The following is a 72,089-nucleotide window of genomic DNA, read 5'->3' as shown; positions in this document are numbered from 1 at the left end:
ATAGCTTTATAACAGTACCCTTCCTTTCAGCTAATAGACGTTTAGCAACAAAAAAAATAATTCGTATCGCTTTCTTTGAATCTGTTTTCTCTACTTGTTGCGTTGTTTATTGCTTCATAGCTCTTCTCTTTTACATTTTTTTTTCTAAAGGTTTCGTATTTTGTTCTTTAAGATTTCTACATGGTTATTATCTTCAGCAGAGATATTCTTAGGACAGCAAAAAAAGCTTCTGGTTTTAATTTCTTCAAGAGTACTTTTTTCTTTTTTTTTCTGTATTTGTTAATACCGTGTTAAAATATTAAGACTTCCTCGTTTTATTTATTTATTTATTTATTATAAAAGTACTTTTTGTTTTCAGTTCCTTCTATATATTTAATATCGTACTATAACATTAAGAATTTCTCTATTTATTTATTTATTTATTATTTAAAAAGTACTTTTATTTTATTTTATTTTATTTTATTTCTGTATTTATTCTGTAAAGGTAACCAAGAAAGTTCTGTAGCTTTTTCACCCACCACCATCGAACATTGATGTGTCGCCTAAGACGTACCTGGAAGGTCAAAAATAGTCCCCATCAGCACCGACGAATCAGGCCCGTAGCCAGCTCAAAAATGTAGGGGGGCCCAGCTGAAGTGAGGGGGCCGATCCAATCATATTATAGTTCATCACCATATTATAGTTCATTTGCAAGACTACCGTTAAAATTTTAGGGGGCCAGCAAAACTTTAGGGGGGCCCGGCTCCCCTAGACCATCCCTGGATACGGGCCTGCCGACGATCTTTTGCCAACATTCTATAACGCCATGGGTTCCATCGCGGTAGAACTTGGTGGACCGTGAAGCGAAGACGGTACCAAGTGCATTTCGCACCTCTACTAGGGATTTTAACTGGCGCCTTCTAAGGTGATTGTCCAAGGAGTGGAACAGGTGATAATCGGACAATAGAATGTCCGGAGAGTATGGCGAATGTAATAGTGTTTCCCATCCCAAGCGTGGAATGGTGTGCCGGGTCGTCCTAGCCACGTGGGTCTTAGCGTCGTCCTGTAACACGAGGACTCTTTGCGATTCAAAAGTTTGAGATTTTTCTTGTACACGGCTCAACTGCTGACAGTACACAGTAGTATTGATGCTCTGACAAGTTGATAGCAGTTCCCAATGCACGATGCCGCGAGCAGTCCACCAAACACACAGAAGGACTTTCTTCTGGTATAGTGCTAGTTTCGGTAGTTTATGGGATGCTGACCATTGATGACGGCACCGTCAAGCTTCGTACAGAACTCACTTCTCATCACATGTCTACACCCTGTCCAGAAAGTGGCTCCTTCCTTAGACGAGACAGCAAAGAAATATAGGTGCCTGCTCGCGTTGCTTTCTGGCCGGGAGTCAAATCATGTGGAATCCACCGACTCAACTTGTAGTGGTTCCCAAGTTGACGGACGTGCTGCCGAATGGTTTCTTCACTCACACTGAATTGCAGTCTCAGTTACTCACATGTTTGGTCACTGTTTGCCTCAATTGCTGCCTGAAGATCTTCATTTTATACATGTGTTGGTCTTCCGGCAAGTGACACGTCTTCGAGTGTTTCGTCACCATCCTTAAACTTCTTAAAGTACCACTGCACTGTCCGCGTAGTCATGACACCCTCACCAAAGACCTGACATATCTTCCACCCAAAGACCTGACATATCTTGCAGCGGCGTTTGACCCCAGTTTTAACTTGTACAGCATAGCCTATACGCTCTTGTGACGCTCTGTGAAGATCCCATGTTCACTCTGTCTTTACGCAAGTTCACGGTGTAACTGAACTGCCACAACCACATAGTATGTTGGATATACCCACACAACAACTGACCTTCGCCTTATCTCCATTCGCATTCAACTCACGGTGTGAGAGTCAATGGAACACCGGACCTCCACAAAAACCGACAGAACTTTCTTGGTTACCTACCCCAATATAAAGACTTGCTCATATTATAAAAGTACTTTTTGTTCTCTCATTTTTTAAATATTTTTAATATCATTTCTACTTCGAAAAAGTGCTGTTAGAAACAGACTGACAAATGACGACCTCGCTTCTGACAATCTGATTCTGTATCCCAGATCGAATCGAAACGGATTATGAGAAAATACCAAGGATTAGTATTATATGAATTAAATACTAATACTATAAGGATTAGTATTATAAGAACTTTGTAAAATGTACTAATGATGATTTTAGTAAATTATATTTGTTCGCCTAGAGTTTTCTGTATCTTCTATGGTCCTCTCCTATATAGTTTGCCCATCACTGGTTTGTCGTGTTGATTTGGCTTGATCCTCGACGTGTATAATCAAGCGTGACAAAGTAGTCCCAAAGTGACATGGAATATTTAAAAAGATATTTCATCCCCCCCCCCCGTCAAATTTGGCAGGGTGTACAGTTTACAAGGGCGCCGATTTCTCTGTAAATTTGAGGGGGGCATTCAGATGCAAAGATATATATATATATATATAAGAGGATTTTAAGACAAATTGCATTCAAATTATGCCAAATATTGTATATTCACAAATACAAAGGGGGCCCACATGAGCTTTAGGGGGGCCCGGGCTCCCCCCAGGTTCGGCGCCCTTGACGGTTTACGCCTTCAATCTAGACATTAATTGTAGGAATATTTAAAAGAATCACTAATTGGGCATTTCATACAGTCTAGATTCGCATAGAACGGGACATGAAGTTCGTAACCTGTGAGCCGCGACCCGGAGTGAGCCACAGAAAAGAGAAGCTACATGTTGTTTCTTACGAAGGATCATCATAGTTTAACTGAGAGAACCTGTAGGACTTGCTATGTATAATATAAAAGATACCGCTACGACCAAACAGTGTTTTGATAACTATTTGTGTACAGACTCTGTTCAATACGATTATATTTACTTACAGACCAATATAAACACAAAATTATATTTGAAATAATGAAGAAATAGTACCTTAATTAACAAATAACTCGCCGGGAATCAAACATGTGAATTCTCACGATGCTAGGTGTACGACGAAAATTAGGAAGTACCGGTCGGGAATTGAGTCCCGGACCACACAGACACAAGTACAACTCTGTAACCACTTGATTACGGTGGTTCCCTCGTTCATGATGCTTAGGGACTAACTTTTAATGTGCTTGACGTGGAATAAAAACCTGTGCATTTTATAGGCTTCTAAATAAATTAAAACCGTATTTACATTCAATTCGACCCTTGTGTTAATTAATAAAAAGTGTAGTACGTTTATGCTCAGCAATAACATCCTATCCATTTTCAAATAAGGGCAAGCAGGTAGTGAAGGGAACGGAACGGCGCCTGCGAACTATTAGGAATTATCATTACCTACACGTGGAGACATTTCCATTTTATAAGTTAGGATGTAGGAGGGAACAGGAGAACCTCGGACATGATGTTTCCCACACAAAATCACAGGGCTGAGATGGAACCAGGACAAAAGAGGTGAGTACTTTACATTTTTATTATTGTTATACCCGGGTTCAATTCCCAGCGGGAACTCATGTGGTCCGGATCCCACGTTAAGCTATAGGTCCATGTCTCATATAACCGCACTGCTAAAAGGGACGCTAAATTCTAGATCCAATCAAGCTATTCTTATTACTTTTAAGTCGCTTTAGTGAGGATACTCGTCTCCATGATCATGTTTTTTCTACATCCACCGGCTCCAATCTCTGTGTCACTTTTGAGGGGATAAGAGCGTTCAAGTATGTCTTTCATTATCAGATATCCAAACATATGTATCCATACCCAAGGAAAGGCAAACTATCTATGGTGTTGCTCGAGCCCCTTCGACCTTCCAGGATCGACATCAGTGATGAATCAAGAAGGTAAAACCGGAAGGGGGGGGGTTAACACTCTGAACCCAGACTATGATAGGGATATCATGAGTTTACTATAAACTTCCAAAAATATGTAAATAATAGCTTAAATTGTTTTTGACACTCGACAAACTGGTAGGTGTAGCCCCCTGGAAACAGGTAGATCCGCCACTGGTTGGCGTCCGTGGCTACACTATTCTTCTGGCCTCTAACTTAGCTGAAAAGAAAAGATTTCATAAGCAGGAAAAATGATATTGAAGTTCTCAAGTAGTACGTACTCTAGGAGTGATAAGAAAAACGCACTTAGAAATGAGTCAACAGAAGATGCATAAATAAAATAAAGTCAAAATACGCATGGAATCAGAGACAGTTACTGAGATAACTTCATTTTTGTTATATTTTTTTTAGAAAAATTGTTTAAAAAATTGTAGTACATGTTTATTTTTCAAAAGCATATTTTTTAAGAAAAGAATGTTTTTATCTCAAAAATTGAAAGAACTTATCGTATTTGTAAAGTATGTGAATGGGAATGCCACCTAGTAGACAATACAGAAACTAGGTGGAGAAATTTCTAGGAAAGTCGCCAGTGTGTCTAGAATTATTATTATTATTGATTTGATATTATATTGATACCCTATCTTTCTCTTCTAATATTTAAGAGCGTTTACTTTTAGTTTTATCTTCTTCCGCTAGATGACTCGTACTGAGCATTGAACATAAACATATTTCAAAATAAAAATGTGAATCTTTTTAGTGTCTGACAATAAGAATTATTTCATTAATTTTTTTTTAAATATTCTTTTAATATGTTGACTATCTACGCAATCGTTGGTTTACCAAAACTTCTTCATATATTTACCATGACTGTCCGTGTGTCCGTCCGGGGGAAAACATCTCAATTTTGATCAGGATGCAGAAAGTCAGAAGTTAGGAATCGAGCTCGTGATCTAAGTAATCCATCCATCAGAAGCAAGGGCGCCGATCCTGGGGGCGAGGGGGCCCTGCCCCCCAAAGCTCATGTGAGCCCCCTCATTGTATTTGTAAATTTACAATATTTGGCATTGTTTGAATGCAATTTGTCTTAAAATCCTTTCTGTATGCTTTCTGCATCTGAATGCCCTCACCCCAAATTTACAGAGAAATCGGCACCCTTGATCAGAAGTACTAGAAATAACCCATTTCCGGTTTTAGCGTTGATCAGTATAGAGAAAAACAGTAATAGACAGCCCTAGCAGCAAAAAAAGCTTTCGGCCAATTGGCACGTGCTTGACTTTTGGCTTTCTACGCTTGCACTTGAAACGCATGCTTTCATACAATCTGCCTTTTTGTTTGATTTGCAAGCGATGCTTTGCTTTACACCCTTCGGGGAGCGTCACAGCATCACTGGCTGTTCATTGGCTATTGGCTTGACTTGACTTGTAAAACGCTTGCGTCATGTTTCAATGTAAACACTGAATGCAAGGTTTGCCCCCATGTAACTTCGTTACTGGAATCCAGCTTGCGGCATGCTTGCATGCTTTCTAATCAAGCTAAATGCAAGTTTGGCCGACTTGCAATTCAAGCTTACAGCAAGCAGTTTGCAAGTTGTCTCTGCTACTAGGGAGTGAACAGCGGTTTCAGTAATCGATTAAGTATCCAAGAACACATTTCATGTCCATCCTTATCTATTGAAACTGGAAGTCATAGAAATTTGATGTAACTTCCGGTTTCAATATCGATCTATATAGGCCAGAAACGGTAAGAGATAGCGAAAAGTGATTTTCTTTCTTTTCTTTTTTTTTAATATTTAATTGATTTAACGTTCTAAAAATATTTACCATATTCTTTCTTAACGCTCTACTCAAACCGGAAGTAGCAGAAATCAACCATTTCCGATTTTTACGTTGATCGCTAAAGCGGAAAAACGATAATAGATATCGAGAATCAATAAAAGTCACACGAGTATGTATTCCATCACCCCTCCTATCTATATACTAAAACCGGAAGTTGTAGAAATCTACCACTACTTCCGGTTTCAATTGAGAAAATATTATGACAGACAAACTTCTTCATGTGGTGGGCAAAACGGTGGCTCAACGGTAGAGCGCTTATCTCTGGTTCGTAGAGTCCATAGTTCGATCTCCGGCCAATTAAATTTGTGGTTGATAACATCGTGTGTGCGGGTTTTCTCGGTTGTACTTCCGTTTTCTCCCTCGTTATCATTCCACCCATCTATCATCATTCACTTTGCTTTAACCATCGTCTCAATTAGCTTAAGGTAGCTTAAGGGGCATAACCTTGGGACGTTAAACTCATTTTTTTTAAAATTTTCCTTCGTTTGTGTACACACGACACTCTTACCCAGTCGTTCTTTCCGAAAAAGTGCTCCGAAGGGGGGCACACGTAGTATTCGGGGGGCACTGCTGGTACTATTTTATTTATTATTATATTATAGACGTATTATTTTGGGTTCGTCCGGGGGGGGCACTCTTAGAGCTCCGGAGGGTAGTGCCCCTCCAAAAAATGTCTGGAAGAAACACTGCTCCTACCTGATGTACCTCATTATTTTCTGCTTGGCATTGTATTTCTGTTTTCTTTGTCACATATGATTGGAATTTTGATGGAGTCATTTACTGATTTTCTCTTCATGTTTCTTGCGTTTCTAAAATGAATTTGCATTGATTATATAAATTAAATGTTATTATTAAATAAATAATAAATTTATCAATATATTAAAATGCTAGGTTTATATGTTTGTGGTCAAGAAAAGATTACATGTTTGTGGACGTTTATATACTTTTGACAATGATATCTCGGAAACTACAGGCTCTAGAAAGATGCCGTTTTCACTGATCGATTGCAAATTTTGTGTAGATTTTTCAGTTCTAATTGAATATTGTTTATTTTTAATTGCCGTTATTTCTTTATTACATTTTTCAGGGGTACACTGGAAATGTTGAAATTGTAAAAAGTAAATCATCATATCCTACGAGTTATACATTCCAACACCACACGTTTGTATACGGGGTTAGTATATCTCTCCGGCGTTTGTTTCATGGTCAAACGATAATGAAAAACGAAGGATAACCATTTCTCCTATCTAAGATGAACCTTTATTGTTTGGATTGTATTGCCCAATGATCACCATATATTGCTGACATTATACTGACATTAGAAAACACTAACCATACATAAATTAGAAACTCCAACCGGAAGTAGGCTCAAATCTTGCAAACGGTGCGAAATATTTAAAAAATCGAAAAATTCTCTCTTTTATGGTACCCCTTCCCGATTTTTATCAAGACGACTTTCATTTGTGTTGCAAAGGGACATGTACAGATGTTGTGAGGAATGACAAGGAGATTCATGCTCATATGTGAATAGTGCGCTTTGTAGAGAGCGCAGGTTCAGTTAAGTATACAGACTCTACTAAAATTTAATTTTCACGAAGTGAAAAGAAAAATAAACATAAATTTAAATCCCGGGCGGTAAAACGAAATCATTAAAATTCTAGTTTATTTCAATGTAAACTGAAAAATACTATTTTTTTCATACAACTGAATGGGTCAAAACAATTGGGGTAGGCAAGTCTTCATCAAGAAAAAAAATACATGTGAAAGTAGGTTTTGAAACTTAATAATATCTTCCCGTATACGCATTCTTGACCTAAGGCTTTATTACACAAAGTTATTCAAAAAGACTGCAAAAAAGGGTATAAAAAAGCGAAATTGATCGGAAAGAAGATAAAAAGGTTGTTTTGTGTACGTTACAAGTGTTGGATATGAGTACCCTGAGCAACACGGCAAACGTCCAACTGATAATTCTTCAATTCATGACAAGATCTTCGGTTATATACGTATTCCAGTTGCTCTAGAGATGCGTTGCCTCAATTCTTCCAGGTTTTGTGTGGTGCTTGTATACGGTGGTACGTGTATACCACGTGAAGGAGTTTGGTTTGTAATATTATTTCAGTTAATATTGAAACCGGAAGTTTTAGGGAGTAGATAGCTACCATTTCCGGTTTTAATGGAGGGGTTATAGTGGAGATTGAATATATTCTAAAAAAATTAACCGCAGAAAATCGCTTCTCGCTATCTATTACCGCTTTAACTCTATAGCAATAAACGTTAAAGCAGGAAGTAGTTTATCTCTGTCACTTTCGGTTTGAATAAAGGATTAAGAGAGAAGATACCAGAAGGTTAAATCAATTTCAAAAAAGCTGCTTCTCCTTATCTCTTATAGGCTTTGTTCTTTGCAGATAAATATTGAAACCGGAAGTCGTACTGAATTTCTATAACTTCCGGTTTTAGTAGAGATTTAGCGATGGAGATGAAACTTATTCTTGAGTTGCTTAATCGACTGCAGAAACCAGTTTTCGTTATCTATTACCTTTCTTGCTCTATAGTGATTCATGTTAAAACCGGAAGTGGTTGATTTTTACCACTTCCCGTGAATAGACCCCTTCCATCAACGAACTCAGTTCCTATTGATCCTCTACATCTAAAGTACTTGACGTAACAGCTCCTTATGGGCCTGAGATCCCCCAACGCCATCTATTAGCAACCGGATGAACTACATCCAACTTAGCGACTAACACGAGGTCAACGCACTGCGTCGCACTGTCACTAACAGGCGTACCCAGGTCTTTTATTTAAGTGACTCCCCAGTTTGCCTCACAACGTTGGATGGATGCCAAAAATTGGGAAGCACCGCCCGGGAATCGAAGCAGGCACCACGTAGACGTGAGTCCAGCCCTCTAACCACTATACTATGGTATTCCCTATTGACTCTCTACACCCTGGTCAAAATTGATGGTCATCCATCAAGCAGTCCTTGAGACGTTTTTCCTCTCGGACGGACATACGGACAGGATAAATTTATAAAAGAACCTTGGTAAACCAGATTCCTTACAAATCAACTCATTATCGGCAATACTATTTTTTTTTTACATCGATAACAAATAAACCAAAAGGAATGCGTGCTATGGTAAATAATTATCTTGACGAATCATGGACTCATTAGAATTCCATTAACCAATTCAAGATAAGGAGTCTTTTTATAAAGAAAAAAAAAAGGTAATCCAAGAAGACACAACTCCCTTTGCTGGAAATCACTAACCTCATTTTATCGTTAAGTGCTGTTCAAGTACACCTGAGCTTATATATATATATAGTTAATGACTAGCGTAGTAAAAAGAAAATGGTGGACAGGAAAGTTGTTCAACTTGTGGAGATGTGTCCTACATGTAATATTTCGAAATAAAACAACTCAGACATATGTATACGGCATACAGTGAAGATGGCTGCATATCGACAGAGAGAAAGAGAGAGACAGAGAGAGTATAAAGATTAGAAATATCAGTAAAGCAAAGTAATACCAGATGCTTCTTTCTCTAAAAAGACCTTTGCGCGCCAGTAGTAAGGCGAGCAGTTTGTACTTTTCCCGCCTGTGATATGTATTACACAAGAACCCATTATATTCCAAGTTGTTGTTGTTATTATTATTATTATTTGTTTAGTGTTTTTTTGAGAGAGCGCCGAGGATAATTTCTTGTAGATCTTCACAGACTAACATCGTGTCAAGCACTAAAAGGTATTTAGTTTTATTGATGTAGTCCCGGCAGGAGTAACCAGTGCTCAAGTTACAAGATTTTGCTTTTAGCATAAAGGTCCATCGTAAAATGTATTCTGGACTAGCTAGACAATCAGATATATATATATATATATATATATATATATATATATATATATATATATATATATATATATATATATATATATATATATATATATATATATATATATATAATGAATGCATGTATACATTACATATATACAACCAATGGAATAAATAAGGTGTTTTATTTGCTCGCTTCACTTACTACTTATTTAGTATTTTTTTTCCAGTTCATTGTATTACTCTGCTTGAGCGCTCAGTCGCCATCTTGTCAACTTTGAAGAGGTACCAGAAGAAGATCATCACTTATGTGTCCTGTCTAGCTGGCTATTTATCAGAACGTGATAGATGTCACCACCAGCCACAACTTTTACTTTGAAAACAACAAGACTTTCCAAATTTATTAGACAAGTTTTATAACGAAAACCGAAGAGAAATAAGTAAAGATGTGTGAGAGGAGGAATGTTAAGTATCAAAAGGTAAATGGGTAAGTATATAAGTTGAAATCATCCAAAAAAAAAATCGAGCTGAAAGCGGAATAAATATAAGAAGTACAAGTTCTGTCATACAATAAACAGGAATTTAACAATGCTGATGTATTTTCATACAGCACAACAGGGTGATTCCCAACCTTTTTAGATCGACACATTTTATGGAATCCTCATGACATCGCAACACACTCGTTTGATTTTTTAAAAATAATAATTATAATAATAATATAAATTAAAGAAATGTAAGTCTATAACTTTCTATCAAATAGTGACCTGTATGTAGTGTTGAGCATTGTTGTTGTCGCTGAAGACGTCGTGAAAATCATCTTTAAAGAATGTATTTAAACTAGTTATTAGATACTTCACTTAACAACAGCTTTCAAACGGTGTGCTACTTAACCCTCCTGGCATTTGAAAACTTTGAGTTGGACCCCACCAAGGACACTGCGGGGATCCTGGTGCAAGACGTTTTAACCTTAAATCGTTGTAGTTTTAAAATAGTGCCTCATGTGCTTTCCTGTTTTCACATTTGTCTCTCCATTTCCGATTTATAGGGGTAGCCATGGACTTTTCAATTAAGTTTTTGTTTACATTTTGACTCGCCACCATTTTGCATAGAGTTTTCGTAGAGTCGAGACTTACTCCATCTTCTTTCATTTCGCAACAGCTTTCAAACGATGTGCTGCTTAACCCCTCTTGCCATTTGAAACTTTTGAATTGGACCCCCTACTGGGACTCTGCAAGAGACACTGGGTCAAACTTTTTTTTTTTTTTTACCCTATAAAAGTGTGCCCTTGAAAATGATGGGATACGTGTTCCCGGAGTTTTCCATCTACCCAACCGTTTCCGAACAAATGATCCGGTTCAAACTATTCTTCCAGCTAACAAAATATCTTCTAACATTACCAAATATGTTCTTCTAACTCACGATATCCCGACCGGTGGCACGTATAACTTTGGAATTCGGCTAGTTATAGCATATCAAATGCAAACACAATTGTCTCGTTGGGATCTCAGCGGAGTCAGATTGTGATCTTCCCTTGTGAGTATTCATACTCAGCTATGTCAGGGTAAGTGGACTCGAACCTTCTTTCAGATAGAACACTCAGGCAAATGCTATCTCTTAATTCGAGCAAAGACTTCGTTCAAGCCCGTAGCTAGGAAGTAGCCAGGGAGATCAGATCCCTTCAGCCCCTTTAAATTTGTTAGTTGATATGTAAGGTGAATTCAAGTTAGCCCTCTCACAAAATTATCTCATCCCCCATTCCTACTGCTCTGGCTACGGGCCTGCGATCAACCACGACTCGAGTCGATGCAAAAACATATGCTATAACCATTCAGTTATGCCAAAGAGTGGGAATTATTTTCAATATTGTCTTTACGTTACATCTAGAGTCCAAGAGTCTAGAGTTCTTGTACTAAATCTATGAGTACAAGAAAGTTAAATGACTGCTCAAACGAATACTGTGTTCTCTCAGAGAAAATTTGGCTTGGTGGAGAATGGGCTTGAATTCAGCTGCATTGGTTGATAAAAAATCCTCTTTCTCTAGGAAAAGAAGTTGTCAAAGATGCTTCCTTTCATACTAAGCTTGCAGCAAAAAGGAAAAGAAAAAAAATGAGAAATATATAGTCCAAGTGGCTAAAATATTGGTAAATAGAGACTTTTAGCTGACATTTCCTCAAATTGAGAGAGAGCTTCCATTTGAAGTCACGGTTTCAAAAATTCCACCCTACTGAAGAACTTTTTGAATGAGTGAATGAATGAAATAGTAAAAACCGGAACATACCTTTCCAACAACAACAAAAAGGAGGAGAGGGTTCGAAGAAGGAAAGAAACACACGCTGCGTAAATAAAAGTAAATTATATGGGTGTACTTTTGTCTGTCCCAACATGAAAAATTACCCAAAAACCTTTTAAAAGTCAAAAGATTACCAAAGACGTTCATAACAACAACAACACCGAAAAACTTTCTCCTGTTGGTTGGTCATGCTAGAAAAAATGCATTTACTTCTTCAAATAAAGTCCTTCTCCACTCTGGCATATATTATTGTGTTCGTCCACCACCATGGGGTTTAGTTCTATTTCGCCCTCTCCTCTTTTCCTCTGTTACCGATACTTATTTATGGCCAATCTTTTGGTTGGACACAACATAAGGCAGGCAGAAATGTCTCTTTTTCTTCCATCATCTCCAAAGGGCAATACGTGTACCAATATATTTACGACTTTCTTGGCCATATCGTCGCCCTCCAGAAGACCACACCATATTCTAGTAAACTATTTTTTTTTTTCATGAGTTTAGAAAAGGACACACACATACACGAGGTAAAAAAAAAAGTGACTTTGGGGTGAGCCCACCCACCCTGCAAGGAAAAAGGTAATTTTTCAAAATGGTTTAGAAACGCAATGACACGTATGAAAAAGCGAAAACACACACACATATATCTATATGCCACCATCGGAGATGACATCTGAAAGACGTTTGTTCCAAGTTTGTAATGCCAAACAAAGTGGGCAGAATCTTTTCTGTCTCACATGGTTCCCCCTCCCCCTTCCGTTTTGTACTACATGAAGAGTGGGGCAGTAAGTGCTACTAGAGCACTGAAGGCAAAAGGGAAAAAATGTACCTTTTAATCTAAGTTTTTCCTATTCCTCCCCCCCCCCCATTCCTTTCCGTTTTCCCTGAAGGGGGTCTCGTTTTAAGCTCCATTCAACGAAGAAGTAAAAAAATCTTTTTATTGCTACTGGACTTCCAACTGAGTTCAACCAGTGTGTATACATTTGCGAGAATGACCACCTATAGTAGCTAAGTAAGAGAGAATCCAAGCCTCGTTGGGTGTTGTTTCCAGAACTATTTTACACCCGTTTATGTCAAATCAGCGTTGCGAACTATTAGCTCAAAAAATGTACCATTTCTCCCTTTAAGAAGACTGACAGCGAGAGTAATATACAATTATATATCTTATAAATAAAGCTGAATGTTTCCGTTTATACAAATCAGTCCATTAGCATCTGTCAGAATTGGCCATAAGCTATTTAGGCATTTTCATTGCATACTTGGTGCAGATTAAGATTTGATTTGAGTTTATTTATTTATTTATTTATTTAATATACAACAAAACAGGCTTAATACCCAATTACAGTGTTGTGTACATGCAGCAAATGTTACATATATAATTTTTTTAATTATTTCTACAGAAAATTTCTTGTTTCACGTATGATCTGAACCTGTTTTCTGAAAGACTAAATACATCCACTTTATCAAGCTTATTTACAATATCATTGTATAATTTACACAGCTTCCACATAGGGGATTTATATAATATATTGCTCCTGGCTTTTGCACAATAAAATGTCCCTGTATTTTCTACTCTGGTTTTGCAAGTGGGAATCCGCAATGATATTTTCGAGACCAATTCCATACAGTCAATCTTATTATTTAATAACTTGTATAAGAATAACAAGTCCAACATCCATCTTCTTTTTTCTAGAGTTCGAAAATTAAAGTTGTTTACTAGATCATTGTAGGAAAAATATTTGGGATAATAATTAGTTTTTTTTTTTTTTTTTTTTTGTGTATGTAAGCATTTTCAAGAATTTTGTTTGGATGTTTTCTATTTCTTGAGAGTATTTTTTATTATTGGGGGTCCATATAGTAGAACAATATTCTAATTTTGATCTAACATATGTAAAATAAAGTGTTGTAAACGTTGTCTCACTGGAGAAATCTTGCCCTATTCTGTAAATTAAACCTAAGTTTCTATATGCGCTGTTTGTTATCATATCTGTGTGTTGATTGAAATTTAGTTCAGGATCAAAAATAACGCCTAAATCTTTGACAGTACTTGGTTTAGACAATTTAGTTTTTTACAGTGTATAGTCAAAGGTGATAAGATTTCTTTTTCTCGTAAAAGACAGAGATTTACACTTGGATACATTTATTACTAATTTGTTGTCATCGCACCATGTTTGAACTCGCTGTAGGTCTTGTTGTAGTTGTAGTTGTTTAGTTGTTGTTGTAGTTGTTTAGCGGATATACGAACAACTTAACAAGATATCTAAGCAGAGTCTCTCGTGCCGAAGCCACTGCAGATTAGAGATAGGTATACCAATACAAAATCATTACATACATCCTGCCTTTTCAGATAAAATCGCACACTTTACCTTCAAAAATGGGAATTAGTCTCAGAAGCGACAGTCCTATTAACGACAGGAACTGTTATCTGTCCTATGAGCGACCGGTTCATTTACATTGAGATGATGGAAGATGATATGATTCCTTCTCGTAAAATATTTTTGCCTCTGGCGTTATTAGCGCCCGAACAACCTTGGTAGAAAATGTGTACGTGCCAGTGATACCTACCGGTACTGTTCGTCAAATATATTTTTCCTCTACTGTGAGTGCAAATAAAAATTATTTTAATTTTGAGTTAGATTTGACATAAAACATATCAAATAACTTAACGAAATAACAGGGATATTTCCATGAAAAGTATATTCCTATGTAATTATTGAAAATCCAGTTGTAATATCCCCTTTCTTCAAAAGCTCTGTTTTCTGTATTTAATTTGATTCAAATCTAATTACCCACTAAGCTCAGTAATATATTTTATTTTGAAAAACTTAAACCTGTAACAGTTTCGCTGTGAATAAAATGAAAAAAAAAATTCAATGACAAAAGACAGCTTTTGAGATCCCTTACATCTGATTGGCTATTCTCAACCAATCCCACCAATTACAATGCAGTTCACTCTAAACAATCCAAAAGGTAAACAAATTCTTTAAACTACCTTTTTCCCTATTGTAAGCTACTAAAACGTAAACTAATTGCTTAATTTGCCTTCCTCCCTTGTCGTGTAGCAATCTGAAATAGTACCTTATAACTAGACGAACTGTTAAGTTCTGCGAGAGATTTGTAAATTGTGTAATAATTTCTTCAAATACACCAAATTTTTAGAGTTCTTTGATATCCTCAAGTGGTGAACACCCTCTTTCCATGGGCGCCCGATGGGAAGGCAGGGGTTGCTCCCCTGGCTGACAAAAATGTATACGTAATATAGGAAACCACATATATTAAATATCAGATATACCAGACGTTATACAGCAACCATGGAGATGCCCTTCCCTAGAAAATTTTCTTCGGGCGCCCCTGCCTCTTTTTGATTTCTTTCTTATGCCATAAACATATTCAATCTAAACTTATGCTCCGTATAATTTTAACATGAATTTTTAATTATATTAGAATCATAGACAAAGGCGGAGCTACTCTAAATGTATTTAGTTAGTTTTCCCCTTGATATAGTCAGTGTATTCATAGAAATTAATTCAAAATTATAATATTAGGAAAAACGTATAAAAGATTGTTAATGTAATGAGAGAATTCTTACGTATTAAATTCAGGTAGAGCGAAATTTTTCATAGTACATTTTGTTAGGTTCTAAATCACATTAGCATGAAACAAGTTAAAGAAGAGAGAATCTTATCTTCTTCCATTATCTTAGTATGAACGAATCGGTGAATCATAGTGCAGTTAACAGATCGAATCGGTCGCTCATTGGTCAGTTAACAGTTCCTATCGCTAATAGGACTGTCGCAAATGGGAAGCCACCAAAAAAGGTATTTTCTAAGCGATGTTGCATTCTTCAATACAGGTTTACTTGAGAAAGGCATAATTATTATGGTTATAAATACATTGTTATCTGGACAAATTTCGGGAGACAGTAGAATATTTAATCTCCCCTCCTCCCCGGACATTGGCGGGTACTTCAGCTGCTAGTTAATTTATATTGGGTAAATTTTACAATACACGGTCCAGTTGCACATCGATAAATAGGACCGCATTAAAAGCGGTATAATAGAGTGCAGTAGGGTAGAGTAGAATAAAGTAGGGTAGGTTAGGGTAGGGTCGGGTTAGTTTAGGATTAGGGAAATTTGGATCCGTTTTGTTAAAATTAACAGAGTGCAATCTCTAGGGATGCGCACGAGACAAGATTTTTGGCTGTCTCGTCTCGAAAATATGCTGTAAAAGTGATGTCTCGACTCGAAAAATGTATATTTCTCTATTGGAAGAGCCGTGTCTCGACTCGAATTTTGTCAGGAAAATCCTGTCTCGACTCGTCTCGTGCGCATCCCTAGCAATTTCTCGTTTTGGTGTAAGGATACTAACTGGAGCGGGCATTGTTTTCCAACGAAAAAAAAAAAAACAAAGCTGTATTATCAATAAAATCAAAATTATAGGCATACTTTTAAGTTGGCCTATATACAAGAACCTAACAAAGTTTTATTAATTTACAAATCGAAACAGTACATGAATATCTCAAACAGTACCTCAGATAATCAAAGAAATTAACCAAATTAATCATAGAACAAAGAAATTATAATCTCGGTATCGCACTAAACCTGAATTTGACAATAGGGAGAAATATCACATGAGGAAATCTCATATCACAAGTTTTATAGAGTAGATCAATCTACTGGGCAAGCAGAAAATCTAATGGCGGGAAAAAGCAAGTGTGCCAAGCATAATTACAAACAAAAAAAAGAACAGTTAACTATTAATCAAGAAATGAGTTTTGATTCACATTGTGTGAAGCTATGGTAGACTTCCGAATAAGGTTTCCTTGTCTCGTCTCATAAATTTTTGTAGAAGTCTTGTTTCGAAATTCTCTCTTATCTTGTCTCAATTCTCATCTCGTCTCGTTTTGTAAGTTTATGTTCAAAATTTAAGTTCATTTTTCCTATTAATTTCATCCAGGGCCGCCCACAGGGGGGATGTATGGCGCAAGCTGCGCCATTGAGAAAAATTTTGGGGGGGATTTTACTCTACTTTCAAACTAGCAATTTTACTGTCGGAATAGCATTAAAACACGATTTTGAGAAGCTAATTTTCAAAAATTTTCCGGGGTGAACCCCCGTACCCCCTGCTTCGATATTCAATGAATGAAGTACCGCGCAAGTAGCCGTATGAAAGGAAAGGTTGGTTCGTTTTAAGAGAGAAGGGCCGCCCACAGGAGGGATGAATGACGCAAGTTGTGCCATCGAGAAAAAAATTGGGGGGAATAAAAAAGTTGGGGAAGAATTTTACTCTAATGTCGAATGAGTAATTTTGCTGTCGTCAGAATAACATTGGAACACGATGCGACTTTTTTTTTTTTTTTTTTTTTTTTTTAATCTCGAGAATGAATCCCCCTACCCCCTGCTTAGAAACTCTATGAATGAAGTACCGCGCAAGTTGCTATATGAAAGGATGGCGCCAAGTTCTGGTGAACAACAGTTACAAACACTCAAGGAATCACTTTCAAATTTAGATTTGAAACTTGCCTATGTTGTCTGTTGAAAATTATAAATTAGTTTGGCATAATTATGAGCTAGTGGTAACCATACAGACAACAGCCAAGTTTCAAATCTAAATTTGAAGTGAGCCAGTGAGTGTTTGTAACTGTTGTCCACCAGAACTTGGCGCCTATTTTTTTCAATTCTTTTTAAGGCCACTCGTACTTGGCTCTTTTACAGGAATGTTTTTTGTTGGATATCACTTCTTTTTGTAGGCTAATTTCGAGGATAACATTTTCTTTTGGTATCAAACTCAATAACTTGTAACTTGCGTCTTACTTTTCATATACAAGGGAATTATATCAATATTTTGTAAAGAAAAAATAATACTACTAATTGTAAAAAAAAAAAAAAAAAAAAAAAAAAAAAAACCTGTGCCATACACAGTGTGTAGAAGTTTTTGTACCCTTCAATATCCTTATAGAACATATTTAGTATTGTACACTACCAAGACTACTAATAAAAGTAATGCCATTTTTATAATTACTACTGCCCCTACTACTACTACAAGCATTCTATAATACTACTACAGGAAATAAAAACAACAAAAATAACAATTACTAGTACTATAAAAACTACTGCTACACTGGGCAATTGTTTTTAGAGGACTTGAGTTTTGAGGAGGGAAGAGATTATTAGTTTTGGGGGGGAGTGCGCCATCAGCTTTGGGGGGGATGGGCACCCCTGATTTCATCTAATAGTTGTCAGAATTAGGGATGCACACGAGTCGAGACACACTTTGTAAAATTCAAGACGAGTCGAGACAAACGTATTTCTCGACTCGAATTTTCGAGTCCAGACTGCTCGTAAAAATGTCGACTCGACTCGTATGTCTCGAAAATCTTTCTATAATTTTTAATATTATTTTGAAGAAAGTATTCACTCAGAAACAGCTTTGAAACCAATTCCAGTATTTATTACTTTAGAAAGGTACAGAAACGCATAAACTTGATAGTTAATCTTTCGGGGTCAAGATTTGCACATGTAGTGCCAACTCTCTCCCAGCGATCTACCAAGGATCATTGCATCCATGCCAAGACGCGTCGACGTTGCTATCCGTGCCAAAGGTGGACATACTGACAATTAGGTAGGTAGTCATAATGTTCTGGCTCATGTGTGCGTATGGTATATTTTAACTCGTATATTTTGTCTCGACTCGAATTTCGAGACGTCTCGTCTTGAATTCGAGTCGAATCTAAACAGAAACTGTCGAGTCGAGATACGAATCGAAACAGAAACATATTTTCGAATCGAGACAACATTTTCTCGAGACGGGTCGAGACAGGCTTAAATCTTGACTCGACTCGACTCGTGCGCATGCCTAGTCAAAATCCTTCCGTGTAATTAGAGGTCCACTAAGGGAGGGATAGAACAACATTTAAACCATATTAATTTTTGAAGTATATTGCGTGATGATTTTTTTTTTTTTTTTTGTATCTTTAAACGTTGATAAATTTTCATAATTACAGTGGAACCTGGATAATTCGAACCTCAAGGGACCAGTAGAAAAATTCGAATTATACAAAAATTCGATTTAGAAAAGTTTTTGTAAATGGTTGAAAGGAATGGAGGGGTGGGTGCGATGACCTTCAAGCTGAGTAGTCTGCGGGTGGAGCGGAAAGCCTGCTACAGTACGTATCTTCGTCCGTTTCTTGGAAAATCCGACCCGATGGCTTGACCTCCTTTTAGATTTACACGGCAAAAACTTCGAATAGTCCAGATTATAATTCGAATTAACCAAGATTTTTTAAAGCATTGTTTGTATATAAAATTCTAGGGACCAAGAGAAAAATTCGAAATAAAGAAGTTTTCGAATTACAGAAGTTCGAATTATCCAGGTTCCACTGTATTTTCGTACAAACACTTCATCAAGTTGCAGATTCTTTTATTTATTTATTTTACTGTCAATCATATACCACTAAAACAGTGTTTGCTTTATTTTAATTTATTTATACATATTTCTGGGCATTGCGGGTATTTATGGTCTTAAGACCTTCACGTATGAAGGATGACGTCCTTCGGTGAGCACACTATTCGGGCAAGGAAGGAAGCGACCTGGTACTTGTTACGTTTAATACCACCCCGACATTTGTCTGCCGTGAATGAGGAAAACTCCTAAAAATAAGCAATCGGAAAAGATGGCCTGAAAAACTGTTACGCCTTTCTGACTAACAAGGAGAAGGCAGGCTTTGGTAAATGAAGTTCGGGGCCATTTTTTGCTAGGTGGTAGTGACCATTTAAACAGTTAATATTACAAACTGGGAGAGGCCCAGTGGCCAAAACGCCAAAACTAACGGAGAAAAAACATCTTAAAGTTTTCTACTCGCTGCATATATCGTTCGACGCGCAATTCTATGTAGTAACGGTGTGGCAGTGTGAGGAAAATCTGGGAGTCGTGTGGAAAGGGTCCCGGGTTCGATTCCTGTTCGAGTTTTTTTTACTTCAACCAATAAAGTAGCCATTTGTAAGTTAAAATATTAACTCACGATATGTTTATAATGAATAAAACAATAGAAATTTTCAAATCACTTGTAAAATCTTTCAATGTTTTGTGTTAGGTAACAACAAAATTTAATCTATTCCGTAAATATACTGATATCACGAGTTATATTATGGTTACGAGAGTCGTTGTTTGTTCTCGAGCCTCGTGTCTACATCTGTTGACAGTGTGCTAATTACAAAGGAGTTGAGAGGGAAATCCCCTTTGCTAATACTGGATGTTGCTATAACCAAAGGAGATTTTCCCCTCATTCCCCTTGTCATTCGCACACTGTCAACAGATGTAGACACGAAGCGTCAAGAACATTTATTACACAAAGACTGCGGTAACAATAATATTTACGGAATAGATTAAATTTTGTTCCTAGTTAACATGGAACATTGAAAGATTTTATAAGTGATTTAAAAATTTCTATTGTTTTATTCATTATAAACATATGGTGAATTAATATTTTACTTATAGTTATAAATCGCTACTTTATTGGTTGATGCAAAAAAAACTTTAATTCGAACGGAAATCGAACCCTAGACCCATTGCACATGAGCCGCAGATTCTCCTCTCTCTGTCACGCCGTCACTTGATAGTTTTGGGCGTCGTACAATATATGTCGGGACTAGAAAACTTTAAGACGATTTTTCTTCATTATTTTTGGCCATTGCGCTCTCCCAGTTTGTAATATTAACTCTTTAAATATGCAGTACCACCTCGCAGAAAATGGCCCCGAAGTTCATTTACCAAAGTCTGCCTTCTCCTTGTAAGTGTTCCGACCGGGAATTGAATCCTGGAACGCTTACACCAAAGACGAGACCGTTAGTGACTACACAACACGGGGCCACAAAGCAGTACTTAAGTTCTAAGACTTGGGTGAAGTAACGTTGTTCATTACACTAGTAAAATTTCTCAACTCGTCTCAGAAACAATACGAGAACTGTTTCTGATTTCTTCTTGAATTTGAAACTCTACTTCTTATCTTGACTCGTTGTCCTCGTTTTATGACACAAGGCGAGAAATTTTTCGCCTCGTGGACAACACTATTTTGAACTATGGAGATTCAATATTGAAAACCGGGTGTGGTAAAACTACCATTTCCGGTAGAAGTAGAGGGATAAAATCTAAAATTGAATTTGTTTTCGGGATCCTGAATCAAAAAAGAAAAAGTTCCTACGCACAGCTCTGGACATTCTCCAGGGTGATCCACAATTATGTATGATGTTTGACTTTAGTTTTTGTAATTCTGGACAAAAAAAAATCGATATGGTAGCAACACTGTGTAGACTGAGAGTAGGGATGACGCAAGATAGAACACAACCACACTATGCCATACCAGTGCGAAAGTGGCTGAACGAAACATTCCTGAACAGCTGGATCGGTCGACGTGGGTCTATGATGTGGCCAGCTAGATCTCCTGATTTGACCCAATTGACTTTTTTTTCTTGTGTGGTATTTCAAATTACAAAGTGTATCAACATCACATACAGTACGCAATTTGGCCGAACTGCGGAAAGCAATCACACAAAAGAGTTCCACAGGGACAGGATACTAGTACGTGTCTGTCAATCTGCTTGTGACAAGGTTGTTCTTCGTTTCCAGGCATGTACCGATTTGGATGGTACAATGATGGATCATGTCATGGAGAAAAGAGATTAAAATCCTTATAAAGAAAGGTATGAGAGTAATGTGTTTATGTTCAAGTTATGTTGCTAGTTTCTTTACCGCAGTCTTTGATACATCATACTATACTACTTATGGGCCACCCTGTAATATTGAGCCACCATGGTTGCATGAAATTTTACCGCCACTTTCAGCATGAAATTTTACTTCCACTTTCAGCATGAAATTTTACCTCCACTTTCAGCATGAAATTTTACCTCCATTTTCAGCATGAAATTTTACCTCCACTTTCAGCATGAAATTTTACCTCCACTTTCAGCATGAAATTTTACCTCCACTTTCAGCATGAAATTTTACCTCCACTTTCAGCATGAAATTTTACCTCCACTTTCAGCATGAAATTTTACCTCCAAAAATGAAATTCGAACTAATAGTCCTAGATATGTACTTTCAACGAAACGAACCTGTGAATTACCGACTCTGGAGGGTGCTATGGTGCTCGAGCAGCACTCCTCAGAAATTCTGTAGGGGTGCCGACGACACAAAATAGACAGAAGAAAATAAGAAAAAAAAGAAGGAAAGAAAGGAATGAAAACGAAATAAACTCTTTCAGTTTAATGTTCCACGAATTTCCTCTTCAGGCTAAGGGAGACACATGATTGAAGACAAGTGAATGATGATGAGAGAATTGGTGGAATGAGAATGTGGGAGGAAACGAGAGTTCCCGAGAGAACCCATGAATACGATGATGTCTATCACAAATTTACTTAGCCGAGATCAAATCAGGGGCTCTAAGCGCCAGAGGTATGCGCTCTAGAACTGAGCCATCGTACTCTTCCCCCCAAGAGCACTGATCCCGAGGGGCTGGGGGCCCAGGCCCCCAAAGCTCATGTGGGCCCCCTATTGTATTTATAAATATACAATATTTGGCATAATTTGAACGCAATTTATCTTAGAATCCTCATATATATATATATATATATATATATATATATATATATATATATATATATATATATATATATATATATATATATATATATATATATATATATATATATATATATATACCTTCTGCATGGGCCCCCCAAATTTACAGAGAAATCGGCGCCCTTATTCCCCCCCAATAAAGAAAAGAATGAGAATTTGAAATTTTACGCAAAACTTTAATTTCGCAAAGGCCTTTTATCTCAATTTGCTGTCACTATCATTGTACAAAAATTTGCACTTGAATTCTGTTCCATTTAACTAAATTCATTCGCTTGCTAATAGCTAAAATCGAGGGGGAAAAATATTGTTTGTTAACCTTTTAAAAAAAATGGCGTGTACGACAGTGGTGGATCCAAGAGGGCAATCGTCCCTCCCCCCCCCCCCCAGAAAAGGAAATGTTCTTATTTTATATATATAAATAAAACCCATCCCCGAGTTTGAAGCTCTTAAAAGTAGCTCTAAGTAGCAGTATGACAACCCACCGCCCCCCCAGAAGTCGGTCCTGGATCCGCCCCTGGTGTACGATAATCACGATACCCATTAATATGAAACTGATGCTAAAGCATTTACTCTAACTAATCTTTTTATTACGATATTAACAAAAACAACAGAATAAACAGTATCGTTAATGAGTTACAGCTCCAATGTCAATCCTTTGGTAATCTATTAGATTTAATTTTTATCCTGCTTGAATAGAATATTAATTTATTTATGTTCCGTATATGAAAGGTATGAACCATCAAGTAGCAGATTGACTTTATTGTTATTTGAATTCACCTAACAGGGGCACAAGACTCCTAGCAGTAACGTAACACTAATAATAGTGATACAATACTACTAACAGTGACACACATACTTCTAACAGTGACATAATACTCCTAACACTGACACTATACTCCTAACAGTGACACAATACTCCTAACAGCGACACAAATACTCCTAACAGTGACACAATACTCCTAAAAGTGACACAATATTCTAATAGTGACACAAATACTCCTAACAGTGACACAAATTTTCCTAACGGTGACACAATACTACTAGCAGTGACACAATACTCCTAACAGTGACACACATACTTCTAACAGTGGCGCAGTACAGACGCTGTATCAAGAAATTTATGTTGGGAGGGTTCCAAAGTTTGGAAGGAGTACGATAACAAGACTGTACAATTATATAGTTTCGAACAGTGTTATTTTCCATCGAAAACATGATAAGTAGCCCTAATTGTTAAGTACTGACATCTCTAGTCTGAAAAAGTATAGAACTAGAATATTTTTTATAAGAAAAGAAAAAATGCAGGTGAAGTATAAGATCAAATCTCTAGGATACATCAACTGTTTCTCTATAAAACAAATATATATTTATAAATAAAGTGTATAAATATGTATCGAATTATGAAGTTACTTGGGATGCCGTACCCAGTAGGCCCCCACGTGGGTACGCCCCTGGCACAGTACTACTTACTGTGCTGTATTAGGCCCGTTGAGTTCTTTCGCGAGATGGTTCCACTGTATGTAGTGAACTATTTGGACGATAAACAGATACAAAACGCCCAACAACAACAACTATCTCTTTTCTTATCTTTTCTTTTTTTCTTTTCTTTTTTTTTTTCAAGTTTTGTTGTTTCTTTGACATTAGGACAACTATATGGCACCCAACGTTTTATAAAAAGAAATCTTTGGAAGACCCCACCCATTCTTATTGGGCCTGGCTTTTTTCTACTGGGCTGTCATCAACGTCCTACAGGAGCCACGAAACAAAAGACGATTGCACACCCTTCTTAAAACTCCCTGTGTTCTCTTCTATTGTTCTTTTTTTACTATTCTTTTTTAAAAACTCAAATTATATATAAGCAAGTAGGAGGATGTCCGTTGAAGCCACACAACACAAAACGACACCTTGTCTGCGTTAAAGTAGCACAATAAACATTGAATTAAGTTCGACACGGGACGAAAATGAAATTAAATGAAATATTTCAGTTTAACATTCCACGATTATGTCCTTTTGGCTAAAGGAAGGAGGGACGATTAAATTAAGTGATGATAATTAAGAATTGATAGAATGAGAAAGTGGGAGAAAACCGGAGAAAATCCACGGACATGATGTTGTCCATCTCAAACTTACTTCGCCGGGGATTGAACCAGGGACCTCACGAACCAGATGTAAGCGTATTTCAATGGCTATCGTGACTCCCTATAGGTTTGTTTTTAATAGGTTGCGGATTTGTAGGCACTTTAGACAGGAAACATAGACACAAAAGCAGTAAAACAGTCAATCTTCAAGATGGTTCTCACAATGGGCGACCAATATTCTATAGTGCTGCCAAAATGTCTTGATCCGTGGCAAAATTGCGAACTAATGCTCACACCCACACGTTGAGCAAATAAGGGTTCATCTGTTGCTAAGCAAGAGAAATGGAGTAAAATTCCTTCAGCCGATAGCAGCGCTTGGAGCGGAAGACTAGGTGTCTAGTCAATGTGGTATATCTTTTAGCATGATATTCTGACAAAAGTTAAGCAAGACGAGCATGTAAATAGCCATGACGTCACCAATGACGTAAACATCCATCACCAGTGTTAAATCATTCAGAGAAAGCTTGCTCAAGAGTTCTTACCCCTTGGTAGCATGCAACCCACTTTACTTTGTTGAATTTCTGGTTGCAGTATATCTTAGGATATATATTTATCAGACGCAGGAATTCTTTTAAAAAACTAATTAATTAATTATCATTGTTTTTAATTTTTTATATGTATAAATCTTCCTTGGAAATAACTTATTCGATTAGTGAAAACTGCATCGAAATATGACTATCGGTTCTCGAGATAATCGCGAACATAAATGGGTCATTCCATGTCAAATCATCTAGAGGACTGTGCTTCAATGTCTCAGATTCTCTTCATTTTTTTTCATACATAAACACCAATGAAATTATGCTAATTTAATTTTTTCTCGATTTTTTGGATGAGAAATGGGCCGGGGAGAAATTTTTGAAAAATGTGAATTTTGCTTCAATTTCACCTTTTGTCACTCAGCATCATGGAACTAAATTACCATAACTTCCTTATTTTTGAAGTTATTGGGCACATCCAGGTGTCAAATGAAAGCTTAATTTTTGCTCTTTCAGTAGATCCTAAGCAAGCTTGCAAAAGTTTACACTGCCAATATTAATGGGCATACATAACAAATTTTAGGGTTGTTACAAATTGTGCCATTGCTCTAAAGTTATAACTATGAAACTTCTGATACTTTTTTTTGTACATTCACCTTAACTTGTACATGTATGGTTAAAAAAATAAAGAGGGTGTTTTTTGTATTTTTGTAATTATTATTTTTTATGTACGGAAATATACAGTTTTAAGTTTTGTTACAAATTGTGTCATTGCTCAAAAGTTGCAAGTATGAAACTTTTGAAACTTTTTAAATAGAATCATCTCAGCACATACATGATATGGTTTAAAAAAATAAAAAGGGTGCTTTTGGTATTTTTATAATAATAATAATAATTATTATTATTATTATTGTTGGTATTTTACATGTACGGAAATGTATCGTTTTAAGTTTTGTTACAAATTGTGTCATTGTTCTCAAATTACAACTGTGAAACTCTTGAAATCTTTTTTACAGGATCATTTTAGCACATAAATGAGATGGTTAAAAAATAAAAAGTGTGTTTTTGGTATTTTTGTAATTATTATTTTTGTATATACACCAGACTGCAATTCATGAATCGTTCTGGGCCTTCTATATTGTACTGACCAGAAAATGAAGACTTTAGTTAGATACCTTTTGAAAATATCGTCTGGGAAGTTCCTGTTCCATCTCTTACAAGCTAATCAGCCTGGACTTAGGCAACTGAAAGCAAAATTAAAAGAAGACATCATATCATCAATGAAAAGAATGAACTATGAAATATAGAACACAACATTTTTTTATGTAAATCTATGTAATTCTAAGAAGTATTACTGGTATGTATGTTTATTGTTTTCATCTATGTACATTAGTCTATTATTTCTTATTTCTGTTGACAGGGTTTGTAATAATCACTCAACCCCTTGCATTGGTAGGCCTATATTTTCCATTCACAAAACCGCAAGATTATTACAAAAAAAGGTATCCCTTTTTGTTATTTAATCATAGCTAGTAAATGTAAACTAATCCTATAAAAGTTACAAAAGTTTGATAGCTATAAGCGATGGTACAATTGGGGAAAAAATTGAAAGTCATAGTTAAAGTACAAAAATATAATATTATGGTAATACCAAAACTACACATTACACCAGTTCTATTTTTAAGCATAACTTATATTTACTAAGATTATTATTTGAAAAAGTTTTAAAGTGTGACAGTTTGCATTTCAGAGTAGGGATGGCCAAAATTTTCCGAAATCGGAAATTTCACTTTCCGGAATTTTTCCGAAATCGGAATTTTTCCGAATTCCGAAATTTTTCCGATTTTACTTTCCGGAATTGGCCATCACTACTTCAGAGGAAAGGCATAATCTGTTAACAACAGTAAATCTGTACATTTCTGTACATTTAAAACGCAAATAATAATAATAATAATAATAATAATAATAATAATAATAATAATAATAATAATAATAATAATAACAAAAATACCAAAAGCACCCTTTTATATTTTAACCATATCATGTATGTGCTGAGATGATTCTATTTAAAAAGTTTCAAAAGTTTCATAGTTGTAACTTACGAGCAATGACACAATTTGTAACAAAACTTAAAACTGTATATTTCCGTACAGAAAAAATAATAATTACAAAAATACAGGAAACACCCTCTTTATTTTTAACCATACCATGTACGTGTTAAGGTGAATGTACAAAAAAAGTTTCAAAAGTTTCATAGATGTAACTTTTTAGCAACGGCACAATTTGTGAAAAACCCTAAAATTTGCTTTGTATGCCCATGTTTGATAGTGTAACTTTTTGCAAGGTTACTAAGGATCTACTAAAAGAGCAAAAATTAAGCTTTCATTTGACACCTGGATGAGCCCAATAACTTCAAAAATAAGGAAGTTATGGTAATTTAGTTCCATGATGCTGAGTGCCGGGAAGTGAAATTGACCAAAATTCACCTTTTTCAAAAAAAATTCTCCCAGCCCATTTCTCATCCAAAAAATCGGAAAAAATTAATTTAGCATAATTTCATTGGTGTTTATGTATGAAAAAAAAATTGAAGAGAATCTGAGACATTGAAGTACGGTCATGTTTTAAAATTAGGTGATTTGACATGGAATGACACAAATACATACATACAAACATGCACATATACATACAGGTCAAAGTGAGAACCTGAAATCACTTCTTTTTTTTTAAGTCGGTTAAATAAATGTAAAACTCTTGTCAATGGACAATCTTGGAATTTTTGAAATGGTGCCACTGTTTTGGTCTAGAATTTTTCAATTAATGGTGATGGAATTCGATACGCCGACCGCTCATCACTCAGCAAAAGGTCTTCTTGTTAAGAATATAACTTTTTTAAAATGAGCGTGAACGCTTTGCTATTGTCAATACATGGCAGCATCCATACTCTAACTTCTGAACACTTAACCTATCCCTATGTATTTTGTAGAGAGCGACAAATGCTCATACTAATTGAAAAACTGTTAAGAGATCAATATTAGATCTTTTTTCTAAGCTAATTTAAATAGGTAATCAGAGAATAATCCGTGCGCTTACTAATTATTTTTATTTTATCCGTTGTTGAGAGCAGTTAATTTTAGTTTTCTAGAACATGCTCCCAACAGTAAAACTCACGCGACAATGAAAGAAAAAAATATCAAGATACTGACCTGGTTGTTCTTATTTTTGATTGACTTTTATTTTTATTTTATGTTATTATTATTATTATTATTATTATTATTATTATTATTATTATTATTATTATTATTATTATTATTATTTTTGTTCTGTCGACTAAATTTGACTCAAGTCTCGCGAATATTATCATCCCATACAAAATTCATAGGAAAGAGAGGGGAAAGTGAGTCATCTGTTTGGTATTAACATTCTTTAAGCTCATCTTAAGAGATACAGCGCCAGGGATTTCTTATTTAGAAAAAAGAACTTTCAGGTGGAGACTTATTGGTGAATTTACAATGGAATAATAATAATCAGTGGCGTATTTACGATTTTGTTTCGGGAGGTGCTTTGCTAACTTTCGGGGGGGGGCTTTGCCTGAAAATATGAAAATTCTGCAAGATATTTCATATACTTTACTATAGTAAGTAAGATTTCGGGGGGCTTAAGCCCGGAAGCCCCCCCCTAAATACGCCACTGATAATAATAATAATAATAATAATAATAATAATAATAATAATAATAATAATAATAATAATAATAATAATAATAATAATAATAATAATAATGCAAGGATAGATCATAAATCTTGCAATATTTCCACAATCTGAACAGGAGATGCTGTATACACCGTGATCAACTACAAGTATAAGATCCAAGGATGTTGTAAATAGAGGATCTGCCCATATGTATGTTCATTCTATTAAATCGATGAAGCCAAAAAAACAACCGAGCATCGGCACGTTTGATTGGCTATTCTCGTTTCTGCCATCGTCTGATTGGCTACTTTCGTTTTCGCCATGATTGTTGGCCCTAAACATTGCGATCCTATTGGGCGGAGTGGGCAGAGTAGAGGTGGCGAAACTGTGACGTATGGCTTCAAGATTTTGTTGTAAGGGCAGATCCTCTATTTTACTCGTATAAGATCCTTGATAAGATCAAACTGACGAAAGAAGTAGTATGGCAAGGGGATTATTTAACACGGAGACCGGCACTCAGTCAGTACCTTTACTCAGATTTTAGTGGTAGTGACGATGAGTGTTCGACAACGCATGATGCATGAACTGTTACTGTATGAGTTCCAACCCGGGCATAACACTGAGGCAGCAACCCAAAGCAACCCGCAGCACAACAACTCTTTGGTTCAAGAAAGTTCATGCAAGTTGCAAAACTCCGCGTGATGTACGTTTCCCGAAACGGATTGTAATATGTGACGAAGAGGGGGGATGTTTCTCCGAAATCTGGATTTCCAAAAACACTGGTTGAGCAAGGACAATTTCCAGAATCGGTCGTCAAACAGGACAATTTCGAGCATAAAAATCATACTCTGTGTGTAGTGGAACGACGAGGGAATAATTCACTTCGAGTTCTTCATACAGAGTCTTACCATCAATGTCGACCTTTATTCCGAACAGTTGGAGCAGATCTATACTGCAACTACGCCAAAAAAAATCCTGCATTAATAAACCGAAAGCGCCACCAGCTGCAACAAGTAACGCAAAATCACACTTGGCTTGTTGAAATAAACAACAAAAAAGGCAGAAACTTGACGGCATGGAACTAATGTCACACCCAACATATAGTCCTGATTTCCCTCTTCGGATTACTACCTGTTTTGGGTTCGTGACGTACTTCCTGAAATCGCGATGCTTCACTAATTAGCAGGAGGTGGAAAAAACAGTGACTTTTTTTTTTTATCTCTAAGGACAAGATGTGGCATCAAACTGTTTGGCAGGAAGATGTCTGAAGACAATTCAACACGACAGGCCATACTTTCAATTTTAACTTGCTTTCATTGTACTTTATCAAATACAGATATGTTGAGTAACAGAACATTGTAGGACTTATGAGTCACCTTGTAATAATAATAATAATAATAATAATAATAATAATAATAATAATAATAATAATAATAATAATAATAATAATAAGAAGAAGAAGAAGAAGAAGAAGAAGAAGGCCTACAGGATTACGGTGAACAATAAACCTATCTGTAATTTTTGTCCTTCGCACTGCAGGACCTATTGTGTTTTCCAGGTTGTTGGCTTAGATTAAAATTGGTCCTTTTGAGGTTCGTAATTAGTTTTTTTTTTCGTGGCACTCACGGATAATCGTGGATTTATTGTAATTAATGGAATGAGAAAGTGGGAGGAAACAGTACAGCCCCGATACAAACCCACGGACACGATATTATTTACCACAAACTCGCGTGATCAGGAATCGAACCAGAAACCCCCTCGCACCAGGCTCGAGAGCCTTACTACAGCTATCCGAAGGTAGTTCAGTTTTATGTTTTAACAAATGTGTGTGTTTGATGATACAGTAGTTTTTGTTTGTGTTTAGAAAAGCCACTAAACATTTATCACACCGTTGTTCACGAGATAGTCATAATTAAACGCCTTCATGATATAGTTTGATCATATATATATCATATTTAAAGCTAGAGAGAAAGAGAAACGGCATTGTAATAATATTTGCTTCTGTGAATTAATTCATCGTCTGATGTGTTTACGCACAAATACGCACATACAAACACGCACCTGATGCTTTTCCTCGCTCAATATAGATAAAATGATCTGTCGGATGATTGATGTTTGTTCTGGGGTAATATGTAGATATGAATAGGCCTTCATTATATGTAACCCACTGAATATGTGATTGTGACGTCACGGATGTTTGATGATCATATAGGGTTCTCTTTTCTCTGTCTCTCTCTCCCCTCGTTCCCTGTCTTCTCTGCCTCTACTATCATCAATATACGCATATGTGAGTGATAGATTAATCGTATAATTGGTTTGGTAATTATTCACCACCAATACTTAACAAATACAGTGGTTCCATCTGCTGACAGGTGATCTGAGCTTTTTATTCTTCTAATTTTTAATTTTATAGATTATTTTTTGATGTTTCAATGTTTGAACTAAAATTATCATGCATATACAGACTACGAAATACTTTTTTTTTTTTTTTTTTTTTTTTTAAGATTATATTAAACCATATTTAAAACATTATTGTCCTTTCAAGATCATTTGACGAGTAGAATAATACAGTTCACGGACCTTGTAGGTTCGTAGCTAGGAGTGTCCAAGGGAAGCACAGCTTCCTCGGTGACCATCTTACGCCCCTCTAAAGTGTTAGTTGGCTGTTTGAATTAATATATTCAAATACAAGATTCTACACGCGCTCCCAACACTAAATGCTGGCTTAAACAACTTCAGATGACAACTACGAAGAAGACATCCTCAACGATCGCCAAGCAACAAAGTTTAATGAAGTCAACATTTTTGGATAAAAGGAGTCAGGACACAACAGAAGGCACCAATCACCACTGATTGATTATCACCTCCACTCTCTAGGATGCCTGATCTCTGAGAACTTCTTTATCCTTACCACTTTCTAGGACGCCTGATCTCTGAGAACTCCTTTATCCTTACAACTCCCTAGCATACCTGATATCTGAGAACTCCTTTATCCCTACAACTCCCTAGGACACCTGGTCTCTGAGAACTCCTTTATCCTTACAACTCCCTAGCATACCTGATATCTGAGAACTCCTTTATCCCTACAACTCCCTAGGACACCTGGTCTCTGAGATCTCCTTTATCCTTACCACTCTCTAGGACGCCTTGTCTCTGAGAACTCCTTTATCCTTATCACTCTCTAGGACGCCTTGTCTCTGAGAACTCCTTTATCCTTACCACTCTCTAGGACGCCTTGTCTCTGAGAACTCCTTTATCCTTACCACTCTCTAGGACGCCTTGTCTCTGAGAACTCCTTTATCCTTACCACTCTCTAGGACGCCTTGTCTCTGAGAACTCCTTTATCCTTACCACTCTCTAGGACGCCTTGTCTCTGAGAACTCCTTTATCCTTATCACTCTCTAGGACGCCTTGTCTCCGAGAACTCCTTTATCCTTACCACTCTCTACGACGCCTTGTCTCTGACAGTACCTTTTACTAGGACGCGCCTGGTCTCTGCAAAACACCTCACCACCTTCTAGGACTCCTGGTATCTGAGTTTTATCCCCTTTTATAGAATGCCTGGTCTCTGAGAGGTACGTACACACTCCTTGGCCACAAGAGCCTTGGATTCTGTCACCGTAGGACGCTTGATCTCTAGGATCCTACAAACTCACGAACAAACCATCAAATATCCAAGAGGAAATTACATTTGGACTGTAAATTTGTGAGGTATTCAACCCTTACGATGAATTGTATATAACAGTAACAATAATAATTACAAATTTTCAACATATCACATTGGACTTAAATCTCGAACCTTACATATTTTACACCTGCTCTCAGTCCATGCCGCTCATTGGCCTGACTCCTTTTACGAGCTAAGGTGCAGTATTGAATTCTCAAATCGTTCACAATAATAGTAATTAATAATAATTCTCACCAATTTACGATATTGCCAGTGAAACTTCTGCATACCATAGTAGTACAATGTTATTTTTTATCTTAATGAAACCACAGTTCTTACTCAATAGTTACCGGGTTTTTAATTTAACATCTCTTTATTACAAATTTCGTAATGCCTGCATTTGTAATGACTGTATAAATGTAGTTTATTCCTGTCAGCAGCTTGCACACCCCACTTGCTCTTCACGCCTCTCTTCCCAGATCGAGTACCACTGCTATAACAGGTCTACTTGTTGGAACTGGGGCACGACGCCCCACCATCACCAGTTGTAAAGCGCTTACCTCTGCTGAATGGGGTTTCTGGTTTTATCCCCGGCCAAGTGAATTAGTGGTTGAAAACGTCGTGTCCGTGGGTTTCCTCCCACTTTCTCATTCCACCAATTCTTCCATCATCATTCACTTGCCTTACTCATTGTCTCCCTTAGCATAAAAGGGCACACAATCGTGGGACGTTAAACTGAAATATTTCATTTTTTGTTGGAACTAAACAACCCCTTGAATCAACCGAACTGCCTCTTCTTTTCTCTCTATCGAATGACCTTTTCCCTTTGAATTTTGACTTTTTTTCTTGATTACCGTAATTCTCTGTACACTGTGCACCAGGCCCGTATCCAGGGGGGTCTAGGGGGGCCGGGACCCCCTAAATTTTGGCTGGTCCCCCTACAATTTTCACGGTAGGCTTGCAAATGAACTATAATGTGGTAATATGGTTGGATCGGCCCCCCTAACTTCAGCCCCCCCCCCCAAATTTTTGGGCTGGCTACGGGTCTGCTGTGCACTCAAGTCTTTTCGTGCTATAATGAAAACACTCTGTTATTTCTTCGTTAAAACTGAAAATTAAAAACAAAAAGCCCAAAATCTCCCAGACACAAAAAATAAATAAATAAATAAATAAATAAATAAAATAAAATAAAATAAAATAAACTTCAAGCCTTTGCACCTCTACTTTACCGTGAGAATGTATTTTGTTTAAAAAAAAAGTTAAATGTAATATTCTGCTAAAAAATGTAACAATAGAATATTAAACTTAAAATTCACAAAAAAATACAGTATAAAAATGTAACAATAGAATTAATATTAACTTAAAATTCACACACACACAAAAAAAAAAAACATACAGTATAATTAATGCTTTTATTGGCATCACTAAATTGCTTTACATTATTAGCGTCCATAAGGTTTAGCAATACAAAGATAAAAAGTACCAAAAAAATACATTGATCTAAAATATAAGTACATTCATTCATCATTATTCACTAAAATACATCATGCAAATGAGTAAAAAACACATGTTAATATTTGTATATTCCTCATGGATCGAAATAATCAGTGTTCATATCCTCCGGGCACATAACAAAAGAATATAAAATATTAATCTTCGATGGACGACTTTCCAATTTTCTTTTATTATTTATTTAAAAGTCTTAACCATTTCTTCACAATAGCCTGATCAGAAGAACGATACGAATTTTCATTTTTTGAAAACAGAAATCCTTTGAAACGAGCAGGGCCTACCTGCAAAATAAGAATAATAACTTTAGTATCTCGTAAAAGACTATAGGGACAAATTCACATTTTTTTAAAAATATGTTACACTTCTGTGATGAGGTGTACTGTGTTGGGTTTTATGTAATTTTATAGTGGCCGCGACAACTCGTGAAGCCTAGGCTCTACACCAATCTTAGAACTGTTTTCTCTCACGTGTAATGCATCGGAAAAATTCGGTATGGTTCGTGGAGCTGGTTTACGAACACGCACTAGCGAAAAAGTGTAACAGCAGAAGTACACCAACAATGTTGCCAAACCTAGAAAATGGCAAATGATCGACAAAAAAAAAAAAAAAAAAAAAAAAAGCATTTTAAGATCTATAACACGAACACAAACAATAACTCGAATTAAATAACAATAATAACAAAACGAAACTTAGCAGCTATCTGACAACACTATACCCTCAGGAGATGCTCTCTGTATAGCGTGAGAGACGACACTGGCACAATTTCATGGGTAGAGTTGACGACCGGAACACACCCTCACGTTCTACTGGGTGGTGAAATTGGTAGATGTAGGTCAAGCTTCACGAGTCCTCGCGATCACTATAGTATATTTTGTTTGAATGTGTTATATTAGAACATAACACCTGGTAACATTGAAAAGAAAGAAGTTAGTGTGTGAAAGCTTCGATGGTGATGTGTATGGGCCAAGGTGCAGGCTTGTGGTGACACTGGGTTGTTTGTTTGTATAGCCGAAGCAATAGTGACATATTATTTTAAATACTTACAGTCCAGTTTTTATATAGTGACTTGTGTCATAAATAACCTAAAACCAAAATGAATCAGTATTGTACAAATACATTCTCGGTTTTTAGAAGAATTCGACCTTTTGATGAATCTTCCAACTGACTTTTCAAACACTTTGCTGCTAAGAATTTTGTTTACGTCCAAAACTGCCTTCTGGAAATCACAATTCAAATTTTAAAAAATCATTGAAGGTGTTTGATGGTGTATAAACAGGGAGGCCATTTCTCTCCGTTACGAAAAACCAACGAGTCTCATATTGTTCAAAAAATGGGCTTCTAAAATAAAACACTAATAAAAAACGTAAGACCTTAAAAAGATATCTAAATAATGTAATATAATGTAAATTTAGTAACTAATACTTAGGTAAAACAGCAAATACTGTATATCTAATAAAGGCGAGGATTGATTCCTAGAAACCAGGCTGTTATAAAAATGTTGTTAGGTAAACCTAAACATTCTCTTAGGTCTGAGCATTCAGAACATTCTCGAAGGAATGATACACGGTCATTCTCAGAGAAATAAGACAGTCTTCAAGATACAGACGGTTGATGCCTAAATAAGAATGTATGAGATTAAGGTCCTCGAGAGAAAATCGCACCAACAGGGGCAGATCACTGCAAAATTTTCACCCAGGCCAAGTGGTTTTTTGGCGCCTCCCCTAGTCCTATATGAAACTCTCTTCTTCCACGGTGGAATGGAAAAAGATGATGTAACTGACGCTACTTTACAAGAATATAAACCAAAAAAGTCATTAGAAAACACGTTATAAAATTTACTTTTTGAGGCTCGTTTTGGCGCCCCGGCCAGTCGCTCGGGTTACTAAGCTCTTGGTCTGCCCCTGCGTACCAGGATCACTTCATCTCAACGTTTACTGTGCAGTTGGACAGAACACGTGATGCGTTTGAGAGACTGTTGGCGAAGGCTCTAGAACATTAGAGACAGAAGATCCGGCGGCAAACTTAGTACGTTTAACAATTCGTAATTCTATAATCGTAATAATATGATAGGATGAGTCGTAATGTATGATTTTCAAAATAACAAAACTATCAGTACTTGGAATATTTGACAAGAATTCAACATTTAACTACTGACAACAGTGGAAACAGTGACCTTGATTGCTTAGAAACAACGTGAAAAAGTACTGCCGTGACTGGTAAACAACTAACCCTTCCCTTCATTTTGCTCACAGCACGTGCAACTATGTGTTAGATGCCAGCTATCCCTAACTGTATAATAGTACGGGAAGACAACTTTGAATTGCCCGAAAGAAAAAATGCAAGTGACAAAATAAACATTTATAGCTAGAATAACTAAGAGAAAACCACTTCTGGCTGTATACTACCGTTTTTACTCTATAACGATAAATATTAACACCGGAAGTAGTTAATTCCTGCCATTTTCGGTTTGAATGGAGGGCAAACACAGAACATGATACCTATTCTTAAAACGCTAAATTCAATAAAAGCTCTCGGGGGTACACAGTACAAGGCCTTTGCTCAGTACATGAAGTTGCTATTATTTCGACATAATTCACTTCACTTGGCTGATAACGCTTCTTCTAAAATCTCACACCAAATTCTTACGGCAGCTGAATCCTCTGGTTAAGTTTTTTTTAGGTTCCTCGGAGTTCAAAAACCGTGTACTGATGACGTCACAGAGTACTTCCCTGAAGGGTACTGACCTGCAGGAATACTACAAGAAGACTTGGAAGGGCAACGATATTCACTAATACACTAAACATTTAGATAGAGGGAATAATGGGAATATATTTATCTATGGTATATGTCTTGGTGTCTTGCAGGTGGGCTACTTGTTGAACTATGGCCAGTTTGACTATTCTGGGATTTTCTAAGTTTCAGATTCTTATTGAATGTTGCAGTCTGTTGTCCTTATTTAAAAAAAAAAAAAAAAAAAAAAAGAGTATCATTCTGAAGCGCAGAGCTAAGAGCGGTTGTCCGGGTCGTCCTATGTAATGACCGCTACTGCACACATATGAATGTAATACTAAATATCAATTCGTAAGCGCGTCCGTACGTTAATTGTATCAATCCTCTAGCAATGCGTTGTTACAGCTTTGTAAAACCTCGTAACAATTTTGGCACAATCTGTAAGAACGTGTGACCATGTCATGTAAATTTCGGCGGACTGTGACTGTCGACACAAGCCGTGGAAAGTGTTGCCGTCATTTGCACCGTAGACGCACGACAGTTCTGAGTGACAATCCGCTTTAACACTTGGCGGGACCTGTCACGGAGGATTTTCATCAGACGACTGTTCTTCTTTGCTCATGACGTTTTACCATGGGTTTTGTAGGCCATTGTCACCTTGAATATTGTCTCTCGCAAAACATCCAACATACATGCCACTTTCGTCACGTTTGTATCACATAATTGAGCCCCAACATTTTGCCCTCTTTGAAAACCAAGCTCAGTTCACTGCACACGGCACTTCTCCTGCTACTCACGTAGCAGTCTAAGGAGTTTGCCCTAACACATCACTATTAACAGCTGGGCGCTGCGGTCTCCACAAGACCGTTGCCAACCCAGACACCTGGCGTATTTTCACTTCATGTGTTTCCATTACTCTTTAACCATCTGTATACAATATTAACATTCTGATATATAGTAAACCATAACGCAGCATCAGTATTTGATTCTTTCATGTATTCAATTATTGATTATGAATTTACGGAGTTTCTAAGACTGTGACAATCATTTATATATTGTAGTTTAAAATTTCTCGTAATGGAGATAAGGTTTAAATTTAGCAAGACATTGCCGATACATTTGCCAGTCTCAATTTATATTATATTTTATATTTTTTAAGAACAGCTAGTTTAAATTACTTGAAATTCCTATAAAAGCCAGTATTTTTCAAAATTAATGTTGTACAGTCAAGTTCACAAGAGAAATAATTTGTTCTCTTCCAACAAAGCGATGTTTTATACATGGTAACTAGCTAATCTAAGATATTAATGGTACTTATGCGATAGAAATTTTTCAGACAGTCACAGTGGAATATTTAATAGAAAAGAATTAAATGCAATACGTTTAACGAAGAGACCCGTTATTTAGTTAATTCGAAGGTAGTCATAAAATAAATTTTAAAAAAGCAAAATAAAAACAATGAAGGCATTCAAATCACCAAATAGAGACACTTAGTTTTGAAGACTGAAGTCTCGTTGTCAGAATGAAGCCAAGAAAAAGTACGTATAAACGAACCAGTTATATGTTTTGATTATTATTATTATGTCTTTCTTCATTCTCCGTCACTCTGATGACGAGATGTTCTGTCTTGAAAGCTAAATGCAATTATTCAGTTCATACAATGTGCTTGATGTAGGGGCATCCACCAATCTTTTATATATATATATATATATATATATATATATATATATATATATGTGTGTGTGTGTGTGAAAATTTAGTGCCAAAATAGGCCTTCTGCAACATCACTGTTGATTATATATTATCTGTTAAAAGGCTTAAGAGCTATTTTTTACCAGCAATTAACCTAACTTCACAATTTTTGAGGTACTTATCAACTATCAGTTACAGTAATGTTATAAAATTTCAGGACCCTTATCTACCGTACCAGTCTAAGATCACTAACAATATACCTGCTTCAATTAAGCACAAATGGAAACTGTTTTCCTTCCTTCCTTCTAGAGGTACACGACGTCTCTGTGATAGAAGTCCCTGTCACAATCTCAAGCCATGTGAATTCATGGTGGACAACATTTGTCCATGGGATCTCTCGGGGTTCTCCCGTTTCCTTCATAATCAATCACTTTCATTAACCATTTGTCTCCTTTAGTCTAAAAGACATAACCGTGGGACGTTAAGAGCCTGACATACTAAAAATAACATAAAATTTGCCATTTTTCTTTCGCTTGTTTATTCATAAGTGAAAGGAGATCATGAAATTCAACTTACCACAATCATAGATAATGTTATTCTACAACAGAAAATATGAACATGAAAAATTTTAAATATTGCCATCCATAGAAATTACAGTGTTGCCAAAATAACATTTCCCCCAAAATCTAAGTTACGGCAGAGACTAGAGGAACGAACTCAACTGCATTTGATTACGTATCATGTTGTCTTGGAATCCTGTGAACTACTTTTCAAATAATAGTTGTATTTAGTTTGTAATAAACAAAATAGTTTTAACATACAGTTATTAAAATTAAATAATAATCTTATATAAAAATTAGTTCACAAGATACCAAAACAACATGATACTTTATCAAATGCAGTTGAGTTCGTTCTTCTAGTCGCTGCCTTAACTTAAATTTTGAGGGAAATGTTATTCTGGCAACACTGTAATTTCTATGGATGGCAACACTGAAAATTCTTTAGATTCATATTTTCTATTGTAGAATAACATTATCTATGATGTGGTAAGTTGCAGATGGCTCTTTGACTTCACATGCAACACGCCAAAATCAATTTGAAAATTATATCATCACTCTACTCCTGTTTTTTAAGGCAAGAATATCGAAATCACACACAGAGATAACAGGGTTTTTCAAAATGAATATCGAGATTTTAAGGCTTTGTAGTATTAATTACAATTAACTTTTATTAATAAATTATAAACAAGATATCAAATGAAAGAGCAACTTGAACAGTTTTGTACACACGGGTGCGTATGCACTGTTTCTTCTGTCTGCCGTTAGAAAGCGCTGAAGATGGCGACTAGTGAGCAGAAAAGCTTTTTTTATGTTTACATTTGCAAAGACTAAATCTGTAGTTACAGTACAACGTGGTTTACGTATTAAGTTCAATTGAATGTACGAAGTGGTAATATCATCCGTAGATGGTATCATCGGTTTGAAAACACCAGCCGTCTGTGCAAATGGAAGAGTGCGGGGTGATCAAGAGTGACTGAAAACCGTGTTGAACGAGTGAGAGAGTCTCACGCGTAACCCCAAGAAATCAATCGGAATGCTAGTTGTGAATTGGCAATTCCAGTGACGTCTGTGTGGACAATTTTAAGGAGATTGAGAAATTTAAGAAAGAGGATTGAAGATGCTGTTGCAATAATTACTCCAAACACACTGATCAAGATTTGGAAAGAACTCGCTTATTTACTCGATGTGCGCCGTGTGACGAATGGAGCTTATATTGAACACTTGGAGCAAAAAAATGTTTGAGTTGCTCTTTCCTTTGATGTATTATTTATAATTGTACTTTAATGTAAATACTACAAAAAGCCTTAAAACCTCGATATTTATTTTGGAGCACCCTGTAGGAAATTACGGTTGAGTTGAAGTTTCGTGCTTTTACGTCCTAATGGAACGCTAACGTTATGGAGGACAAGAAACTTCGAACCACAATTGAGGCTAGAATTCGACGCAGAGGCGAGTTTACAGACTATTATTCAAGATCAACCCTCACAGAATACCACATTATTTCATCTCTAAGAGAGCCTGATTGCAGGACCACGCCACTGGCCCAGCAGGAAAACATTATCGTGTAAAGTTATCTAATTTACATTGATACAAAAGAAACATTTTTGTTTCAATTTATCTTGTTGCGCCTCCGCATTACAATCTGCCTTTAGATTGGTTGTTATTTCTGTTCCTTGTTGAAACATTGTCTGGTTTAATAAGTAGTCCTTGTTCCCTTTTAGCGCCTAAATTTCGTTCCAAAATGAGCCTAGGTAAGGCATATAAATTAAAGAGCCTCAATAGTCAAATATTAGAATGTAAATCATTCTAATCATAATGTATTAGAATGTTATAAATTGGAGTTTTGAGCTATATTTTAAAAGCCAAAGCCCCAGTCGCGCTGGTCTGCCGGTTTCACCAAGGTCAAGCAGCTGTAGATCTAATCAGCACTTTGATGATCGTTGAGAAAACCCAGTATGATGTTGGAGAAATAGTGGAATTCCAGTCAAGACGACCACATTCACCAACTAAAATCGCCAACTAGTTGACTTAAATCCTTTCTGGGCCATACAGTTACTATGAAATTAAATGCTATATAATTCCACAAGGTGTCCTCCTTTGTTTGTGCGAACTACGTATATCTTATTTTTCTTTGATTGTACAAGAAAATTAACAGTTACCTTTAAAATTGGTGGCCACAGATGGGACACAGATGATTTGGTTGAACTTGTGCCTGCCCTTGTCCTTGTCCACCATTGGCTCCTGCTGCTTGGGCTGCTTGCTCCTGGATTAGTGCATATTCAGCTTTGACACGATCGAGTTCACGCTGCAAAAAAAATTAAAAGACAAATAACAACAAAATACAAAGAGGCTGTCCTTTCTCTTCCTTGGTCTTTTCGAGTTATAAACTTTATGATGTATATGGATTGCCCAAGTGAAAAGGATACTTTGCCTGTAACAGGGTAGAATCTAATCGAAATGGCGAAATATGTTTTACGATAGATGGGTGGGTTAATTCCCAATTTACATTCGTAGTGAACGGTTTCCGTAGTTGGAGAAAATTGTTTTGCGCAGTGAGGTGCATTATGGATTCCTCCAGATCAGCACAACGAGCTGTTGCCCAATTTCTTTGTGCAATAACCGTGCATGCTTCAGAAATTTAAACTGTTAAACAAGCATGCGCAGTGAGAAGCTCTCGAACGAGATAGTGTTACTCCAGGATAACGCTAGGCCGCATGTGGCCAAGGAGATTCTAGACCAGCTGAAAACATTTCGATGGGAAATCTTCAATCATCCTCTGTTCACCCTTGAAATCTTCCCATGTGTCTCCCAGTTCTTTATCCTTTTAAAAAGTTACTGAAAGGTTACCGTTCACCTAGGACTAAGAAGTGCAGAGCACAATGGAACAATGAATCTATCAGCAACCCACCCTTACAGCACAAGATGTGTTAGGCATGCGCCATTTAGATGTTCTAAATTCATCTCCCACATTTGATGATTTGTTGCTTCTTTTTCTAAGCGATGGTGCACTAGAAGCAGCAAAAGCATCAATTTTGTTAGATGACGACTGTGGCCGATCATTTGAAAGTAAATATAGAAAAATCATGAAATAAAGTAAATAGACACTCGTCATTTTGTTATAACATTACATGCAGAACAGATTTTATCTGATCCCAAACGGTTATAGTCGAATATACGCGGTTAAAGGAGCACTCGGATTATCCAAATTCAACAGACCTCAACAATTTATCCCTCTACAAGCGACGTTCTCTCCATCGCCTCCGTGGCAGAGTTGGGAGAGCACGCGCCTAGTAAGCCAAAGATGGGTGGTTCGCGCCCACCCTAGGGTGCGCTTTTTTTAAACTTGTTTAATGTGTTTTTTAGACTCGCCTTAATGTAAACATATTACGCATATAGGTGATTTAACATATTTTGGGGGAGTAATTTTGTAATTTATTGACACTTACGGCATGGGGAACATACCTGAAACATACTAGGCACGTTCCGCAGGTACATGTCAGGCATGTTCCTAGGGGCGAACATAGACTGTGACTATCACTTGCCATTCATGTGATTTCTCTCTCAGAGGTACATAAGGCACATACTGGACACATTCTCGTGTACCTAAGGGAACATGATAGGCATATGCCTGCTATGTAATTGTGCTGTTAGGGCAGGAGCTTCTGTACTGAAACCATCCACTCTTCCAACTCGCTGTGATCATCATATTACACATTAACTGCACTTCACATATTCTGTAATAAACTATACTAGTAGCTCGTGATCGACTTTTTGGCGATCACTGATTTGGATTTAACATTTCAACAATTGAATCAATCATTACGAAAAGGCCATATGTCCATCCCTACCACATTTTCATTTTAGTGCAAAGTAGTGACGAGTTGGAAGAAACGCGCATCCCCTGTGAAAAGATCAAATTGTCTGGTCACATTATGTTACGTATCTTACAATATTGCCTCAATATCATCGATGCCATTGTACACGTCGAGTTTGCAATTCAAAGTTTTTTTTCCCTTTCTCCTCAACAATTTACTTTGGTGGATATATGGCCTTTTCGAAATTTTGATGAGATCATACTTTCAGTATGAATTTGCGGAACACGGCGGATCAGTGACAGAGTACTTACCTCTGGTATGGTGGATTCCTGATTCGATCCCCGGCCAAGTAAGTTTGTAGTGGACAACATCGTGTCTGCAGGTTTCCTCGTGGGTACTCCCGTTTCCTTCCACATCCTCATTCCACTAATTGTTCCATCATTCATTCATTTGCCTCAACCATCCATCTCTACCTTAGCCTAAAGAGCGTAAGCGTGGGATGTTAAGCTGAAAGATTTCATTACATTTTATTGATTTGAGTTGAGTTGATTTTAGTTTAGCGTCCCTTTCAGCAGCGAGGCTATATGAGACGTGGACCTACTGATTAATGTGGAATCCGAACCACATGAGCTCCCGCCGGGAACCGAACCCGGGACTCCCACGCCAAAGGCGCGTACGCTAACCGCTTAGCCACGAGGGAGCTCTCATTTCATTTTAGTATCAGTTTCATTTCAATAGGTGGCGTGGCTATTTCGATATACAAAAAAGTAGTCACTCTCGATTTTTTCAAAAACTACGCATAAGAATTTAGAATCACCCATATTATTTTGTTATGCTTAATGAGATCTACCATTTGGTACGTACATGCATAATCTTTTACTTTTTTGTTTGTTTCTTCGTTAAACGCCAATACTACTGTGGAATGTAATTACTGTTATTTAACCCTCGCAATGAGGGGATACTTAGTGCCCACCTCAGTATGTTTTTTTATAATTATTCTTCTAATCGTTTCTTTAAAATTGTAAAAAAAGAAAAAAAGAAAGAGAGAAAGAAAATTATTGTTCAACATGTTTAGCTAAAGCGTATACCTCACGGTGTTGCAAATGGAACGTTAGTGTATCTCATAAATTTGCTATTTTAAGTCAGTGAGCACAAAGTGATGTGACACACATTTAGAAGTGTCACTCCTAGATAGCAGCATAACAAATTAGGGATGGCCAGAACCGGTTTTCGGCTCTGAACGGATCCGGCTCTAGAAGATCCGGTTCCGGAACCGGTTTTTCGGATCCAGGTCTGGAACCGGTTCTGGAACCAGTTCTGAAAACCGAATCTTCAAGAACTGGTTCCTCGCGGAACCGGAACTTTGTGGCCATCCCTATAATAAATAGCTATTAGTCTTATCCTCTGTACTGTTCACTTCAGTCACTGTAGATCTTTGTGAGAGTTTCCAATTTCTTTCTTTTGCGAGATGTTTAATCTTAAGGGTCTTCACTACAGCGAAATTAAACTACCGCTAATTTTAGAGTTCTTCTGTAATATCTTCAAAACAAACAAAAATATTCGAAAAGCAAAAACGTAGTGCACTAGACAATATTATTTTGCATGTGATACCGTCACCACAACTCACCTATCTGTTTTCGATTTGCAGCTGTAGATAGATTTAGCATTTGTGTGTGTGTGGGGGGGGGGGTCTTTAAATAGCGGCATACCAAAAGCAGATAGGTAAATTGTGATAAAGGTATCACAACCAAAATCACATTGTCTAGTTCACTACGTTTCTACTGTTCGAATATTTTTATTTGTTTTGAAGATATTACAGAAAAACTCTTAAAATTAGCGGTAGTTTAATTTCGCTGTAGTGAAGACCCTTATAAGGTAGATACAAAATTACTCACCCCCTTGGGAGTCCGCGTTACAAAAAATGCCTACGTGATGCGAGGGTTGATATTGTAAGTAATAACTTCATACAATACGAACTTGATAGCTACAACTCAGCAGTAAGAAACAGCTGATAAGTACAAAATTTATCACATGATCATATAAAAAAAAAAAGAAATATCAACGACTTACATGGATATCACCTAGTCTTCGTTTGGCATCTTTGATCTGCGCCTTGAATCTTTCTCTTGCCTTTACAATGGCCTCTCTTTTAACGCGTAGGTCCTCTGTTTGACGCCGTATCTCCTTATCCAGAATTACTTTAGTCCTGTAATAAGATCATACATATGCAGCAATTTTCAGATGGGTACTAACATAATGACATTTATATAACTAAACGAGTAGATGCACCACTTGAAGAGTCTCTGTCCCAAGGATCTTATAAAATAGAGGATCTGCCCATATATATCTTCATCCTATTAAATAATGAAGCCAAAAAACAACCGAGCATCGGCACGTCTGATTGGTTACTCTCGTTTCCGCCATCGTCTGATTGGCTACTTTTGTTTCCGCCATGTTTGTTGGCTCAAAACATTGCGATCCTATTGGGTGGAGTGAGCAGAGTAGGGGTGGCGAAACTGTGACGTATGGCTTCAAGATTTTGTTGTAAGGGCAGATCCTCTATTTTATAAGATCCTTGCTCTGTCCGGAAAACAGAAAAAATCTCAACAACCAGTGATGATCTCAAAAGATTTCCCCAGGGGGGATATTTCTTTTTTGAATCGAGTTTCGAGCGTTTCTTTTTTGAATCGATCTGGCGTTCTAAGAATAAATACAATCTTCTCTTTTTTAGAACTTTATTCAAACCGGAAGTGACAGAAATCAACCACTTCCTGTTTTAACGTTGATCACTCTAGAATAAAAACAAAACAAAAGATAGCGAGAAGTCAATTTCTGCAAATCACTCAAGCGTTCCAAGAATATATTCCATCTGCTCTCCAATCTCTGTACTAAAACCGGAAGTGGTAGAAATCTACTAAAATGGGCGCTCGAAGGGGAGGGCAGAGTGGGGCCCGAGCCTCCCCCTGGCTCTCGAAAATGTATTAAATTTCTTAAGATTTTCTTAATACAAATAAAAAATACCAAACTTAATACAGAAACCAGGGATTTAAGCCTCCCTAGAAAATTTTCTTCGGGCACCCATGTCTACTACTACTTCCGATTTAAGTATTAACTGAAAAAATATTACGCCGTATAAACACACCTCCTCCACGTGGTGCACACCAGACTCTGCTGCTTGTTTAAAAAAAAGGCTGGTCGAATAAGGTAGCCTTCACACTAGGATCCTGTGAGCCGTTTCGCGTGCGCTGTCGCTGCTGGCTTTCACACATGTACTTCGGTGCAAGTGAGTCGCGGCTCTGAGCTGCTATGCAGATCATCTCGCCAGTAGCTGGCTCGAGCGGTCTTATGACAGCCCTTCACATGTGAGCGTGAACTCCGTTGGAATGGAGAAAAATGTACACATATACCGGTATTTGAAGTTGAACATTTTCTCATTTTGGTATTACTCTGATGAAATGCACATTTTATACTCAACAGTTCGTCAAACGAAGATAAAGACATCCTAAAGTAATTGAAAATTTTTCTTTCACCTTCTCTCAGTTTAGGAAACAGACTGTAAAAATAACATGTTTCCAGTTTTCATCGATTTATATGATGAAACCAATGAAACCGCCCTATCATTGCTTTGTTTTCACGATCAGACTTCATGCTAGCACTAACAATACTACTCAGGTATCGAAAACTAGTCACCTGTTCTAATTTCTCTCCTTCTACTTCTAACTTTGGCACTGACTGCTTCGTTCCAATCACCATGGCTTTTGTCTTTCTAACGTTTAATTCTACCCCATATTCAAGATAAAATATCCTATTTGATTTCACCCAGATTTACTTCATCTTTGCGTAACAAAGAGCATTTTATGCGTATATACAAAATCGAATAACAAAAAAAAAAAAAAAAATGTTTTTCTCTAAATATATTCGTGATTTTGACTTGTACAAAATCTTTATTATGGAAATTTCAGGAAAATAATGATTGTTTGTCAGTTTGGAAATTTCAGGCAACTTTCAAATAGATATTTTGAATGTCTAGAGACAGGGGCGCGTCACTTAGACTTCTACCTCATACTAATATTCAAAGGAAGGCTGCAACACATAGTGTCTGAAAATATAGTCTATGATTTGAAAAAATGAAATATTTGAGTTTTACATCCTACGGTTATACCGGCCAGGCTAAAGGAGACAGTGATGATGAGAAATAAAGGACATGGTGGAATAAAGAAAGAGGGAGGAAACGGGAGAACTCCGAGGAAACTCACGCACACGGTGTTTGTCCACCATAATTTGCAATTTTTGTTTTGAAATTCTCATATATGCTTACTGCATCTGAATGCCCCCCCCCCAAATTTACAGAGAAATCGGCGCCCTTGCTTACGTCATGAAGGTTTATGATTCACTTCATGAAAACGTTATTTTTATTATTTATTTATTTATTTATTTATTTAGCGATCACCAGATACAGCTCAGAGGCTACTTTATACTGCATATCCAACAACAATAACAACAATAGAAATAATATAGGTACCATCTCGACATTTGCCTGACAGTAGGACTGAGGGAAACCTTGAAAAATCCCAGTCAGGATTGTCGGCAGTTGTCTTTGGATGCAAGGGTTTAAAACTTGAAAGAAACCTCTTCATGAACTGGTCAATTTTGTATGAAAAAAAAAAAAAAAAACAGTTTAGATAAACTCATGGATTCAACTAATAAAGTTATTATTATACCTTTCTCGGTTGAAACTTAGAATGCTAAATCAATTCCGTGTAAACCTCGTAAGTACTCATTTCCAAAGAGAAATACACGTATTATGAATGTTCTATTTACAAGAGTAATTTTACGATATGAGAAGTACGGAATTTCAGGTTCTATAACTGTAATGATTTTTTTAAAAAAATCATTATCCAGTTTGAAGTCATTGCCAATTGCATAGTGAAATTGACAAGAATAAGAAAATTTTATAATTCAACAATGCCTTCGATAAACTTAATTATTTTAAGCGTGATATTCCAACATTTTTATTTTTAATAATAAAAGGAGAACATCCATGATTTATGGGCCAGTGCAGCAAGTTTTGGAGGCGACGGAAAATTTTCTTGGATTTTTTAGTTCTAGAATTGTCAGACATTTATTATTAATGCACATAGATATGACATGGTGCTATTGGCTAGTCTTTCTCTCCCTACGTAAGAAGTTTGCTCAAACCTAACATCCTATGACAAAGGAAATAGTGGCGAAATGTCCTTCTGGATAATTCTGATCTGTAAGACGAAATCAAGTAATTCTTTCTATGAACCAGAGACACTGTGAGCTGGGTAATCATTGATAGTGAGACGGCGGTTTTTTGGATGACCTGGGGTGTCAAAAATGTTAAATAGGACCCTGTAAGATTTCATAAATGCCACCTAAATGCTGCGAAAATAAACACCTAAAAATATAAATTTATTATTGTTATGAAATTTTCTTTCAAAGAATGATATTTTTGCTTACCTGGTTCTTCTGAACTGGGGCAATCTCACCATCCTGGGATGGCGGTTTCGTGGTCTCTTCTTCATTATGCCAGTCACCACTCCAAGCCGGTTGTAAGTATACAGGAACTGAAAAAAAAATGAACGTTTTCATTCATTTTCAAACAACAATAACAAAGTTTTGGAAGAATCTACATCATCATCAAGGCAAATTTAAAATTAGAAAAAAAAAAGTGTTTTAATGAATAAAAGACAACTCTTACTACTTGTAAAGTGGATGCAAAGTCTAAGTAAGCTCTTAAAATGGCAGAATGTTATCCCTTTGTAGTAGAGCTTTCAAGTAATTCAGTAAAATCCGTTTATTGGATTGTTGCGATTGAAATCTGATTTTACATCTGGTGAGAAACCCTTTATAATGCACCCAATGGATGAACCAAATCCACGTGAACGACGTCACAAACTCTGTGTATGTTTAGAAAACAGACTACGGTACCCACTCAGGAGATAATATGTTGTTGAACAGAATTGCGTAAAATTACACCATGGAAAATACTGCATATTTAGGAACGAAAAATATCGACAGTGGATTTTGGTCAGGCGTGGTGAATGAACATTATACGCCTTCCGTTTCTGAAATTTTGTACTGGTGATATTATATTCAATAATGAGCCCCACGGCCACAGAACAATAGCTGTTTTGAAAGCTCCTTAGTAATACCATGGAAATGGATCCTCAAACAAGTGCTCGTGCAACTGCAAACGAATTTGGCATATACAGTACCACTGCCGGAGACGGCTCTGCGCAATCGTAAAGTTGAAAAAATTGGACCCACGCTTGCCACATGAGCTGCTACTGTACTTGCCAAATAGGATAACTATCTAAAAGTGTGAAGTTTCCACGGGAAAAGCAGGAAAATTAAATGAATCGAATTTTTTTTAGGTTAACGTCCCACGTTTATGCACTGAGGCTGAGAAACGGTGATGACGTAATAGAATGACGAGAGTGGGTGGAAACGGAAGAACACTCAGAAACCCCACACACATGATCTTAATCCACCATAAAATCAACATGGCCCCTGGCCCGAGCTGGTATCGAATCATGGACCCTACGCGTGAGAGGCGAGCGCTCTACCACTAAGGTACCATGACCCCCTGAACCAGATTGTCACTTCTGATGAAAAGTTGAGCTGCTACAATCTTAAGGGTCTTCACTACAGCGAAATTAAACTACCGCTAATTTTAAGGTTTTTCTGTAATATCTTCAAAACAAATAAAAATAATCGAAAAACAGAAACGTAGTGAACTAGACAATGCGATTTTGCATGTGATACCGTTATCACAACTCATCTATTTGCTTTCAATTTGCAACTGTAGGTAGATTTAGCATTTTGGCGGATTCTGTAAATACCGGCATACCAGAAGCAGATAGGTGAATTATGGTAAAGGTATCACATGCAAAATCGTATTGTCTAGTTCACTACGTTTTTGCTTTTCGAATATTTTTATTTGTTTTGAAGATATTACAGAAAAACCTTAAAATTAGCGGTAGTTTAATTTCGCTGTAGTGAAGACCCTTAAATGGACAGGACATTGATTGGTTCATGATCAATGCCAAGAGCGGTGTTCAAACCAACTTCTCCACCAGCAAAAGTGTTACTAGTATGGCGTTGAATGGTGGAGTGGCCCATCATGTTTTTTCTTAGTCGCGAAATCATCATTACAGATCGTTACAGCCTTGAACTCCATGAAATGAACCACAATCTTGTCCGTAAGCATCCAGTAATGGTTAACAGGCATGATGTACTCATACTGCATAACAATGCAACCTCAGAAGACAGTGCAGATTCTCTAAGAACTGCAGTATGAAACTATTTATTACCCACCATATTCTCCTGACATCTATCCCATGGACTACTACGTCTTCGGACATCTCGATCACTTCTTGGCAGGGTCGGTAATAACTTTCTTGATGACCAAGTGAGCGATGACAAAAATATGTGGCTATAGCCGGAGATAATTTTGAATATCGGTCGAGCAATATCAATCGTACTTACAAAATATATACGGTGCTCCTTATTTTTATTTCAGACAACGAAATCTTTGAACTTTTTCCAGTTCAATGGTATATGAAGTACTCAACGTAAGATTTAGTGCTACAACCTTCACCACTTTTACTCTTCTTCTTGCTTCTCCTTCCTGATAACGGTTATTTTGTTTTGGCGCAGTTCATGTAAAACTTATCTGTTGATTTATTCAATCCTCAAGTTTTACAGTGTTCCTGTCTACATTGTAAAATTACTTTGTTAAGGCGGAAGGTAGATCAAGTCCCAAATGAGATTCAGTTTTCTTCTACAACCTTTTATAACAAAAATTTCTGTTATAATACAATATTGCACAGTATCACTAAATTCAATACAAAATCCACCAAGTAGTAAGGGTAAACTGTGCCCCAAGACCCAGGTAGCCAAGGGAAGGATCCCCACAAAGCTCTGGGCAGGCTGAGTGTAGGTGGGCTAGAATTTTCAGAGCTCCAGGCAAGCAAAAAGAGGTTGAAGTCCCGAAAACTCCAGGGAAGCTAGGCGGTAAGGAAAACCACGAAGCTCCATGCAAGCTGAGTGATTGTTGTTAGGAATTGCTCAGAGCTCTACGCAAGCTAGGGGAGCGGTTAACTTCCCACAATGCTCCAGGCAAGCAGAGTAGGCAGGAGGCTTCAAAGCTCCATGCAAGCTAGGAGGCTTGGGTTAGGCTCCTAACTTCCTCTCAGAGCTTTAGGCAAGTTAAGAGAGGAAAAGTTGACCAGCCTAAACTGATCTCGATTGAGGTGATGCTTGAACTTTTATACCTTCCTCGTCGTCTGCTTCGTGTAGTAACTTGTGGCAGAAGAGCACGTGGTTTTATATATAAATAAAAAGCACATGTTGATGTTTAAAAATATAATCACGCACAGGAATTACAATACTAATAGAATATTGATTATTAGAGCCCGGATTTCTAAGCAAATTGCTTATTACTTTCCACATTTCTAAAGACATTCAGAAATGTACTTATTAGTGCACACAATGACAAGCAATTTTTACTGATTGATAATACTTAAAAGGTTTATTCTGTTGAAACAATTGTTTTGCTTACTTAATTTATGGTTTCATTTTTTCAATTAAAATTACATATATTTTACTTAAAAATATCACATCAAAAGTGGATATTGCATTCCCATGCACTGCAGCTTTTCTTTTTCTTTTTTTTTTTTTTTTTTACCGATTTCACGTTTTTCTTATTAATCCTCAACCACTTCTTCAAACCACGCGACTTTATAAAACAGTTGGAAACTGAAATAATTCCTAACAACATTGAGTTTCTCTTGATAGAAGAAATTTTAGTTAATATTGTCTTCAGAGACTCACAATGTTGCTAAAATTGCACTTGACTAGTTAGGTATCATTAAAAAAAATCCTTCTTACAAAACACGTGCAAAATTTCAGGATAGCTTTCTGGTGAAGAAACAGATTTTGAAGAGATATTCATCGAATATACTGTATATACTTTCAACTTTTGTCTTCAAAATTTACTACGCTCTACTCGAACTGAAAAATTCTAGATTGTTTTAAAAATGATAGCATCTCTTACAACCACATCTAAACTTGGAGATAACATAATTCACAAACTACAAGTATTACTACTCTTCACATATTACTCAACATTTGATTTACTAATAGCATAATATTACCCTTCCTTGCTGCTGGCGAGCATGATGCATCATTGATTCGCCGTTCCCCATTTTTTTGCTTTGGAAATGGCTTACCTCAATGTGACCCGGAACAACTACAAATGGAACAATACAAAGATATTCAATATAGTTGCTTAGAGTTATCAACAATTACGTATTATCCAATACTTACGTAAAAACTAACAATACTTCCAAACAATAATGCTTCAAATATACACAATTTGAATCTAACTAAGGTATGTCACAGTCTCACTACCCTCGAGTACATGATAATAATAACGTATATTTTTCTTTGCCTTTCAGTTCCTTTGAAGTAAATAATGGCTAAAACATCTTAAACTACAGGGCTACTATAAATGATTCATTAGCATTCAAAAGACTATATTTTCAAAAGTATTCAACGTTCAAACATGAGATGTATATGAAAAACCCCTTGAATTGGGCATGTACGCAAGCCAATCGTAATCGAAGATGCTGTGGTGTTAACACTGATACACATGTCGGATGCCGGGTCCAAAGGTCCGTATCTAACAGTGTACGGTGAACTGTGTGCTCAAATCCACTCGCGCTTTGACCACTGTTAACGTCTGATTTTGTCCACTGTTTGATTTGAATTTGGGTTTAGCGTCCCTTGCAGCAGAGACGCTATATAAAATGTGGAATCCGAATCACATGAGCTTCCACTGGGAATCCAATTCGGGTCACCGACGCCCGAGGCGCGTACGTTGTTGTTCATTGTGTCACAGTTTGGTCACTATTCTGTTTTAGCAATCTCGACAGTTTGCGACGCAAAACATCTTTAATGAAATGTGGCTGAACCACGCCTTGTCGTTTTGTGCTGATTTTACCGTCCTTTTCCCACCTTTGGAAAACACTAATCACAACAGCTAACGAACAAGCTGCTCGTTTCCAGTTCTCTGTCCATCACAATTTGTTCCTAAACAAACTCTGATACATTGCTGGCCTTCTCTACGCAAAAGCATAACAGTTACTTTTCCATTGAGATCCCTGTAAGAGATGGCGTGTGTCAATGAAAACTTGACTTATAACCCACTGACCCACAACCCATCGTGACCCACTCTGGACCACTAGCCACCAAAAACCATCGTCACCAACTGTGACCCATGATCCACAACCTCCTCTCCACTGCCTGAAGAGTTTATACTTGTAACAAAATAAGACTGTGAAATTGTCACTAATCGGAGTTTGAATTTCTTCGGTCAATCTCTCAAGCACTCTGTTACAATACCAGTGAATCTGACCTTATGACACAAAATGGTAAAGTGTTTGTCATGGGCCATATTAAGATGAATTTCAATTTAATTATCATATATAATTATTTTCTTGTTGAAAAATATATTTCTCCAGTAGTCAGTTCCTCTGAAAACGCACAGGCTATGTCTCGAAAGCTGAGTAGTAATTCCTAATGCTATTATTACAATTACAAATATCAATATTCAAAATACCTGAAGTTATTTTTTCACAAGAAAAATGCAGCCCTTGAAAGTAAACCGTAGACAAATTTACCAGTGTTCAGAAGATGCTGTCTGTAATACACTGAGCAAAGTGGATCGGTGGGTCAGAGTGGGTTATGGTGGGTGGGTGGTCACAACAGATCACGTCCTGTTGACCCACGACCCACTGACCCACTCCATCTCTGATCCCTGTCACTGTCTGGCGAGAGGTTCGGCTGTGCCCGGTAAACCCAATGATTTCGTTCAAAAAGTAGCAGGTGATCATAATGACTTATCTGGTGAGTGTTATTTATTTAGTCAAACCTATTCCTTGCAAGCAGCTTCTCCTTTGGCAATTTGATAGAAAAATACAGGACAAAAGAAGTAATACATACCATATTATTATTTTTGGAAAAGCGAGTTCACTTTTAGCTGTCGTTATTATTTTCGTCTTTGGTATGAGATACTCGGACTGGATACTCGCAAGCACGAGAGGATTAAGGGCGGAACCATGGGCGGCGATTAGGGGGGGCAAGAGGGGGCAGTTGCCCCCCCACTTTTCTGAAGTGCCCTAATTTATATAATTTCATTTGGAAATGTAAACAGGGTGTCCATACAATTTGGAGAAAAGATCTCTGACTCTTCCCTGACTTTCCATGATAAAAGTTGCAGATTTCCCTGACCCCTGAATAACTTAAAAATATCGAACAGAGAAAGAAACCCCAGCCTCCACATTCCCCATAGTTGGCCTTGTTCTATTCCACTTCTGTTTCTTTCTTTTTCAATTTTCTTTCCAAAGGAATGTAATTTACAAATATGTGCATTAGGCCATTATTGATTGGGCCTATATATTACACAAAATGTAAAGATACAAACGAAAGTGTGCAGTATACAGAGTACTTAAGATATGAAAAAAATTACACATTATACTACCAATTACAGAGCATTATAATATTGCATATAGCAATAAACAGTTCACACATGATTTTACTGATTATTAAAAAAACAGAACACACACACACATTATGTAACACATACTTTTGCTGGTGCAGTTGTTAAATGCAACAAATTTAGAAATTTGTTTTCATATTTTCTCGCATAGTTTTCTCCTCATTGATCTGAATTTTCTTGTCTTCGCAGGTTAATTTTCTTTTCTTCCTCCAGCTCCTTTAGTTGTTGCTGAATCTTCCGTTTCTCTCTCCTCTTCTCCTCTCCAGCATTTATTTCTCTTTTCTTTTCCAAATACACTCGATATTGTCTCATTGAACTTCTCACTGAATTATTTATAACTCTTGTAATTATTAATCCTGATGATCCACCTATTCTCTTCACAGAATCATAAATGATCCGTTGAGCCACCAGAGATTCTTCTTGCAAGTTGTCAACAATGAGAATTTTATTTATTGTGAAACCATTTTCAAAAAATGCGTTTCCGTGAAAGATAATAAAACACATTTCATAGCTGACCATAAGTCAACGAAGTTCTTCCCATTTCCTAAGACTAAGTAAAAAACTCATTAAGTCCAATACCATCTCTATCATTGGCTATGAATTCATTCGAGTGTTCCTTAAATTCTTCAGTCTGAGCTTTCACTGTGAGCTGGAGATACTATTTCTTCGTGTTCTCAGCCACTTGTCCAGATATCCTCTTGGCACCATGCAATTCTTCTAGAACAGCGTCTACCCTTTTGAGCAAATATGCCAAGATGTAGTTAGATGTGTTTTTCGCAGAAAATTAATTTCAATGACTATATCAAAGAACACCGACTCCCTCAATATCATCATTGAGTACACCACATTTTGCATCCAGTAACAGTAAAGAAATCAACCCTATTTCATAAATTCAATAATTGAACAATGGACCTAAATCGATTTTCTCCTGACTTGCCCTGACCAATGTGCCATTTCCCTGACTTCACCTGATACATTTTTACTTCCTTGACATTTCCCTGACTTTCGCTTATTTTCCAGAATGTGGACACCGTGGTAAAGGTTGTGTATTACTGTTTCATAGAAAAAATGGTGCCATTTGATATTTGCCGTTGCGTGAGTACATATTGGTTATTTGTATTCCCGTGGAGTTAAGAAAGCTAAAGGAATTGCGTTTTAATTGCAATTCAAAGCAATTAATTGCATATTTCTTTAAATGTTATAGCATATGCTTGCAGTACTTACTGTATTTCATTTTCTAAGACCAAAACATTCATTTAATGGCATGTGTGGAATTAAAAGTATAAATTGTTCATTAATTCCCAGTTTCAATATAACTTGTGCAAAACAAGCGTCATTATTCATTACTATATTGATTAATATTATCCCTCTGATCACCCAATTTTCCAGACAGAATTTTAAGATGTTCATGAGCAAGAACTCAAATATCTTACACTTTCGTTGTTTAAGAGTATAAAGGGTTAGTACCTACCTGTATTGCTCTTATGAATTTACTTAATAAAACAGAAACACGATATACGGCATTTTAAGTGAAAAAACATAGTATCCTATTAGTTATACAACCTTTCATGAAACAGTGCTAGAAACAATCAGCAAATCTAACATTGATATACAATTGTTCAGATCATGTCTTGCCCCCCCACTTCTAACGTCCAACCGCCGCCACTGGGCGGAACCAATGAAACCCAGGCACCGGGGACCCCAAAAGTCCCAATCCTTAATAGTAAAATATAGCAGTCAACTTATTATATTATAGGCTTCAGACCTATGCTATTTTTTTTACGCTCGCTACGCTCGCGGTATTGCTAGAGTTGTCTTCTTTCAGCAGCCTTTTCACGATACTTATTTTGTGATGGAGGGAGTTATTTTGGGCCTCTATTACAAACCAAATTATTAGCTTTTTTGTGGTGACAATTCCTTTGAAATATCTCTGTCGTTTCAATGTCGTTTAATGACATAACAGAATCCTTTGCAGAGCAAAAATGTAGGAAGAAAACTTTTCTCACAATGTAGCCTTGTACAGCTTTACCTATTTGTATACGATTTTTCTCCTTTTACTCTATTAGGGTTTTTTTACATGGACTGTTGCCCATTTGGCTTGTACATGGCATTTGTGTGTTACACTGCAGTATATGCAGGGCCGGATTTAGCATTTTGGCGCCCCTAGGCCCAATATTTTTTCCGCCCCCTAGTCTGGTTAAAGTTACTTTCCTAAAAACCTTTATTAAAAAATTATATCAGGCCTATATGTTAATTGCTTAAACACCACTCCACGATGCAATTTTATCATTGCAAGTTTTTTTTAGGAATTTACTTGGTTCTGAGCTTAACAAAATACCGTTAACGTATTAACAAAAGATTGGTGAACTTTACCAACAATTATTTATTCCAATGAACTTCAAAATCAGAATGTTTTATTAGCCTGATTTTTTAAAATCAATTCAAAAAATATGTTAAGTTATGGCTAATTATTTTTATTTCTAGATATTTTTTAATTTTTTTTTCTCTCGGCTGTGCGCCCCTTGGGAGCTTGCGCCCATAGGCCCGGGCCTACCAGGCCTATTGGGAAATCCGGCCCTGAGTATATGAGCATATAACTGTTAATAATGAATGTAATTAAACTAATTATTGTAAACTTGGAGCATATAAAAATATTACAGCATAGTTTTTGGTGTCTCGATAAGCCTATGAAGCTGTGGAAGGCAGCAAAGAAAATGTATGCGCTGGAATTATTCATAACATAGAGCCCCCTTGAAATAGTCGGCTTCAGAGGCCCAAAAGCCTTAGTTCACCTCTGCCCGTAAGAATATTGCTGACAGATGACGAGAAGAACCCTAAAACAGGGGAAGCGGGGAAAGGTCAACGACACGGTCAAGTCCATTTTCGGTTTTTGAGGTGTGGTCTATACTTAGATGTCGTCTGCTACTCCGGGTAAAGTTATATGTGTGTTATTCCGTGGTGTCATTTGAAACCCCGTGCGAAAAGTGCGCGAGCCCATACCTACGTCATACTACTTCTGCTAGGGTTCTTCTCGTCATCTGTCCATTGGTCAGACCTTATATAAACCTAGATCTATTTCTTATATAGCCTAAGTATTGAGAAGGGAGCTAAGTTCGGAAGAAAGAAGAAAAAGAGTTAAAGTAATAACAGAGAACTTAATTGTATCGTAAACACAGTAAAACGTGCCCTTAATGGACACTTTCTTAAACTTATACTTGTCTACTTAGATTAAAATATTTCAGTCTCTTGAATTCAGGGACATATATATTAAGCAGGCAATGATGTGCAAACCGAAACAGACACAACGAATATAGAGCCCAAGGATGTTATAAAATAGAGGATCTGCCCATACGTATCTTCATCATATGAACTCAATGAAGCCGAAAAACAATCGAGCATCGTCTGAGCCGGCACGTCTGATTGGCTACTCTCGTTTCCGCCATAATTGTTGGCTCTGAACATTTGCGATCTTAGTAGCGCGGAGTAGGCAGAGTAGGTGTGGTGAAGCTGTGACGTATGGCTTCCCAATTTTGTTGTAGGCTATGGGCAGACCCTCAATTTTATAACATCCTTGATAGAGCCTTAATTAATAATCATACAGAACGTCTGAAAGAAGAAGAGAAGGTATAGGAAGAAGAGGAATATCGCATTCAGCTGGAAGAAGAGTGTAGTCCAAAGACTTATCAAGATACTGTTAGAAGTTCAAAGAAACTGCAGCAATTTGTCTTACTTTTGAAATGACACTAATATGCTTAGTGAAGTGTCTCAGGCTAAAGGGTTTGTGGAAAATCGAGCAGCCATGCTGTAGTAATGTGTACAGAATAACCTCCCTGACTATTGGAAAAGATAACGTGCGTGTAGTATTCTTCCTCTTCATTGTAAGAGTTGCGTGTAAAAAAATGTAGTAGAATACCGTAAATTGACTAAGCTAATTACAGTGGACCTTATGCAGAGTCGTTTTGACGTCTGATTAACACCTTACTACGGGGTTGACTAACGGATGGTTATCAAAATTGTATTCAGTCTCTGATTAGGACGTGGTATTGGACGAAGTTAATCATATGTGACTAATTAATCTAGAGTAGAGACTAATCTTTTACCCGCGGTTTAGCATGCGACACAACATTTGGTATTTCGCAATTCATCTATTTTCATTTTTACAGACTACGCATGCGCTCATCTACTTTTCCGTAGTTGCCACATTTATTTTACTCAGCGATGCATTGGGGTTCTATAAGTTAATCATACCCAAATCATAATTTTAGTTGTACTCAAAGTAGACTCTGAATACCAAAAAGTGCACCTTCCTTAGTAAAGATTTAGTATGAGTTCTAACTAGTCTGTGACTAAACTACGATTAACGAATTTTCTCTGAATACCGCCCAGTATTTTATTTATTTCAGTGTGTCCATTATATGGAGTCATATAAATACAGATTGTCCGCAAACAACGCATCCTACCCTAGGTGCCCAATGTGTGGAAAGTAGTGTCAGTGACAATGACTGTTATTAGGTACTCCAAGTTTTGATTGAAATATCTGCCGTTCCCAAGACCCACATTCTTTTCATGGCGCCCACACAACAGCAGAAAGCATTTTGTGCTGTGGAATACGCAAAGACAACGTCCATTATCACAGTTCAACGCAACTTGGAGTCAACCCATGTGACAAGAAGTCCATTAAGCGTTGGCATACGTAACTCATGTATGCAAAGGCAAAAGCACCGGCCGTCCATCGCATTCACAGGAAACAGTGGATAGAGTTCGGCAATCCTTCTAATGTAGGGCCAAGAAGTCAGTTCGAAAAGTAGGTCGTGAGTTAGCATTGCCTCGCTCAAAAATCTGGGATGTTCTTCGTGAGCGTTTGAAATTCAAAGTTCAAAGTTGTAACTTGTGCAGGCACTCACTGAGGATTGTAAAATAACTTCACACTGTCTTCAGTGTAGACATTCCTGGAAAATAATGATTTTAGATACAGGGTAGTCTTCGGTGATAAGGTGACCTTCCATATCAACAGCAAAGTCAACAGGTATAGTGTTCGAATCTGGGGTTCAGAACACCCTCGGCAAATCATTGAGCATATCAGAGATTCTCCAAATTTGAACATTTCTGGTGCAATGTGCAGAACGAAACTTAATGGGCAATTTTTCTTTGCAGAAAGAACTGTAACGAGAGACTCGTATCTTGACTTGAGTATCTCTATCCAGAAGTAGTTGATACCACAACTTGAAGAGTGCTCCCGAGATTTCATTTTCCAACAGGATAGAGCTCCACCCCACTTCTATGATGACGTAAAAGTGTACCTGAATGAACATTTGTCACAGCATGGAGTAGGTCCCACTGGTCCTGATGATGAAGCGTTGTTGACATGAAAACCTTGCGACTTCTTTTTATGGGGTTTTGTCAAAGGCCGCGTCTTGATCCACCATTGGCTTGAGATCCGCCGGAGCTGCGAGAGCGGATCACAGACGAGGAGAAATGGACTATCGACTAGATAACTGTCATGTCACGAAGGGGGCCCATATTGAATCTTTGTAAGGTAGCTGAAAGAAAACTTTGATATATAACCTTGCTTTTGGCATATAAAGAATTCTAACATCGCAGTAGGGATTTCAAGGATGTTTTGAAAAGGGTACATTCTTTTTCGGACACCCTGTATATATATGCATACGTCTATTTTTATTAACCGAAAACCTATCTTTAACAGTTACGAGTTCCATTCGGTTCCGTTATATTAATTTATACCACGTTAAACTTTTAAAGTCCGCATCTCTTACCAGTATCACATATTTTTTATATACTGTCAAAAATTTCTTACAAGACTCATCTAGATTCACAACCACTTGGAATTCTGCTATTATTATAGTGATCGCGATGACCCATGAAGCCCGGGCTGTACTACACCAATCACAGAACTGCTTTGCCTCATGTGTGATTCATCGGAAGAATTCGGTACGATTCGTGGAGCTTGCCTTCCGAACGCGTAGGTTCCTTGAAAAAAAAGTGTAACAACAAAAATGAACCAACAATGTTGCCAAACTAAGAAGAAATGGCGGATGACCGAAAAAATAAACAGCGCTTTAAGAACTAGAACAGAAACACTAACATTATTCGAATTAATCGATAACAATAATAATAGTAAAATACAAAATAACAACAACAATAACAAAATGAAACTTAGCAGCAATCCGACAATATTGTACCCTTGGAAGATGTGCTCCGTAAAGCGCGAGAGACAAGACTGACAAAATTTCATGGGTAGGAGTTGACGACTGGGACACACCCTCGCGTTCTACTGACTAGTGAAATGGGTAAATCTACATCAAGCTTCACGACTCCTCGCGATTACTATGGCTCACAGTAGCTTCTGTTCCTGATATCAGTAGGCCTATATCACTATTGATCGAAACTGCAATATGATCGAAACAATGTTGACAGGTGAAGACCTAAGAGGCTAAAACGGAATTATTATTTTAAACATAATATTGTGGTGTAGGTTACATAATAAATAAAAACGCAGCTTGTATTTTCTCTCTGAATACTGAGTTAGATCATTGGGCTGCATTGTTAACACTGCGTGGGAAATTAGTTCCTCTAATGGAAAAACCCATAAAAATGCTTATAAAAACATTCTAAAAATGTCCAGTACTATTTCTTATATTTATTTCAAAACTGGAAGAAGGACAATAAAAACATATAACGTAAAACTTACAGGAAAACGTAAGATCTGCCGACCTTGCTTTACACAAACACCATGGGTATTAATAAGTTAGATTAAGTTGATTTTATTTGTTTACAAAAACAAAAAGCATTACTTCCATACCACATGCTTATACTGCATTTAAAATGTGATATTTTGCGTTTTCCTTTGTTACGATTCAGTACAGTACATTAAGTTCAGTAAGGTTGATTAGTAGGTGACATTAGGGGCAAGAGTGCACTTTATGCAGAAGAAGTGATTTTGCAATGTTGTTAACATGACGCAAAGTAGGAATAAGTAAGGCAGGATCGGGTTAGCTTAGGGTTAGGGAAGTTTGGACCAATTTTGTTAAAATTAACTGAGTGTAATTGCTCGTATGGCTATGTATGCTATTGGTTCCTATGAATGTTCTGCACAAAGTGCACTCTTACCCGATTACGCTATTTAGGTAAGGTTATTTACGTTAGGTTGAATTGCGAATAAATATAGTTTACGGTTCCATATTTCGATTAGAAATTATTTGAATACGTAAACTGTCACGTAAAAAATAGTTCTAGCCCGTACATGCCAATCTTGATTATATATATAGCTTACTTTTAGACTATATAGATTCGTATTCAATTCTAATTATGTCTTGGTCTGTAGGTTAATTTACATTTTAAAAATCCGTTTATTTATTCGTGTAATTATACTAATTATCTAAATCCAAAAATATATTTAGTGCAGCTTATATTCACTAAGGAAACAAAAAGCGGGTTAAATTCCAAAGTTGGGCGTCAGTTTCCAGCAAGATTTTTAAAATTTACAGGAAAGATATGGATAATTTGATCGTTTGTGTGCTTGATAATGTATAAGAGGGTAATAGTATACATGAGACCGCCCTTGTTTTCGGTGCTCCAGGATACTTCTTACTCTTCCATTACGTGGGGAAATGTTATTTCATGTGCAAGTGGTAACAGAACACAGAGGAAACTCAGATCATGTTGTATTCACACTCCAATATAAAGTGTGAATACACCCTGATCTGCGTTTCTTCTGTGTTCTATTACTACTTCTAAATGAAATACCATTTCCCTACGTAATGCAAGAGTAAGAAGTATCCTGAGCACAAGACATGCGATATGCGTTAAATCCCCCCCCACACACACACAGTCATACATAAAGTACAAGGGCACTACACATGCAGATATAAAGTACAAGGGCAAATGTGAGGATACGTAGAGCAACAGTAGGAAGCATCCACGTGCACGTGACATGCGATATGTGTTTCAAATCCCCCACATATACTCATACAATATGTACAAGGGCACAAAAAAACAAACTTCCCGTTGCGTTCAGCTCACAAAAACCTCTACGCAATGACGCAAACCTGTACGGAATAAGCACCAAAAGTTCCGTTTTTACAACAAAAACCACTAAGCAATCACGCTAGACCTACTACTACTGCATACAGCTCTCAAACATTTGAAGAGCGTTCAACGTGAGGAAAAACAAAGTGTAAGAAGAACAACAAAGGTGAGGAAAGGTACGTTCTTTTTTATTTTCGTATCAGTCGATAAGTAAATGACAGTGGGTTTGTTACCCCCTTTTTAAGTTCGTAGATACTCAATGAATAATCCCTAAAAGTATGAGCGCCCAGCTCCTTCTGGAACTGATGCGGTCTTACGTATACTATATCCGGGAACTATTTGGCGCAAGGTAACCGAACAGCTGCATTGTGGGAAAGAAACGAGCATTTATGATATCAACATGGCGAATGTACAAGGGCAATGAACTAACAGTTTTAACATTTGTGAAGCAATACGTTGATAACGAGCAAATTTTTTTTAAAAGTTTGTGAAGAGCACTAATTAATGAACATAAGAACAAATTGCAGAAAGTGTGGAAAGGAGATAACAGTGAAAAAAGGTGGCGAAAGCGGACGCCCAACTTCGGAATAAATGCCCAAAGAGCTAATATTGTACGGAATATTATTACAAAATGTGAAATATATCATATTTTATTTAACAAAATACCTATTCTTTGCTTGAGTGAAATGCATCCTCACCTTCAAGATAAATGCATTTATAAAAGTTCTTCCAACTAATTTTATTATTATTTTTAGCAAATACAGATGCTTAGCAGTATTATTTTATCGGAATTTGAGAATTAATAGCTTCTTAAATGAATATAAGAATCTGAAAATAAAAATATTTGCAAACACAAACTTACCTTCAGCAACGCCTCAATGGTTTCCAAGTGCGTGTTTACTTAACAATAGAATAACGTTTAATTCCGTATCAACAATACATATTAGCCATAAAAGATAGTAATTTGTTTTCTAATCTTTTTAAAAATGTGTTCTTGTTGAGTTCTTGTATCACTTAGGCTATCCTAATGCAATCGAGGAAATGGAAAGCAAATTATTCTGTTTGAAAATAGGGTACAAAACACAAAGAATGATAAAGGTAATAACACATATTTTGATTTGATTTTAGCGTCCCTTTTAGCAGCGAGGCTATATGAGGTAATAACACAGTATTTGAGTTTTGGTATACGACCAGTGGCATTATTAGGGTCTTCAGAAGTTAGAGAAATTGCCCCTACCAACTAGCTGGAAATGTATACATTTTAACTAATAATATAATGATACAACTTACCAGTGGCGTATTTAGGGGGCCTTCCGGGCTTAAGCCTCCCCCCCAAATCTTACTTACTATAGTAAAGTATATGAAATATCTTGCAGAATTTTCACATTTTCAGTCAAAGCCCCACCCGAAAGTTAGCAAAGCCCCCCCGAAACAAAATCGTAAATGCGCCACTGCAACTTACTACGTACATAACAACGTTCAGATAAATCCCTACGTGAACCCAAACCCGGGCCAGAGGAGCAAAATGTTTGGGCGGGATTTTCAAAAAGAATTCCGGGTTTTTCCCGAATTTTCCTGTTGAGGTGTATGATACGGACATGTGAGTGAGTGGTGCCGTTGGAAAGGGATCGTTATATTGAAGAAAATGACGTTAGTACCATGACTTTAGGTCAAATAGTAATGACGCAATACATTTTTGAAGTATATATATTATCAAGATTTAAGATTGACATTTTGCACATATATTACGTACACATAACAACGTATTCTTTTTTTTAAAAAAATCTTCAGATCTTTACGTGAACCCAGGCCCGGTCAGAGGGGCGTAAAAATTTCGAAAAAAGTATTTTCTCGAAAAATCTCCTGGTTTCTTGCGATTTTCCCGTTTCTGCTGTATAGGCCTAATACGGACAAGCGAGTGGTACCGTTAGAAAGTTTTCTCTATCCTGAAAAAAAAAAAAAACTAGGTATAAACCATTATCCTACGATAAATAGTAAGGAAGCAGTAGTTGTTTGAGTAAAAGTCTATAAAATTTACCTCAAAAAGTGGAAATCCTAAAAGGATTAAGTTAATAACATTTCTGCTTTATTTTGAGAGAGAGAGAGAGAGATTCTGCACGTTTTTTTTTTTTTAAATTAAAGCAAATAAATAAAATAGTGGAAATTCCCATTGAGTTGGCAAATGCTCGACTAACCTGCCGATTTCAACGTAGGGCTAACCATTGGCTGGCCTACCATTTCCCACTGTTGGGCCTATGTGCTACTAGGGATTATAATACTTGTTTATAAAAGTAAATTACTAGTGTAAAGAGTAGTTTAGGTTGACAAAAGTAATTTAAGGATACATTTTCCCCTTATCTCCTACGCTATTACCATACACATTTACGTATCCTATTATTTTACCCTTACCTTCTCTCCTTACCCGCCAACTACTACTGCTATAACTATTATATCTTACCTGTAATATGTCAGTTTTATTTATTTATACTCGTATAAATGCCAGTAATAATTTACTCCTGGTTATGCGTCCTGGGTGTCAACTTACACGATATTTTAACACGCGTCAAAGGCTTCGTTTTACACTAAAATTAGCTGTAATGTTGATTTATTTTTTTCTTTCTTTTCTTTTTCTTTTTCTGTCTTTCTTCTTTTTAATTTGCTGTTTCATTGCTGACATTGGTTGGAATATATAAGGAAGGGGTTGTTGGATAGAATACGTTATACTGTGTTGGGCCATCTCTTTCACTATTACCAGAAACAACTTTGGTCGTTTTTCTTTGCTCCTTCTAGCACAAGACCTTTTGCCTCTCTCACTGAAGACTGACATTGAGGGTTTGGTGGTTGCGGTGAAGTTACAGTCATGATAATCAAGAATGTCACACGAAATGGCGTCTTAAAACCAGAAAACATTTCTGTTTAGCATTATAGTATTTTGTATTTTCTTTCTTGCTTTTTTTTCTTTCTTTTTCTTAACAATAATAATTTTGTAGCTTTTACACTTGCTAACAAAACCTCTAACATGTCTTTAAAAGAAAAAAGGAGAAAACTTTTATTAAATAAAAAGTTAGATCTGTACTGTTACAAAAAAAAAAAAAAAAAAATCCACGATATGAAAAAAACATGTCTTTTGGAATTGGTGTTTTGTGACGTACCAATGCACTTTCGCTGGTTGGTGGTCTCCTGACTGTATAATATACGAACTCTTGTGGTCGTTTTTAAAAGCGCGTTACGTTGTCTTCTTACGTTTTGTCGTTTTTTCTTCTTATTTTCTTTTTCTTCCTTCTTTTGTCTTCTTCCTGTTGTTATGTCTGTATATATGTCCGTGGCCAAAAAGTCTCAATCCCACGCTGTTTGAAAAGCATTGCTTATATTCTCATGTGGAAGTAATGATTCAAAAAAGACGTGGGGTCCCCTGTTGTCTATCTTTTGTCCTAAAGGTCGTGGGTGTTTGGTTTAGAGAGAGAAACCCTTGGTTCGTACGAGAAGGAGTTGTTATAACTCGAAATGTTGGTTTTTCCTATATAGTTAGTTGGCAGGTCGACGTATGCCTACTGCTGTGAGGACTCGCATTCCGTGTGCTGCTGGATATCCTGGGCGATGGACAGGCCAGCCAGTGTCCCTTTTAGTTTTTTTTTTTTCTCCCTTGTGAGCTTTTGCCCTTTTACCCTATGTCCAAAAGACAACGATAGAAAAGAAGCTATAGCAGCAGGCATACATGTCTTGTTTGTTGTCTAGTCGTTTATATAAGGGAGAGGAGAGGTAGTGGAATATTTACAATGTTGCCATCCTCTTGCAGAGACTCAATATTCAAATATTCATAAGCAGATTGTGGAATCGTCATTCGTAAAATTCAACCTTCAGAAACGATTTTACGTGTGATTAGCGTCTTACTAAGGATTTGACTAACGCGTGATTATAATTTCCGTAGCGAGGAACATTTTGATTATGTTATCCAGGACTATGTCTATATCGATTGGAATCTTCATTCGAAAAATTCAAGCATAAGACACCATATTCAGAAACGATTTTAACGTGTGATTAGCGTCTTACTAAGGATTTGAGTAACACGTGATAAATGAAGCACATTTTGATGATGTTATCCATCAACCAGTAATGTCTATATCGATTGGAACCTTCACTGGTAAAATTCCAGTGTAAGAGGCCATAGTCGGAAATGATTTTACGTGTGATTAGCGTCTTACTAAATATTTGGCTAACGCGTGATTATAAATTCCGTAATGAGAAACATGTCGATTGTCATCCATATCGATAAGACGCAATCCATGACCATTCCGCAGGGCTGTCCAAACACATTAGCAGAAAACAAAGCTAGAGAGAATATTAAATAACTTTCCGTCGTATCTTTTAATCATAACGTATGTGGACAACCCTTATATTGGATAAAAACAACGCTTGGTTTTAATGGTGAGAGCATTGGCTTCCTTTAACACCACTTTACAAGTTTTCAAGCAGATATTGTTCTATTTGTGTTTTAATGCTGAAAACATGGACTCTCATTACAACCACTTCGTAACTTTTTCACAGGAATTGTTATTGGCTTCCATTATAACCGCTTTATAACTTTAAACGCAGGAATTGTTCTATTTGGGTTTTAATGCTGATAAGATTGGGTTCTATTATATCTTTTCACGCAGGAATTGTTCTATTTGAGTTTTAATGCTGATAACATTGGCTTCCATTATAACCACTTTATAACTATTTTACGCAGAAATTGTTCTATTTGTGTTTTAATGCTGAGAACAGTTGTTTTCACTGTTACCACTTTTTTTTTTTTTTTTTTTTTTAACGCAGGAATTCACTATCTCTTACTTGAAGGTGTTCCTTAATTAATTGTTGGGCTTATATAGATGTTTGCAGAATTAGAAAAATCCTTAATTCCGAGAAATGTTCTATTTTTCCATACTTTCCTGTCTTCTTTCATGTTCTATTTTTCCATACTTTCCTGTCTTCTTTCATGTTCTATTTTTCCATACTTTCCTGTCTTCTTTCAACATAATCTAACTAGAAGAAAACAAGAGATGGCCCTCAGTTGGCAGTAAGAAGAAAACAAGATTGTCAAATCCTTTTTCTTTGCAGAAATAATTTATGTTTTTATTATGATACATGCAATGTTAATATTTTTAATATTGTAATGTTAGCACGTCTGTACGTCCGTTACTCCACAAGATAACTCTTGAACGGGAACGAATTTTTGAGTTCTCCTATTCATAATAGGCAGCTAGAACGATTATCTCGGCAGAGTATGTTGATGGAATCAATACGTGAATAAGTTAACGGATAACGGTTACTTACGATTGTCCGTTACTTCTCACAATAACTCTTGAACGAAGATAAATTTTTGAATCCAGGTTTTGCAAGAGCCTTTGTCTCGACCGAAATCGTTAGTGGAGTCAAACCGTTAACAGATTCACGGGTAACGGTGACTTTAACGGTAGTTATCAATATTTCATTATCTACTATTGAAACAGAAGTGGCACAAGTTACACATGTCACCGGTAGGTGGCAGCAAATATCCTTCAGCTGCTGGCATCTACCGGACGAAATCGAAACTTCCAATGCATGATCCTTTCTACTGTCTGCCAGAGTTTATTTCGGGACCGCGGTGGCTCAGTGGAAGAGCGTTCAGCTCTGGTGCATAGGGTCCTTGATTCGATCCCCGCTCGCGCCAAGTGAGCTTTGTGATAGACAAACACAGTATGCGTAGGTTTTCTTGGGGTTCCCTTGTTTCCTCCCACCTTTGTGTTTCAGAATATGGCTACACGCACTGTCCTGGCAGTGATTGAATTTATTAAGAGAACTGGAACAAGACTCTTATGCTTTGAAACAACCGGTATATTGAAAAGAAAATGACCCCTACCTGGAATCGAACTCGGGACTGCATACCAAAGCTGATGGATCCGATCAGTAGACAAAATCGAATCAAGTCGTTAGTTCAATCTAGTTAATCCTTATTAATGAAAACATTGGACCAAGCTTCAATGTTGGTGAACCCACAGGTAATCAAATAAAAAATCGAACTATGTAAGTTTAATCTGGAACTAAGATGCTGAATGAAGTTAGTGAGATCAAATCAAAGAATAGATTAAGCAGAGTTAAGCTGACTCGAAGTATTGAATCAAGTGAGCTGAGTCAAAGTAAGTAATCAACTTAGACGAGTCCTGATAAATCCAGGCAGAGGATAAGATATAATTGCATAGAATTAAAATAACTGAGTACGAAGTGACAGTTCACCTTATCTTGGTTAAAACATAACATAAATTGAACTGAGCGTAGTCAAGTCGTCAACTTTGATTTATCAGCATCAGATCAAAGGAACAGTTTGTACCCAAATATAGATGGTGAATCAAATTAAAAGAGCTAAATCAAAGTGTACTTAGCAACGCACAACCACTTCAAGGTACTGGATCAAGTGAGAAGAACTGAATCAGAAAATCAAGCGAAGATGAGAGACAAGACAAATCGAAATACTGAATAAAGAATAGACGAAGGGAGTCAGCCAAACAGTGTTCAATTGAATCGAAATACTGGACAAATTTGGCTAAACTGAATACAGTAATCAACAACGGTAAGAGAAATAAACTCAAAGTTAAATCAAAGAATCAGCTCAGATGAATTCAATCAAACTGAGATATTCTTAGTTGAATCAAGTCATCAAATCAAGACTAAGCTGAATCAGGTAAACTTAAATTCACGTGGACACAGAAACAAACGAATATATCTCATAGTTTTGGAGCGAAGAGACCAGAACCAAATCAAATCGGTGCCAAAAGAGAGTTACATGAAACATAAATGAATGTGAGTTGCGCCGAATTAAACCTAACCGAATAAGTTGATGCACGAGTTGGAACTCACAAAGATGACCATTTTTGCAATTGAGTCCCACTCTTATTCGGGTTCACTATCCTTAATAAGGGGCCACGCTCACCAATCTCGATCAGGTTCGCTCTAGCTTAGACTCGCACTCAGTCGAGCTCAGGCTTGCTATTCTGAATGACGTATGTGCTCGTTCAATCTCGCGGTCAGCTCATTAGAACTCAAGCTCGCTCAGACTCTTGCTCACAAGAGCTCACAAATGGAAGCTGAATGAGCCTGAAAAGCGGTCTCGTGATTTTTTGGCGTCTTTGGGAGTGTTACTACAACAAAATGCATCAGCCTACGAAAAACAAGAGAATCATTTGAATGGAAAATCCTTATAGTTCTCTATCACAAGTTCATATCCTGCAATTCTTTCCCAGTCCTCTCTCTCACACCCTCTCTTTTCTTGTTGCTGACACAGCACGTGGTATATCTCGGTGTCAAAGTTTAAACAAACACTGAAGTTTGAGAACTCTTTATCTTTCTCGATTCTTTCTCTCCTGAACGGAAACTGAGAGAGACATGGGATGCTGTGAGGAAGAAGAGGACAACGAAGAAGAGTTTCTGCGGGTGGAGTAAAGGAATGGTGAAAGAAGGAGGTTTTGGTCCTTTGACGACGGATATGATGGAGTCAGTCTCGAAGTCCGGCCCAGCATGGGGTCAAATCGTGATTCTTCATCTCCCTCTCTCTTTTCCCATTCTACCAACCTTTAACCAAAACCACTTCCTGAGTGGCTCTCTGCGTATATATAAATACACACGCACACACACAGAGACAGATTAGATATATTCATATGACGAAAGGAATTTGCAGAATGTGTTTCTTTTTTTTTCTGTCCCACTGTTTCTTTAATGTATTTTCTGGCTTCTTCCAGTAGAGTTATTTCTGACATTTATATGACAATACTGATTACTCCAATTTTTAAAATGAAGCAACATTCTTGACTGTCTTTCCCTCCAGTCAATGAACTAGGAGGTACAACCCAATCTCACCCCTCACCCAAACTTCAAGTATTATTTTGATTGTATAATACCGTAATGATTTTTTTCCTAATTATTTGTATTTATGTGCTTATTTGTTATGCTTATCTACTCAATGTTCCAGTAGGGCCTTTTTATAAGTATAGACACGATCTTCACAATAAAACGAAAGAAATGTCACATATTGTGTAAATGTGAATAAACTAATAGGTCTAAAGATCATTACAATATATTGGCTGAAATGTCCATTTCTTCGCACGGGAAAGATAAAGTTTGTGCAAAATATTATATTTTAGAAAGCAAAGAAATGACTGAAATATTATATAAATATTGAAATAAATAAATAACAAAGGAACACCTTTGGCGTTGTACCTCTCAATATGAGTGAAATAACTAAATAACGACGAGCAACGTCTTCGGCGTTCCCTCTGTCAATTCCCTGACCAGCTAAAGTATTTTTCCTTGCTTAAAGTTGGACTTAATATCATCGATAATGTCACCAACCATCTTAGCAATCCGGGAAACTATGGATTCGACATGTAATGGACCTGTTTGATCCATTACAGCATTTTATGTGATTTTGTTTGTGTGTGCCTTTATTCTTCATATTAACCAACTTTAGATGTTATTAATTATTGTTAATGTTGAATTTCAGCAATTATATCAATCTAATTTCCAAAGTAAAAGATGACACGAAATTTATCTGCACCATTGAAATGTTGGCGGAATTGATAGTAAAATTAATGCCTGTTTTTATTCTTCTTTTTTTGCATGACTGTTGAAGTTTTATCTTTGTGTGTTAGATAAATGCTAATGTAAGTTTTCCCTTTACCCCTTGATAAATGCTAATGTAAGTTTTCCCTTTACCCCTTGATAAATGCTAATGTAAGTTTTTCCGTTATCCCTTTACAAATGCTAATGTGAGGTTTTCCATTGCTTCAGATTGTATGAACGATCTGTTCGCACCACTTGCCTGGCCACCAGTAAGTCCAGACCTCACCACCTGTGATAATTACGCTATGTGGGTTCATAAAGGGCATCGTTGCACAAAACCGTTACGATATCACTGCCGAACTGACAGAAGCTGTGCAACAATCTTTCACTCAGGTTACACCTGCAATGCTTCCCAAAATGTCGCAACATGAAAGGATAATGCTGGCGGCGTATTATCCTTTGTCATGAGAATGACCGTCCACACACTGATCCTTTGGACACTTAATGTTTTCTATCTCAATAAAACTTCCCAAAATCATAGTTGCTCATGCCATTCAGTGCTTTCCGTGTAATTATTTACGTACATTTAGTGGTTTATGTTACTTATTTTCAGAGGTAGTCGTACTTTGTGGCCACCCTGTATATTTGTTTTCAGATTTTAAAAAAATAAGTAAAAACTGTTTACATAAATGCGCATGCGCATATTAGGAGCATCTATTAGTGATTTATGGTATGAAAAAACAGGTTTGATATATATATATATATATATATATATATATATATATATATATATATATATATATATATATATATATATATATATAAAATATTTTTTTTACTTCAACAAAAAATGATGTATGCATTTGATAGTGCGACTAATTAATCAATCTAAAATCGACATTTATCACTGGAGGTAAAAATGTGTTCATTCGTAACGGGTGGCTTTTGCAACAGATAGAAGGATGTGGGGGGGGGGACAGGGGAACACAGTGGAATGGCGTGTGTATGTGAGGAAGGGGGGGGGAAATACAATATATATATTGTTGAGTTAGTAACGATTGAACCATTCATCCATCAAATGACTGACAGATCGACTGACTAGTTCCGAAATCTGACGGATTGGCAGGTGGCGCTGGGTGCGTTTGTCTGACAATTCATCAATATTATCTTCCCCTTC

The 72,089-nt window shown here is 36.8% G+C and overlaps 1 protein-coding gene across 1 annotated transcript; it reads right to left on the bottom strand.

Moving 5' to 3' along the window:
* Positions 1-33,794: 33,794 nt before the first annotated feature.
* LOC145688860 (uncharacterized) lies at positions 33,795-63,344 on the bottom strand. The gene is made up of 6 exons (XM_081763028.1): positions 63,204-63,344; positions 51,891-51,985; positions 48,190-48,296; positions 44,776-44,911; positions 41,050-41,195; positions 33,795-34,189 (listed from the first exon to the last, which is right to left on the bottom strand). Exons 2-5 carry the CDS (start codon positions 51,939-51,941, stop codon positions 41,052-41,054), a joined length of 438 nt encoding a protein of 145 aa, XP_081619154.1. The 5' UTR covers positions 51,942-51,985; positions 63,204-63,344; the 3' UTR covers positions 33,795-34,189; positions 41,050-41,051.
* Positions 63,345-72,089: the final 8,745 nt, after the last annotated feature.

Source organism: Thermobia domestica, chromosome 7 (genome assembly GCF_964235325.1).
Source record: "Thermobia domestica chromosome 7, izTheDome1.hap1.1, whole genome shotgun sequence".
Taxonomy (NCBI): Eukaryota; Metazoa; Arthropoda; class Insecta; order Zygentoma; family Lepismatidae; genus Thermobia; species Thermobia domestica.
This window is presented reverse-complemented; position numbering and strand designations above follow the sequence as displayed.

Excerpts from the sequence above, each read along its gene's own strand:
- LOC145688860 (XM_081763028.1), bottom strand. The coding sequence starts at position 51,941 with ATGGGGAACGGCGAATCAATGATGCATCATGCTCGCCAGCAGCAAGGA. Across the intron at positions 44,912-48,189 it reads CCCCAGTTCAGAAGAACCAG|GACTAAAGTAATTCTGGATA; the intron begins GTAAGCAAAAAT and ends ATCTTATTACAG. Across the intron at positions 41,196-44,775 it reads GAAGACTAGGTGATATCCAT|CGTGAACTCGATCGTGTCAA; the intron begins GTAAGTCGTTGA and ends TTTTTTTTGCAG.